Genomic DNA, 71,838 nt, shown 5'->3' with positions numbered 1-71,838 from the left:
TTTTCATGTAAGAATGTGCCTGGAGATCTTGCCACTTTATCAGGCCTTGCCCTGTCTAATTCTCTCCAAAAGCCATGTGATATTCGAGTATCAGGGCACAATAATTAATTTAACGTTTTTCCTGCTACTACTAATTAAATGCTTGGTACATGCCAGGCTTTTAACTAAACACCTTATCTGTATCATGTCATTTAATCATCATAACAGAGGCAAGGCAAGTATAAGAAATCCCTTTGTAAGAAATGAAGAAACAGGTGCAGAGAGGTGGAGGAACCTGCCTGAGATCGCAGAGCTAGTCGGTGGTAGAGGCAGGACGCAAACCCCGGTGGCCCTGACTGGGACTGGGAGGATGTGCTCTGCTCCCACAGCCCGGCGTTCAGCTGGATGTGTCATCTGGGTCACTGGATGCCGGCTGGGGGCCTTTTCTTCGCGCTAGTTCTTTGGCCCACAAACAAGCTCCGCATTGTGTTTCTATGAAATTCTGCTGCTTTCACCCTGATGGTTCTAGCACAAAGATTCTGATGCAGAGATGCAAAAATTGCAATTGTGTTATATTTACTTGGTAAAAAAGAAGTACTAAAGGATCTGAAAAGAAAAGTAATTCCTCCATTCCAGACTTTCAGTTTCCTCTTCAGAGGAAACCCCTGTTAGCAGTTTCCTATGTATCTGTCTAGACATTTTCAATGCATGTATTTTTCCATATAAATGGTAGCAACTAGACAGGCTTCCTCACCTTGCTTTTTTTCTATTAATGTTATATTTTGAGATCATTTTGTATTGGCATATACGAGTATGGACTGATCTCATTCTTCTTGTTGTCGTTTTTAAAATTCAATCTTGTTTTTGGAATAGGTAATACATCCAAAGGATTCAAACATCAAAATAGGAGAAACAAGAATCCATTGAGAAGTCTGACTCCAATCCTTGACTCCCCTTAAGGGTGTTCCTCTGCTGGTCTCTGGCATCCGCTTTTATTAGTGTATCTTTCCAAGTTCTTTTTATACAACCTTCACTGTACTTACATTTTAACTGCCCTGTTGATGAATGGGTAGGTTTTTCAGGGTTCTTTTTTTTTTTGTGATCACATGGAAAAGCTACAGTGAAGTTCTTGTATATACTTTTAGCATATGTGTGTGTGAGTAGGAAAAATTCTTAGAAGTAAAATTTCTGGGTCAAAGGACACATAGGTTGAAAATGTGGAACTTACTGCCAATCTGTCCTTCAAAGAAGTTGCACCCGTTTATATTCTGTTGACACTGCATGAGCGTGCATCTCCACATCTTCATCTACACTAGGTGTCACATTTTAAAGTTTTTGCCAATCTGACAGATGAAAAATAATAATTCATTGTTTTAAAGATGTGGGGGAGGAAGAAACATTCCCCTACTCTGAAGGTTCTTTTGGCTGGTCTGGTGATTAAATAGGCTTGAGACAGATTAGCAGGAAGAAAATGACCACATTTTATTTTTAAAGATTTTATTTATTTATTTTTTAGAGGCAGGGGAAGGGAGGGAGAAAGAGAGGGAGAGAACCATTGATGTGAGAGAGAAACATGGATTGGTTGCCTCTTGCATATTCCCTGGCGGAACAAAATCCACAACCTCGGCATGTGCCCTGACCAGGAATCCAACCAGTGACCTTTCCCTTTGCACAGGGTGACGTCCAACCAACTGAGCCACACCCATCAGGGTGAAAATGACCGATGCACGGGAACTCTGCATACAGGAGAGGTTGAGAGACAGAAAGGTAAAATGAGGTACAGATGACCTTGTGAGCCAGGCATGATGTAGAGCACCTTGGGCTTTAGAAGGTCGTTGCAGGGAGAACACTCGTTCAGTAATCCGGAGTTTGCCTGCCTATAGATACGTTATCTCTGATAAACCCTTACTGTGGGCAAGACCCCTAATTCAAACTCCTCTAGATAGTAAAGGGAGAGGCAGCCGTTTCTCTGGACCCTGCAGGGTCTCAGAGTCTTCAGCCAAAAACAATCACACACCACTAAGGCGCACCTCGGGGTGGCTTGTTCTAAATAAACCCTTACGGTGATGGCTAAGGCTGAACATCTATCTTTCAAATGTTTAAGCATCATCTGTATTCTTTTTTTGTTTGTCACCATTTTTCTCTTGGGTCATTTGATGATCCCTTATTGATTTTTGAAAGTCCTTACATAACATGGAAATTAGCCTTTTCCCAGTTTGCCGTTTTTTAAAAACTTTGTTTTTGTTTTATTTGGTAGACATTTTCAAATTTTTGTTTAGTTAAATTTGTTAATATAAAAATAATTCATGGGCCATGTATCTTATTTAGATCTTTAAACTATTTTTGAAAATTTCAAAAATATTTTTCATATTATCTTTTGTATTTTTCTAGTTTTATTTTTAAATATTTAAATCCTTTATCCAGAATATGTTTTAGTGTCAGAAGTGAGGTAAGGATTTAGTGTGTCTGTCCAAAAAGGCCAGCCAGTTGTCTCAACACTATTTATTAAATGATCAAAAATTTCATCATTTTGAAATGCCACCGTAATTATATACCAAATTCTGATATATGTTTGTGTCTAGTTCTAGACCTTCCATTCATTCCATTGATTAGTTTGTCTATTCATGTTTCAGTACTAAATTGTTTTAATTATTGATGCCTTATAATATGTTTTAATTTAACAGGTAGTAGGGCTAGTCCCAACAGCCATTATTCTTTTTTTCCCCAGAATTTTTCTGGCTATATTTACATGTTTATTTTTACATATGAACTTAAGATTTACTTGTTTTGTCCCCAGAAATATCCTGTTGATACTTTAATTGGGATTATATTACATTCATAGCATACTTTAGGGAGAATCGATATCTTTAGTGAGTCTTTTGCTCACAATCTAACTTTCATTTCCTGTGGTGCTGAAGTGGTACCAAGCATTTAATTCGTCCCCCTGTACTTCGCCGCTTCTTGCTGACGGCAGGGCTATACAACACATTCTGGCCAGTGAAATGTGAGCAAAAGTGGCACGTGACACTTGGGGCTGAGGCATGAGAAGCCCCACTGTGATTCTCTACTTCCTCTTCCCTTGCTTTGGTGACCATGGAAGCAGGAGGCATTACAGGATCACAGCAACCCTTTGCCAGACCGCAACCGGGGGACAGCTGACTTGAACACTTGCTCAGATTCAGAACTGACTTCAGGTGAGAAAAATCAAAATTGTGATAAGCCACTGAGATTTTAGTGCCGGTTGTTTCTGCAGTAACATTTAGCGTAAACTGCCTGATATGCCTACCCTCAGGAGAGTTTTAAAGTTTTACTCATATAGATCCTGCACAGTTCTTATCAGGCTTATTTCTCTTTTGTTGCTATTATATATGGGATTTTCTTTCCTTTTTACATAATTTTTAATGGCTTATGATATAGGAAAGCTACCATTTTTATAACAACATTGTATCTGTAATTATTCATTTCACTGAAACTCTTACATTTTCTTTGTTTTTTTTTTTTTTAAGATTTTATTTGTTGCCCTGGCTGGCGTAGCTCAGTGGATTGAGCACGGGCTGCGCACCAAAGTGTCGCAGGTTTGATTCCCAGTCAGGGTACATGCCTGGGTTGCAGGCCATGACCTCCAGCAACTGCACATGGATGCCTCTCTCTCTCTCTCTCTCTCTCTCTCTCTCTCTCTGTCCCTCCTTTCCCTCTCTATAAATAAATAAATAAATAAATAAAATCTTAAAAAAAGAGATTTTATTTGTTTATTTTTAGAGACGGGGAAGGGAAGGAGAAAGAGAGGGAGAGAAACATCAATGTGTGGTTGCTTTTTGAGCACCCTCTACTGGGGAATCTGGCCTGCAATGCAGGCATGTGCCCTGACTGGGAATCGAACCCTCGACCCTTTGGTTGGCAGGTCCATGCTCAATCCACTGTGCCACACCAGCTGGGGCTGAAACACATTTTCTTTCAGTCAATTATCTTGGGTTTACCTTTTTTTCTTATTTGCTATTATGGAGGTTCAAAATGAACTGCTCTGGGGTCAGGTGTATTTTCTGTACTTGAAAAACAATTAAAATAATGAAATTTTTTTTTTTAAATCAAGAGTTTGTCTACACACTGAAGCTGGAATTCTGGCTTCACCTGGAACTCTAGGTGGCTGGACAGCACTGGGCTGGTCAACCCCTGCTGGAGAAAAGGCGCTGGAGCTCGCGAGGCCCCGCCCTGGGGTGGATTGTGCCTCTTTGCCAGTCCCTATTTTTCAAACCTAATTTTCTTCACTTATTAGCACTACCTTCATGCCCCGAAGGCATTTGATAGAAGGTACCCTTGATTTATTTCAGACTTTAATGGCAGTGCTTCTAGTATTTTACTGTTAAGTATGAAGCTAGTTCTTTCCACTAACATTTTATTATGAAAAATGTCAAACATATAGAAAAGTTGAAAGAATTGTACAGTGAACACTCATATACTCAACATCTAGTTGTTACACTTAATATTTTACTATACTCATTTTATTATTTTATTTATCTATCCATCTACCCTTCCCTTTACCCATCCATCAATCTATCTTATTTTTTTCAATGCATTTTAAAGTAAATTGAAGATATTGGTACACTCTACCTTCAAAAATTTCAGGATGCATATTCTTAACCAGAGTTTGGTATTTGCTTTTTATTCCTTTTTTCTTTAGAGGTAAAATTTACATAAAATTCAATAGGCAAAATTTAACTCTACCATTCTATGAATTTTGATAAATTCACATAACTTGTGTAACCCAAACTTTTATCAGTAAAAAAAAATTACTATTATTCTGGAAAATTCTGTTGTATTCTTCCCAAGTTCAGTTTCTATCCCCCATCTGAGGCAACCACAATTTCTATTTTTTCCCCCAGAGATACATTTGACTGATTCTGGAACTTCATATTAAAGGAATGATACTCTTGTGGAAGGATTCTTTCACAAAGCATAATGTTTTTTAGATTTATCCATGTTGCTACAGGTATCAGCAGTTCCTTTTCATTGCTGAGTGTCATTTCATTATTAGGGACTGGGTGTTTGTGCCCTCCCCCCACCCCATTCATATACTGAAGCCCTAAACCTCAATGTGATGGTGTTTGGAGATGAGATCTTGGGGAGGCAGTTAGGGTTAGCTGGGGTCATGTGGGTGGAGTCCTGGTCTGATGGGATTAGTGCCCTTATAAGAAAAGACACCAGGGAATTTGCGCTCTCTCTCCTCCATGTGAGGACACAGAGAGAAGGTAGCCTTTCTCAACGTAACGAAAGAGCCCTCACTAGAACCTGTCCATGCTGGCACCTTCGTCTTGGACTTCCAAGTCTCTAGAACTGTGAGGAAACAAACAAACAAACCAAAAACCTCAAATTTCAGCTACCCAGGCTATGGTATTTTGTTATGGCAGCCTGAGTATTCAAAGATGTTCATTATACAGATATACCGTAGTTTGTTTAACTATTGTCTTGCTAATGGATACTGGGATCCTTTCCAGTTTTTGGCTAATATGAATAAAGGTAGTATGAACATTTGCATACAAGTCTTTTAGGGGACATTTGCTTTTATTTATTTTGGTAAAATATGTAGGAGTCGCAGGGTTGGTGTACAGTGAGCCCTCACTTAACTCCATTGATAGGTTCTTGGACTCTAAGCAAAAACGATGTATAACAGAACCCCATCTCATCAATGTTATAACAAAATGACATTGAACAAAATGATATTATTTGAGGACCTGCCACATATTTAATTTGATAAGAAAGTATTAGATCTTTTCCCACAGTGTTTTGCCTGTCCATCAACAATGAATGAGAGTTCTGGTTGCTCTGCATCCTCATCAAGACTCGCGTTGTCTGGATTTTGTTTTGATACTTAACCTGTATAGCTCATGTTAACAAATATCCATCTATTCCCCTTTCACTGAGTTTTTTTTTTGTTGTTTTTAAAATCTGGAATGAACGTCGACATTTGTAAACACTTTTCCAGCATCTATAAGATGATCGTATGATCCTTATTCTTTGATTTGTGGTCATAGTCAACTATAGTAATAGATTTTCTAAAATTGAACCAGCCTTGCATTCTTGGAATGAACTCCCCTGAGTTATGTATGTTAGTCACTTATTATGTGGCAGGATTCTGCTTGGCAATAATATATTGAGGTCGTTATTCAGTATTCATAAATGAGACAAGACAGTTCACTTTGGGTTTTTCTTTTGTAAAGTTTTAATGTTATAGTGGCTTTTAACATGGATTTGGAAGCTTTGTAGTATCCTCTGCTCTGATCCAGTGATTTTGGACTTAAGGTTTCTGTATGAATTTTTGAGCTTGTTGATTGTTTGATGGCCTCATGAAAGTCACCAGCAGACCTATGTGGCCCATTGTGTGAACACCATACTTAAAATCACAATGTATTGAGGCAGTGCCTCTGGTGGTTCAGAGCATAGGCTTTGTAACCTGGTGGGGTCAAATTCTAGCTCTGCCACTTGATAGCAGCATGGGGCAACTGAGGCTCGGAGAGGCAACTGACTGGGTCAGAGTATGGAAATTAAGAAGCCTTTTGATTCTTCATCTATAAAACAGAGACAATAATAGTATCTGCCTCCCAGGTAGCCAGGAGTTGCAGTGATAAGTAAAGATATTAGCACCGAACCATAAGCGAGTGGTAGACATTACATTGAAGCTGGTTCTGACCCTTCAGTAGACTTGGATCAGACGGTTGCACCTCTCTGCCAATCCAGAAAATTTGTGTCCTTTCCCTGGTGACAGCAATTTTTGTTTTTGCTTTTTTAGCACAGTGTAAGAATGTGAGAAAAGCCAACCCAAGCTCTCCTGGAAGTTCAGCTGGGTTGGCGATAGGAGCATCTTCCAGATGGGTCTATCCTCCTGCACTCATACCCACAGAGGCCAGGCATGGGGAGCAGTGCGTTTGCCATCACCAGTTCCCTTCACCTGCTCCTGTTTCCTTGAGAAGTGAAATCAGTAAGTGCTTTGGAGCAGGCTAGCTTCCTGACCGCGGTATTTTCTGCCTGTTTCCCCCTCCTTGTTTTGAACAATTGTTTCTAATTGTAATTTTTAAGAAATACCTCTAGGGTTTCCTCCCTCTTATCATCCTACTTCTGAGGTGGAAGCCTTTCTGGCTCTCCCCAGTGGAAGGGCAAGAAAGAATAGGGGTGCTAATGGGGGACAGGGATTGCTTCAGAAAGGAGTGGGCCCCCTTTCCACCAGGTGTTTGAGCAGAGGTAGGATGGCCACTAGGTGTGAAAGTGGCAGGAGGTATCCAGGCCTCGGATGGTGGGGGTGGGCATGGGGAGAGAGGTGGGGGAAGATTGGACTAGAAATAACTCTTGGGAAGAGTTTGAAGATGGTCAGACCTGCCCTGGCCAGTGTGGTTCAGGCAGTTGTGTGTCGTCCCACAAAACGGAAGTTGCTGGTTTGATTCCTGAAAAGTACATATGCCAGGGTTGCGGGTTTGGTCGCCAGCTGGGGCATGTTCCAGAGGCAACCAATGTTTCTCTCCCTTTCTTTCTCCCTCCCTTCCCTTTTCTTTAAAAATAAATGAATAAAATCTTAAAAAAAAAAGGTGGACAGATCTGAGTACAAGTTCCCACCTCTGTAACCCAATAGTGGAATTTCTGGCAGCCAACTGCTTTTCAGAGCCTCAATTTCCCCATCTATGAAATGGGCACAACAATAACTACCTGACAGGAGGTGATGAAGAGCAAATGGGATAATGGGGATCAAATGCTGTTTCTTTTCACCTGGATTTCTACGAACCAGGGAGGTTTCTCCCTAATGTTCAGTAAGATGAGCGTCTGCCCCTTTGCTGCTCATCCGCATTTTCCCACAAAGCACAGGGTTTGGAGGTCTCACAGTAGAGGATTCAGACTGCAGGGAGGCCGTGTCTCCATGGTCAGGCACGGATGTCGCTCTGAGTAGGTGCTGCTGTGTTTTGGGGTGGTGTTTGTTGTACTTGGCCCGTTGGCTACTTTCCCCACATTTTGTGAATTAGTTATGTGGGCATCCCTGGGATATCCAATTTGGCAAAATGGCCTTCCTTGGACTAGCAATGCAGTTGCCTGGTGACTTCCTGTGGGCCCGAGGAGAGTCAGGTTGGAGTATTCATGCCATTGCGCTGAAAAAAAAAAAAAGTTGAATATCGGCCTAAATCATTACATCTTTAAGTGTTCAGCTAACAATTTGTGATGTATAAATTTCCAAGAGAGAAAAGATTTGGAGCTTAACACACATGCCTGTCTTGAGGTTTGATGGTTAAATATTATATTCTAGAGCTACAAGATGTAATAATAAAAAATTTGGGAAAATTTCCCTATAATGGCAGATGGAGATTAAAATGCATTTGGGGACATTTCCAACATACATGAACATAATGGATGAAAGCAAGTCCTCAGTGAGCTAACCTGTGGGAGCCAAGCTCTGCCCTCACACCTCCAGCCGAGGAGGGGGCACTCAAAAGACCCATGGGTCTTTAGTTAATTAGTTTGTAAGGGGTCAGGGTACAGTCTAAGTGGGGGGCAAGAGTTAAGCAGCTGCCAAGTTCAGTGAGACAAGCGGTTCTGGAACAAAAGTAGTTTTGGTTTGGAGTGTCAAATTATAAAAGATGCCAGCACCGGTGAAGCTCTAACCATTACCAATGTAGACATAGAATGATGCCCATTCTGTACTGGGGGTAAACACAGGCTCAGACACCCAAGGATTTCTACAGGTTCCCAAGGAGTCAGGTGTATCTGGGACAGTAACACACATCTCCTTGTCCCCGTCTTCCACGCAGATCATCTCCATTTGGATCTAAACACCCTGTTGTTTAGGCTGGGCTGCCTCGAACGCCACCAGGCTTGCAGATTCTCCATCTGCAGGGGCTAATTAACAAGTGGAGGAGAGAAACCTTCGAATGCAAGCCAAAGGCTGTATCCCATGAGCTGCGAGTAAGGAAGACATGGCCCCACACTGTGTAGTTGGTCCTCCCAGGAGGCCAAGAGCGATGACTCCAGGTACTTAATCCGCCCCCATAGCAAAAACCATGCAAAAACATGGGTTCCTGGCAGAGGACGTGTCCCTGGGGTGAGGAGTGCTCACCGTTACTTATCAGCTGTGGGGTCCTCAGTAAGCTGAGACGGAGTGGGGCCGGGTGGTGGCGTGCTTTGTACTATCTGACGCGGCCCCTCCCTCTCCCCTCTCCCTGCTCCCCATGCCACTCCCAAATTTTCATAAATTCTACTGAAACTCACCAGATGCTCAGTGTGAGTGGATTTACAGTGAACACTGGTCAAAGGGCTGAGCTTTTTGTGCCCTGAATTTTGGCCTGGAGGTCAGCTTCCCACCTCAGCATCCTCACCAGCCTCACGTGCATTTGTTTCAGTGTGAACAGCAAAGGCCCTAGAGAATAGGGGACTCTTTCCTCTAGAGCATTTATTATTAGGGCCTAATGGTACCTGGAGAAAAAAAAAAGCCAACTTCCAAATTCTGCTCTGGAAACCAAACCTAATTTAGGGAAGTACAATGTGCTGAAGAAAGATTGCCTCTTAATTTCAGATTCATGCGGAATGCAGGCAGGAAGGCAGAATCCCTTAACATAACACAGGCTTTTTGGTGGTGTAACAGAATAATAAATCCTTAAGGAATTCCCCAAGCAAGGTAAAGCAGGATAATATACATTTCTTAATATTGCAGAAGTTTCCTTAATCTTATTGTTTAAACTTTTCAATAAACTGTAATGTTTATTAGTAGTTTTTCATTTCCAACTGCCAGGTAATTCCTTTTGCTAAGTTGGGATAAACAGGGTCCCCCAGCGCCTCTGGTTTCAGTTTCATGTGATATATATCTGACCAGACACCTGATGTAATAGAGAGGTATTGTGTTTTCCAGCGTTGCACTTAGAGGTTCAAATGTGTTAATGCAATTGAATTGATTGTAATATTTTATAAAAGTTTTTCCAACAGAAACATGGTTAGCGATTCGAGTTGTCAGAGGTTATAAGAGCACATGGAGAGGCTTGCTTGCAGTGATGGAAGTTTCTGGCTAAGCACTGAGGGGAGGGCGAGGAGGTCTGGTGTCCAGGAGTTCATTCCCATTCTTTTTTGATTTGTTTAGGAATTTTTTAGTGTATTTTATTGATTATGCTATTACAATTGTCCCAATTTCCCCCCTTTGCCTCCCTCTGCCCGGTACCCCCATTCCCTCCAGCAATCCTCCCCTTAGTTCATGTCCACAGCATATAAGTGCCGTGCATATAAGTTCATGCATGTAAGTTCTTTGGCTTCTCCATTTGCTATAATATTCTTAACATCCCCCTGTCTGCTTTGTGCCTACCACTTATGCTTCTTAATCCCTGCACCTCCCCCCTGTTCTTTCCCTGCCAGCTAATAACCCTCCAAATGATCTCCATGTTTATGATTCTGTTCCTGTTCTGATTGTTTGCCTAGTTTGTTTTTAATATTCAGTTGTTAATAGTTGTGAATTTGTTGTCATTTTAGTGTTCATAGTCTTAATCTTCTTTTTCTTAAGTAAGTCCCTCTAACATTTCATGTAATAATGGCTTGGTGATGATGAATTCCTTTAGTTTTACCTTACCTGGGAAGCACTTCATCTACCCTTCCATTCCAAATGATAGCTTTGCTGGATAAAGTAATCTTGGTTGTAGATCCCTGCTTTTCATCACTTTGAATAGTCCTTAGTTTGAATACTTCTTACCAGTCCCTTCTTGCCTGCAAAATTTGTTTTGAGAAATCAGCAGATAGTCTTATGGGAACTCCTTTGTAGGTAACTCTCTGTTTTTCCCTTGCTGCTTTTAAGGTTCTCTCTTTATCTTTAAACTTTAACATTTTAATTATGATGTGTCTTGGTGTCCTCTTTGAGTGCAACTTGTTTGGGACTCTCTGTGCTTCCTGCACTTGAATGTCTATTTCTTTCACCAGATTAGGGAGGTTTTCTTTCATTATTTTTCAAATATGTTTTTAATTTCTTACTCTTCATATTCTCCTCTGGCACACCTATGATTCAGATGTTGGTATATTTAAAGTTATCCATAGGTTCCTAAGCCTCTCCTTGTGTTTTTTTTTTTTTTTTTTTTTTTTTAAATTCTTGTTTCTTCTTTCTGTTCTGGCTGAATGTTTATTTCTTCCTTTTGTTCCAAATCATTGATCTGAATCTCAGCTTCCTTTCCTTCACTGTTGATTCCCTGTATATTTTTCTTTATTTCACTTAGTTTGTATCCTTCAATTCTTCCTTTATTTTGTGGCTGTACTCAGTGAGTTCTCTGAACATCCTGATCACCAGTGTTTTGAATTCTGCATCTGATAGGTTGGCTATCTCCATTTCCTTTAGGTATTTTTTTTTTCTGGGGTTTTGTCTGTTCCTTCATTTGGGCCATATTTCTTTACCTCCTCAATCTGGCAGCCTCCCCATGTTTGTTTCTGTGTATTAGGTAGAACTGCTTTTACTCCCTGTCTTAGTAGTGTGGCCTACGTAGAAAAGGCACCTGTAAACTGTGTGGGGTGGAGCCTTAGGTAATTGCCAGGGCAGGGAAACCTACTTTACTGCTTTGTGGCTCTGCGTATATAGAGGGGGTGCTTGGAGGAGGGTCAGTGTCGCTACCTGACTTCTGCCAGGCACTTGCCCCGCTTCCAGTCACCTCACCCACCTCCTGTATGCAACTGGAGCCCTTATAGCTGCTACTGTGGGGTTTGTGTACATGCTAAGCCTTTGCAGGCTCTTTAATTGGTGAAAATCGGGCAGTTTCTTCAACCCCCCCCCCCCAAACCACTGGATTTTACAGCCAGAGGTAATGGAGATTTATCTTCCTGCTTCGGGAACCCTGGGCTGTGTGGTCTGGCCTGGAACTGGGATCGCTGGCTACCAAGGTATCCCTCCTGATTTTTACCCACCACACCTGAATGTGGGATTGCTACTGCTGCGGGCCACACTGCCACGGCTTCTCAGTGACGCACCTCTGCTTCTCCACCCCACCTCTGGGAGCCTGTCCCTCCTACCGGTCTGGATAAATGTGGCTTCTTTAAACCCTTGGTCGTTGGACTTCCATACAGCTTGATTTTCTGGTGGTTCTGGGGGTTACTTGTTTTTGAGATCTGGTTGTAATTCTTTCTACGGTTGTGGGAGGAGGTGAAGCATGTCTATCTAGCCTCCGTCTTGACCAGCAGTCCCCATTCCCATGGTTTCTAGGAAGAGATGCATGAGAAGGAAGGACAGCCAGGTTTTCCCCAGAGAGGTGTGCAGGAGGGGCATGACACGTTTGTATTTTGTAAAGGGTATGCATTTGTGCCCAGTGAGCATGGCGTGGCTGCTTCCACACAGGACCTCCTTCACTGAGTGCCCCTAGTGTGAGTGGGTTGGAGACTGAACGTGAGAATTTCAACTCCCTTTGGCAGGAAAGGGTGGGAGACGGTAAACGTAATCACCACTGAGAGAGAACTTTTTCTTTAGCAAATGCCCTAGAAGTGCTGTTATTCTTCGCACTATCCCTGCAGGGGAAAAGCCTATCTTAAATGATCACCACAAATGATCAAGAAATTCATTTTTGCCCTCTCCCTTGACTCTTTTTAATTGATTCCCCCCTCTTGGAGATGGGGAATAATTTAACATTGTTACAAAATTCCTTCCGTTCAATAGCAGATGGAAAAAAAAAACCCCACAATCACAGTAAGGAAAAGAGTAAAAATCCCACTCGGCTAATGAGGTCTATAACTGAGCCATTAGTTCTGCTTGAAGCCCCGTCAGCCCCAGATTAAGTTGATGGCCTGTGTTTTCGGATTCCTTTGGTAGCACACTCTGCATACCCTTTTACCACCTGCTGGGTGGCTCTGGCATTCTGGTCTCTCAGAATTAAAAGACAAAAAATTGGCCCGGGATGTTTTCTGCTCTCTGTGCAGGTGCCGGTATAATGAAGAGGATGCTCAAGGCAGAAGCCTGTTGGTTTTCTGATGCTAAATTCCAGCTCCCCAGCCTTCTAATATTTAGCGAGAGAAGCAGTCTGAATGTAATTTTCAGAAAAGACTGCATTGAATGGCGCAATCAGTACAGAAGGGTTCTGAACTCACCTTTTGCAATTTCTTCTTTCTATTTTTTTAAAAAATGATGCTCCAAGCTAGTTAGGACCCATGGGGGCTAGAGCTACAGAGGTGAGGCTGTCTTCTACAAGATTGTCCTTGAGCCTTGAATCTCTTTTCTGCCTTAGGATTTAGATCTGCTCTGAGGCCTGACAACAGAATCTAGGCTGTCCAAAGCGGTAGCAACTAGCCATGTGTGGCTATTTAAATTTAAATTTAAACTGAAGGGGCTGTGTGAAAGGCAACCACACATTGATGGTTCTCTCCCTCTCTTTCTCCCTCTCCCCTCCCATCTAAAAATAAATAAACAAACAAATAAATAAAATCTATCAAAAATATTTAAACTAAAGTTAATGAAATAAAGCTAAGTTCAAAATTTAGTTCCTCAGTTGCAGTAGCCACTTTGTTAGTGCCCAGTAGCCCCGTGGGGCTAGTGGACACTGAATTGGATAGTGTAGGTCATTTCCACCATCACGGAACGTTCTACTAGACAGCGTCCTCGTGAGGCTCCAGGTCCGGTTACCCAGGCCGGAGGGCTTGACTATACAGTCACCCACCACTTCACGATGGTGCATTCTGAGAAACGGGATGTAGGCGACATCATCATCACTGTGCGAACACCGTGGAGAGCACTGCTGAAGCCTGGACGGTGTAGCCCCGATACACGCAGGCTGGACGGCGCCGCCTGCTGTCCTGGGCTATGAGACTGTGCAGTGTGTTGCTACGCTGAGTACCGTGGACAGCGGTGACACGGTGGTGAGTATTCTTGTGTCTGAGCATATTTAACCTGGAAAAGGTGCAGTGAAAATAGGGCATAAAAGATAAGAATGGACACCTGCGGGCGGCATTTATCGTGGATGCAAGTTGCAGGACTGGAAGTTGCCCTGGGTGAGTCAGTGAGTGACGGTGAGTGAGTGTGGCGGCCTAGGACATTGCTGTGCACTACTGTAGACTTCATAAACACTGTGTACAATTTATAAAAGAACACAAGATTAAATCCAGCCCCGGAGAAAATGATGCAATCAGGAGATGTGGTAAACATGAGATGGAATGGGGCTGCCGCTGCTGGCACACGGCACATTGTTTTACAGCAAAAATAGTGTATAAGTAGCAAGAGTACACTGTACAGTAATGATAAAGCCCTGACTGGTGTGGCTCAGTTGGATGGGCGTCATCCCACAAAGCAAAAGCTCCCTGGCTCGATTCCTGATCATGGCAGGAGCCTGGGCTGCAGGTTCTGTCCCTGGTCGGGGCGTGTGCAAGAGGCACCCAATCAATGTTTTTCATTCATGGGTGTTTCTCTCCCTGTCTATCTCCCTCCCTTCCCCTCTCTCTAAAGGTAAATAAATAAAATCTTTAAAAAGTAAAATAAAAAAATACGGTATAGTAATATATAAACCAGTAATGTGGTCATTTATTATCATTTTCAAATATTATGTACTGTATGTAATGGTATGTGCTCTGTTTTTACACAACTGGCAGCACAATGGGTTTGTTCACACCCGCATCCCCACAAACATGTAAGTAATGTGTCGAGCCAGGGTGTCACTAGGCAATAGAAATTTTTCAGGCCTGTTATACTCTTAGGGGACCATCATCACATATGCTGTCCGTTGTTGACCAAAATGTCCCCATGTGGTGCATGACTGTACTTAAGGCATAAAACTGGGAAACCCACACAATTTGATGTCATTTAGTCAACAAGGCTTAGTGTTTGCTGGCAGAGCACAGGAAGGAGCCCAAATACACAGCTCATAGAACAAAGAACATATGCACCTGGGCTCTGTTTGAGCAAGGCCTCTGGCAGCCACAGGCTGGGGTGGAGTAGGGCCCTGCCATGGTGACCAGGTGACTGTGATTTGATGCTCTGATGCATTTTGTCCCAGCTGGCCTTAAGGACTCTCAGCAGAGGGAATGGAATATGCCAAGACCCCAAGACAGTAGGGGAATGGCACTTGCCAGGAACTGGAGGGCATCTTTCGTTGTAAGGAACTGGCAGGGTAAGTGCTAGGCAACGGCACTGGCTGTGATTGAACCCACTGTGTGCAGAGGCTGAGCATGACGTCAAGGAAGCGCCCTCGAGACCTCTTCCATTCAGGATTTCAGAGGGTCTGTCCTATGTGCGGCCTTCGGTTGAGGACCCAGGATGCTCACCCTCTTCCAGAGCTGGCTGGAGTCATGAGCCTTCCCTAGAGATGCCAGTCTGGCTTCCAGCCTCCAGGACAGTACTCATGGACGGTGTGGCAGACTGATTTCCAAAGACGGACACACCAATGTACATCCCACTCATGGTCTTTTCACAAGGTTAGGTTAACCCTCCCCTTGAGCCCATCTGGACCTTTGTGATTGCCTTAACCAGGAGAGCGTAGAGGAAGTGAGACTGCATGACTCCGGAGATTAGGCCATAGAAAGTGGTAGGCAGCTTTTCTTTCCCCTCTTCCCCCTGCTTTCTCCTCCCCTTTCCTCCCCTCCTCCTCTCCATTGCCTTGGGGGCCCGGGGCTGCCCTGCAAGCCACCTGACTGCTGTGCATCTGACCTGCTGGAGAGATCATGGGAAGAGGCTGCTTGCAGAAAGGGAGAGATGCCTGAGGAGCCCCAGCTGGTCCAGCATCTTGCTGGGGTCCTAGAGATGATGGAGCAGAGATAACCACCCCTGCTGTGCCCTGTCCGAATTCCTGACTCACAGAATGCAGGAGCATAATAAATGAATGTTTTATATTAGTTTTAAGATCATTTGTTACATAGACATCATAACGGGAAGAGTGGATCCGGTGGGATCCTTGGAGGTAAGGAAAAGTACTAGCTTTTCATCAGCATTTTAACCTTGGGTGACCTATGGCATCCCTGGCAGGTGCTGGAAGCAATAGGGTGCATTTGCAAATGCAGTCAGACCTTGTGAATTTAGTTTGGAATTCGGTTTGGTTTCTAATCAGGGTTGGGCTAGAACTTCCCATAGCATCTTCCATCAAGACAAGAGTTTGCAAAAGCAAATAGGAATGGCAACTGAGTGAGGGGGAGTGCTTCAGTTACCTAGGAGAACAATTGATTTTGGAAGGACCCAGCCACGTAGGCATTACTATTTACACATAAACGATTGATGTGCTTACCATAAATCCTTGTCAATCCACCAAAGCGGGCCCTGGAGGACCTAGTTATGGGAAGTGTAACTGGGTTTGTTAGACTTAGAGCTGGGCTAGCGTCAATCTAGTCACTTGCACTTAAAAAAATAATAATTGATGAGCATTTCCCGATGGTTCTTAGAATTCCATTTTTTCCTTTTTGGGATTAGACCAGCCCCTGTACTGGTCTGGTGTGGACGATCATTGCTAGTGTTTACTGAGAGCTTCAAATGCGCCAGGCAGGCACTGTGCTGTAACCTGGAATAGTCTCACTTAGCTCTTGCAGCATGACTTCGAGTAAGGTTCTAGAGTTACCCTTGTTTTGCAGATGAGGACATCATGGCTCAGAGAGGTGATGTGACTAATGCAAGGTCACCTGGCAATCTGACTCCGGAGCATGAATGGGTGACTGTTATGCCAATTCAGCTTCTTCAAGGGAGTTTTGACTATTTCCCAAGTGGTCTGGGGGGAGGGCAGCTGGCACAGCACCCAGGAGCTCCCAAGCTCTGTGTGTGGGCATGGGTGAGAGGTCTCCTTGGGGGTGTCAGTGCATCAGGCTGTGTGACTTTGGACAAGTCATGTCCCAACTGGGGGAGGTTGGACTTGAAGATCTCAAACCTCCCTTCTCAGTCTTGTCAAAAGAGGCTCTCTGAGCCCAGGGCAGCAAATATCCCCTTAGGTTGCAGCTCCTGTTTGCAAAGCCTGCTACAGATGCCTTAATTAATTATTCAGGCTGACATCTTCAGCTCCAAAATCAGAGGGTTGAGAAAAGATCATAGGAATATAATCAATGTGAACTTGGCTGGTAATCGCTGGTCCCAGGGTGGTGTGAAAAGAAGAAAACCCTCCAAATTGGTCTTCTCTTACATTTTGGCCCTGGTTCTGCCAGCAGCCAAGATAAAACTGTCCTTCCTCAATAATTAATGAGCAGGATTGCCCAGGGCCTGGGCCCCTCGAGAAGGCCCCTCACGGTGGCTGCTGCGTGTGCGCACAGCCACGTGCACCTGCCGGTCTGGGGGGCAAGAACACTGAGTCACTGCGGCTGACCCAGCAAAGTGCCGGGAGTGCGACCGAAATGAAGGGTTGCTCTGTCTGTCTCCGAGGTGGCGTGGCAGATCAAATCACAGCGGATCAGGCGCCGAGATGTTGCCTTGCTCTGAGTGACAGAAGTTAATAATTAGTGACAATGATTGACAGATACACTCCATCTGCTGCTCTGACGCCTAGGAGCAGTTATTCCACAACTGTCTGCGGGCACAATGAACTCCCCCGGGAGCGCAGGCTGGCCTGTGATTGACAGCTGCCTCCAAGAGAGACAGGCCACTGACGGGAAAGTCACTGTCAGCAGAAGCGCTCCGGTCCCCCCGTGTTACCGAGGAGGCTCACTCGCTGTATACATTTATTCTGTTTCATTTATCATGTCAGCCGTGGTTTTAAATAGATTACTAGCTGGCCTGTTTTTTAACTGCGGAGTTTTCTGTGGGTAAATTAGAAGTAGCCACGTATGTCAACTACTTCCCGGGACACAGGTCTTCCTCTAGTTTGTTCTCCGGGTAGATGGAGGAGAGGGGAGGAGAGGGGGGCTTGCCTCGGTGGTAGACGTCACTGATCTTCCTATTAAAATTGAAACGGAATCTTTAACCAGAAGCGCTGTAAAATGGCGCTGAGCCCTACTTGGTAAACTTGGGCTCAAAAGTCCGAAATAAAGCATGAAAACACTCTTTTTTTGTTGTTGTTACTAAGAAACAAGCATGTCTCGGAGAGTGCCTTTAGATAACACAACTTGTAACAATTGCTCCTTAAACGATATTGCGTTTTTAGAGGACGAGAAGGGTTCCTGACAATTCAGAAGCCCTGCTTTCTCTCTCAGGGCGAACTGCTTATTCCCTGCGGCTTCCTGGCCAGGTCTGGAGCTCACAAGCTGGGTGTTCCTGAGTGTGGGCTACAGGTCTTTCCAGCCCCAAGTCCCTGCCCCATTTCTTCCCACAGTATTTCCATCCTGAATTAAAGCTCAGCTTCAAAGCAGCCCACATGTGGCTGGAGGACTCTGACAGCATCTAGCCCCATTACAAATAGGAAAACAGAATTATATATATTTTTTCCTGGAGGGGTTGTCACCGCCTAATTGTTCCTACTATTAATTTGTTTGGCTTTCTGGAAAAATGCATTTTAATTTTGCTTCATTTAGGATCCCACAGATAGACTCTCTGGGCCACCGCTTACCCCTCCTCTCACTCCTGTTGTCTGCCCGATGCTTCAGCATAACTTAAAGCACTGTCCACCGTGGTTATGAATAAAAGCCTACTTAAACCCTGCTATTTAAAATACAGTGAACCCTGTTTATATTGATCTCATTCAGAATGTTTTCCCGCATATGATGTCCATCCTTTAAAGTATGGGTCATGTTTCCTCTTAAGATGTTTTCTTATCTTATTCCCCTAAAATGTTATAAACAGTTTCAGTATTCTTGATAATTAGGTATGCGGGTAAAGAAAAGACATCCTGTTCTTTCTTTAAGTTTTTAAATGATTGGGATACGAGAAAATGAAGTCATAGGGAGTACAATGTTTGCCTCTCCTCTGGAGATCTGCTCTCCTCCCTGTTTCTCTAAAGGGGAAATTTACTTGGACACGAGACAGGAGCGGCACCCTAGCATACCCTAGGGTGCATGCCGTCTCCTCGGGGTTGCCCCCGATGGCTCCAGTTGTCTGCCCCAAAGGCTCGGAGTGGGAGTGGGGTGGGTGGGGGCTGGACACTGGAGAGGAAACGTGTAAGTGTGATTGTCCCTCCCACCAACTCCCCCGCTTCCTGAGTTAAGTGTGTGCCTGCGTGTCCAGTAATAAATGAGTGCGTGATACGTGTGGACAAGTTCGTGTGGTTGGTGTCTCTCATATCTTTTCTAGAGAGACTTTGAGAAAGGTATGTTCATGCAGCGCGTTTGTTCGCCTGTTTGTTTTTGGTTCATCAGCTGGAAGGTCACCACCCTCATTTTCCTTCGTAGAACCGGCTCCAGGTAGAGCGACAATGAACTCAAGTAGCTGAGCACTGAGCCAGTCCCAGGAATGCAGACAGACACCCTCAGCAGCTTACTGCCTGTTGGGGGATTGGACCAGCAAATGGGAGTTACACCGTTTCATGAATAAAGCTGTGATGGGGGGAGAGCAAGGGCTGAGGGCGTCCGGAGGAGCAGCACTGGCCTGGGTCTTCAGTGGTCAAGGAAGCTTTCTAGGCAGAAGCCTGATGAAGGGGGGAGGGGTGTGGGTAAGAGTGAGGGTGTTTCAAGCAACCAGAACGGCACACAGGGAGGATCGCCACAAAATTCAGGAGTTTGCTTTGTAAGGCTGGAGAAGGAAGTGGAAATCACATCATTTGTGCCTTACCTGCCATATTAAAGAGTCCGGACTTTACGTTAAGGATTTACACTGTAGGAAGATCACTCTGCAGTGATCTGTGGATTGGTCTGGAGTGGGTGTGAGACAGGGAAGGCAGGGTGTGGTTAGGAGGCGGTTAAAAGAAGGACCTTGGTGGGTCAGGGAGCATCCGAGGGCAAGGGGAGCGCAGACAGGTGGCAGAGGCCCCTGGGAAGCAGGCTCCCTAGGTGTCAGTGATCAGGATGCGGTGAAGCGCTGCACTGAACTTGAAAGGGGGGGTGGGGTGGAAGGAGGGGCTGTTCTTTGAGGTGAGGAACTGAGGAGGAGGAGACTGTTGGGCTAGGAGAAACATGAGTTAAATTTTGGACATGCTGAATTTGAGGTGTCTGCAGTCAAGGCCAGCGTTACAGGCATGCAGCCTGGGCTGTGGCCCTGGGCTCAGAAGGGGTCTCGCTTGGTTTACTGCTCTGCTGTCGGTGCCCGTGTTTTCACTGGCTGTGCACAGTTCATTCAGGCAGAAAGGTCAGGTAAGCAGCTGGGTGTCTGGTCTACAAGTCAGGACTGGAGAGAGAGGCCTGGGATGCTTTAGCATAGAGAAAGTATTTAAAACGCTGGGAGAGGATGAGCTCAAGAGGGAGAACATGAGGATGAGAAGAGAAGAGGGTCAAGGAGAGGGGCTGAGACACACAGCATTGTAGGGACGGCTATAAGGGGAAGAACCTTCAAATGCAAAAACTCTATTACCTGGTGCCATGTTTTGCCTTTGAGACGAGGCACCGAGGCTTGGCTATTGTCCTAGATCTCAGGAGTGTCTGGCTCCATCTCAAGGTATCAGCAAAATGGCAAATCCATTCAGCAAATGAAAAAAAAATCTTATGATCAACCATTTGTAGTTGTTATTATAGACATTTACAACATTCTTCAGATTTCAAAGAACTTTCATTTATTCATTCGACAAACATGCCCTGAGCACCTACAATGTACCAGGTACTATGCAAGGTGCTCGGGATGTATCAGTAAACAAAAGACACAAAACCCTGCCCTCATGGGGCATATGCTCCAGGGAGGACTTTCTTGCTTTCCCTTGTGCTGACTCTATTGTCAGGCAGACCCCACCCCAGGGGGTGGTCAGAGATGGTGCCAGCAACTCCCAGGTGCAAACCTAGCAAAAGCCTCAGGAGACACTCGGTGTGGACCGGCCTGGATCCTTTGGCCTCTTCTGAACCATTCTCCTGCCTATGATCTTCACAGTGGTCCTTGCACTGGGGGGAAGTTGTCCTTACTCTCATTTCACAGCTGAGGAAGACCGAGGCCAGGAGAGGCGAGAGGCGAGAGGCCTTCCCAGGGTCCCACACGTGAGACTTGGGAATGGAGCCCAGGTTCTCCAACCTAAAGCTTGTGCTCTCTCTGCGAGAGGTCCCATGGCCGAGTCCACGTGAATGTAAAGATCTCATCTCTCCCCAGATCCGCTCTAAGGCTTAAAGGTGACAAATTTAAATATCCATGAAAGACTTAATTAGGGACATGATTAGGCGACCAGATGTACGTGTAAATGACAATTGTATAGGAATGTAGCGCTATCCTTAAAATACAGGGATTTAGAAATTTAAAGAACCGCCAATCCAGCTCTTAGCTCAGATAGGCAAGGAGATCGACATCTGTAGAAGGGGAGGAACTTGCCTGGTTACCTAGCAAGCGGAGAAAGGGTGGGAGCTAGGATCTGGATCAGTGTGAGTGACCCTGTCTGTAAAAAATGGGGCAGGGGGCTGGCCAACACTTTCTGCAGCGTGTCTGAGCACCCGGTAGCCGCCTAGGTTGCTGTGCTTGGCTCACGTCTACCAGCTGGCTAAACACCCTCACGGGTGGGTTGCCTAATGAATATTCACAGCCTCGTGACAATCTTATTGCTTGCTAATTTAACTCCATACTAGTTTTTGTTGGTGATAATAATAACATCAGGCTCTCGGTGAGTACTTGCTGCATGCTAAGAATTATGCTAAGAGCCTAATCTGCATCATCATGTTTCATCTCACCCAGCAACCCCAAAGATAGCTATTTTGAACCCTCTTTTACATGCGAGACAGTGGAACCTTAGAGGGATGAGGAAACTTGCCCTTGGTCATGGAGACTGATCGGTAGAGCCCAGATCTAAATCCACATCTGTCTGATTCTGCAGCCCAGGTTTTTAACCACTGGCAGGGTAACAGTTTTTCTTTTTCCTTTTGAAAAAGCAACGGATGCAAAGGACAGCTTCTCACGTTCCCAAACCCCCTGTAAGCACTGTTTTTATGTTTCTTTTTTTTTTTTAAAGGTGGGGTCAGTCCCTGCTGGGAGCAAAAGCCATCAGTTGAGTAGCAAAGATGCTGAGGGTGACCAGTCCCAGAGCAAAGACCCTCGTGAGGTGTGCTTGGCTGGTTCAGAGGGACTTGGAGGCTGCGTGAGGCAGACTGCTCCCGAGCTCTAGGACAGAGCCCCTCCTAGAGCCGTCCTCTGGACGGGGATGTTCCCATCTGAAGGGAACTTATGTGTCTCTGTCAGAGGTTTTCCCAGGTTTCACTGCCGTCAAAAATGCCAAGAGAATTGCCGACTTGAAACAACTGTAACAGCTACCACTTACAGAGTGCTCGTATGCTGGGGCCGGCTAAGAGCTTCACGTAATTGCCTCTCTTAATCCTCATAAGAGCTGGTAGGAGAAAAGAAGAGGCAGGGGGGTCCTGTGAAGTGTGTACAATTATAATTCCCGATTCACACAAAACAAGATCAAGACTTGCATAAAGGGCTGAGTGACTTAGAGACCGAGCGGTACCGTTTCTAAGTGGCAGAGCTGGAATTTGAACCCACGAAGGCTGCCATCTTAGCCATCAGGCTGTAAGAACTGCCACGGGACCGAGGCACTGTTGATGTCGCGGAGGCCAACCGAGGCCAGAGCAGGGCAGGGACCCGTTCAAGGTTCGGAGGCAAGCAGCCGGCAGAAGTGGGACAGGAATCGAAGTGTCCTGACTTCCTGTCCAGTGCCCTCTCAACGTGCTGTCAAGCTTTTGAGCAGTTAATTCTGCAGGGATTCCTAAGACTGTCCTAGAGGAAAAACTAATGAAAGTTCTCTTCGTAAAACACTCTCCCAACTCAATATGCAATTAGCTCTGATTACTCAGGGAGCTTGGCTTCAACCCTGCCCACCACCTTGCATTTTTCAGCAGCTGTCGATGACCTCATCTCCATCTTCATGAGCTCCTTGTTGTTGAGGGGCGGTAGCGTGCTCAACCGGGGAACCTCCCCGCCTTGGCCCATCAGACCATCCCCAACGGTAAGTCTCTTTGGGGCTCCAGGGAGCCGGCCCGGAGATGCGGTGGTAGAACAGACCGCCACCTCTGCCCTGCTGTGTCGCTGTGCACGTGCACACTGCTGAGAGCAGCCAGCGTTTATGGGGGGTTTATTCTGTGCCCGGCTCTCTACATAACTTGTCTTTTTAATCTTTACAACTGTCCTCTGGAGGAAGCTCTGCTGTTAACTCCATTTTACAGATGAATATAACAAGGCCCAGCGAGATGATAAAACTTGCCCCAAAACATGGCCATAAGTGGCAGAGTCAGGGCTTGAGCCTCTGGGGTTTGTGTGCCTTAAGATTCTGTGCTTTGCCCCGCGCCTCTTGACCACATTTATGGGAAGGTTATCCCAAATCGTGTGTGTGGGGGGAACTTAAGGAGCCGTTTCTCTTGCTCATGGCTCACCTCGTCCTTTGGACATGGGCCCTAGGCTCCCCAGTGCCCCCGAACAAGGACAAGTGGATGAGCCTGAAAACTGCCCACCCCAAGCCCTAAAGATGTTAAAAGTGAACTACCAAGCCCATGCCCCAGTACCTCGGTTAGGTGACCTTCTGTCTTCTGCTTGAACATGCAGCAGATATTTTTCGAGCCCCTTGTGTGTTGGGTACTGCAGCAGTCACTGGGGATGGTGACGGGATTCACGCTTTCTTCCTTTCCTTGGTGCATAGACTGGTGTGGAACACAGACAATGAGACAAGTGATGATTGTACTGTGAGGTGAATATTAATGAGGCAAGTACAGGGTACTCAGAGGCACACAGCAAGAGTGTTGAACCCAGTCTGTGGGGGGTGCCATCAGGGAAGGCTTCCTGGAGGAAGTGAGGTTGAAGATCATTCCTAGAAAAAGAATAGGTGTGTGTTAGGCGAAGAAGGAGGGGAAGAGTGTTATAGGCAAAAATTGGAGGTAAAAGAGAGAAGATGGAAGCTCCCTGCAAGACAGACCATTCCATCTTCCCTATAGCTTTCATCCTCCTAAGTCGCCTGTGGTCAGACACCTAGGAAGTAAAACTGACTCCAGAAATAATGCTTTTAGCCTCCACTTCACATCCCCTTTCTTTTTCCAGACACCGGTGCATCAGGATGTGATGGCTGGAATTGTTGCTGCTGTCTTAGCACCATGAGGGGAGCCAACCTGAAGGCAGTGCTGATTTACTGAGGATGCTCTGTGGAGGGAGGTAAAGAACCTGTGTCTTTGATGACATTGCGCTACTTCTGAATCAGCCAGCCCTGGAATGGGGCTCGCCTCAGCTGATCTTGCGTGGATCATACTGTGTTTGGGAGCCTACAGTTGAATCCCAGTCCTCACACTCAAAGACTCACCAGCAATGTGTTTTTGGGCAAGGTAACTTTCTGAGTCTCAGCTTGTTCATCTATAAAGTAGGGATAATGATAATTGATAGTAATTATAATACTTATCCAGTGAGTGAGGTTGAGGATTACATGTGTTGATGCCTGCCACGAGCTTACAATAATGCCTGGCCTTTGGACGTGCCAACAGATGGAAGCTCTCAGTATTGCTAACACACATTTCTGGAGTCAGCTCGCACTCCAGCCTCTTCAGAGCTCTTGGGCAGGGCAATCAGCACTGTGACAGAGCCCAGAGCAGGGAGCAGGCGAAGGTCCGTAGAGGCTGGGCGATTGAGCAAGGACTCAAAGCATGAGTAGGAGTTTGAGGGTCATGAGGAGGAGGAAGCGTGTTCCTGGCAGTGTGAGCAGCCTGAGCAAAAGCGTTTTAAGTGCTTTGTAAAGGGCAGGACGCTGGTGTGGTTAGAATTTCGGGCCTGGGTGTGTGTGTGGAGGGAAGACAAGGAGGCGGGGAATCTGGGCTGGGGCTGGGAGTGGAAGGCCAGAGTGCCAGACTCAGGCATTTGCTGTGGATCTTGAGGATTCCGTGGAGCCATGGTCCTGAGGGACACTGCCCATGACAAGGACTCCGTGGTGGCCAAGTCAGGAAAGGGCACGCTGCGCACTTTGTAGCCCTGGCCACGAAGAGTGCGTATTAACGAAATAAGGGCTCTGACAAGTTCTGCAGCAACAAAACCTATTTAACCCAGTGTTTTACAAGCTCATTCAACCGCAGAAGCCCTCATTCAGTTCCGCGGGCCGCACTTTGGGGGATGCTGTTTGGTAGCTGCCAAGAGGTCTGAGGCACGGGAGGGAGGAGTCAGTTTTATGTTGTTCAGAGACCTTTTGCTAACTATTTAAACAGTAAAGGATCAAATTAAACCACAAGTAAGCTGTTTCAAAGGATTGGCTTGCGCAGCCAAAGCTCTTTTATTTTAAATGGGTGACCTCTTTCTCTGTGTCCCTCTGAACGGCTTCTGCCTTTCAAGTGCGTGAAGCCGAGAAACTTCTGCCACATACTGTGGTTTTCCTTCTGACCTTTACGCTGGGGCTCTTTAAAGATGATAATTCAGGCACAGCACTGGGATTAACACTTGAAAACTACAAGGAGGCTTTTTGGGAATTGAAGGTTATAGTCACAGGAGCTGCAGTTTGACCTGAAAAAATGTTTGAAAATTTTCTTGTCATCCTTTTCCCTTCCCTTTCACTTTCCCCCTTCCCTTCCCTTCCCTTCCCTTCCCTTCCCTTCCCTTCCCTTCCCTTCCCTTCCCTTCCCTTCCCTTCCCTTCCCTTCCCTTCCCTTCCCTTCCCTTCCCTTCCCTTCCCTTCCCTTCCCTTCCCTTCCCTTCCCTTCCCTTCCCTTCCCTTCCCTTCCCTTCCCTTCCCTTCCCTTCCCTTCCCTTCCCTTCCCTTCCCTTCCCTTCCCTTCCCTTCCCTTCCCTTCCCTTCCCTTCCCTTCCCTTCCCTTCCCTTCCCTTCCCTTCCCCTCCCTTCCTTTCCCTTCCCTTCCCTCCCCCTCTTCTCTCTTCCCTTTTCTCCTCTTTTTTTTCCCTTATAGAAGGGTCAATTGAAAATTATTTTTCCCAACTTAGCAAACACTGTTGAAGGCAGAACATATGATAAGCATGCCTTTTTGGAAGATTGGCAAAAGACTGGTGTTTCTCAGTCACTTGGGCATGGGAGGAGGAGGGGGCTTATAAAAAAATACAGAGCCTAGAGGGATTTGAACATACAGTAAAAGTTGGAAATCACACACCTGGGAACCCTCAGATTTTGCAAATCCAGCTCATACTCTGTTGTTGGTGGCAACACTTCCTTGTTGTCCCTCTGCCCGCAGTGCTTCTTGCCTCTGCCAATCCCCAAGCCCAGAGTGTGCCCCCAGGGCTCAGAGCAGGTCCTGTGCCAGTCCACTAGGACCCTGGCCTCACCACCTCACTATCCTTTCCCTGCTCTTGCTCCCTGGACGCAGCCAGTGTTCTTGCGGCCGAGGTGGAGAGGAACGGGGCGCAGGCGCAGGAGCAAGGACTGCAGGGGATGGAGGTGCCAGTGAGAATTCTTGGGGGTCACTGCCATGGGAGCTGTGCAGCCCCATAGTGCTAAGTGTGGTTCCACTTTATGAGCATGTGACTCCCGAAGGGCTCGTGCTGCAGGGAAAGTTGCTCTGTTCGGTGTCTTAGGGGCTCCTCCTCCCTTCTGGCTGTGTTCATCTCCCCTGCTTTTTCTTTAACCTCTTCGTTGCTGCAACATTGCCTTTGTCCTCCACTCTGTGACAGATCACCTCCCAGGCTAAGTCGCTGGTGGCCACATTGCTAGTACCAAATCCTTATGACTGTTCTTCTCATCCCCCGCTCTGCTCTGATGGGAAATACACCAGGACCTTACATAGGAGGCCTCATCTTGCTCCTTATCCTAGAGAGCCACCCTGGCTCCGGGAGAAAATGCTCCAGGCTGGGCTAATTATTGAAGAGATGAGTAGTACCTTCCCACTGGGAGTTATGGGTGCCCCGGAGGTTTTGGTCCATGTTTTACTCAGCTTGCGTTCTCCTAATAAAATGTCAGAGATTGCAGGGGGTGGGGCTTAAATAACAGGAAGGTATTTCTCATAGTTCTAGAGGCTGGGAAGTCCAAGATCAAGGTGCCAGTAGGGTGTCCTGCGAGAGCTTTCTCCTTGGATTGTACACAGCCACTGTCTTGATGTGTCCTCACATAGTCTTTCCCTAGAACACTCACAGTGGGGCGGGGAGAGGGAACAGTCTCTCCAGGGCCTCTTTCTCATCATGAGGGCCTCACCCTCACGACCTCACCTAAACTGAATTACCTTCCAAAGGCCTTATTTCTAAATACTATCCTTTTGGGGAGGGTAGGCAGGGTTTCAACCAGAATTCTGTGGTGATATAATTTAGTTACAGTAGTCTTCAAGTCTTTATTCCAAATACAGCTCATCTATGAAAGAAATCACCCTTTCTTCCTTTCTCTGAACTGTGACCCTGGTAGTCTCATCGGGCCACATGACTGTAAATATTGGGTTGGCCGGAAAGTTCATTTTTCTTTTCCTGTAAGATGGCTCTAGTAGCACTTAGTTGTCTTTAACTTCATTCAAAACAATTTTGTTAGATTGTATTGTGACAGCTGTCATATCAGTGTGCATTAAAAAAACTTTTCAAAACTGGTGAATTTTTGTGTATGCATTTTAATATTGAAGACAGAAGAAAATAAGCAACATTTTTGGCATATTATGCTTTATTATTTCCAGAAAGATAAACATGCAACCTAAATGCAAAAAGAGACTTGTGCAGTGCATGGAGAAGGTGGTGTGACTGTTCGAATGTGTCAGCAGTGGTTTGGGCAGTTTGTGCTGGAGTGTCTCACTGCATGATGCTCCACAGTCGGGTAGAGCAGCTGAAGTTGATAGCGATCAAATGGAGATATTAACTGAGAACAATCAATGTTCTACCATGCAGGAGATAGCCAGCATATTCAAAATATCCAAATTGATAGCATTATTGGTGAAAATGAAAAATGTATCTTTGATTTTATGGAAAAGACCATAAGGACTTTTTGGCCAACTCAATATTATGTATATTAGTCAGGATTCCTGATTATAAGCAACAGAAAGGAACTCTGGCTTTTGTAAGCAAAAGGTATATCGATTGAAAGGGTACTGGGGTACTCCCAGACTAGGTGGGAGCTGGGAGACCAGACCTGGAAAAGGGGTGGGGACTTGGTTGCAGGAAGCCAGTGAATGGCAGGCCTCAGGGAGAGTCCCATTCTTACACACCCAGACCACCACCACAGCGGACCTGAGAACATGCCCTCTGTCTTTGCGGCACTGGCTGGAGCTTCAAAGCATCAGAAACGAGGGTCTGATAGGCCCAACTTGAATCACATGCCTGCCTCAGGAAGTGGGTGGAGAAGATGCAAAGGCCTTTGATGGCCCCCACACCCTTCCTCAGCTTAGTGTCTGGTCAGCACTGCAGCGGACAGGGCATTAGCCTTCTGCCAAGCCTGCAGGGAAATTGTATGGGAGATCTGGGTGCCCGGATCTGTTTTGGGAAGGTAAATGCTTGGATTTCAAGCCACAAAGCAATAACTGTGTACTATGCCACTGTTTGCAGAAGGACCCAGATTTGTGCCTTTAGCTCTCACTCTTCCCTGAGTCCCAGTCTTGTGCAAATGCCGACTTGACAGTGCCACAAGGGTGTCTAATAAGCACCTCAGGCTTAGGAGAGCCAAAGTGAAACACCTGATTTTCTTCTTACTCTTGCCCAAGTCATACCCAACCCCACCCCCTCTTCTCCATCTAAGTAAAAGATCCACTATTCACCCAATTCTCAGACCAGAATACTAGGAGTCAAATCTCACTCCTTTCTTTCCTTTGCTCCCTACATCTGTCCTTTGGAGAGTTCTGTAGGCTCTCCCCCAAATACAACCCTGTTTTTTCCATTTGTCATCATTTTCATTGTTACTACTCACATCCAAACCACCACCTTCTCTCCCTGGACTATCTCAACAGACTCTGAATGGGTCTTGGTTCTCCTCTTGTTCCCCTATAACCCATCCTCTACACAGTGGCTTTCTAGTGCACGAATCTCACATATCATGAATACTCCTGATTAAAACCTTGGAGCTCTCTAAGAGTTTCCCTTTTCACAGAAAATAAACTGCAAACTCTTTGCTGAAGCTGCAAGAGTCTCCACATGATCTGGTCCCTTCCCATTTCTCCAACTTCTCCTACCACTTCCCCCCGCCCACCCTCATATTTGTTGCTGGTCTTCTTTCCACTCCTGTAATATCTGGCCTTCGCCTGGCTCAGGCCTTGACTCCTGCTGTTGTTTCTTTTGCAATGCTCTTCTCCCAGATCTTGTCTTGGCAGGGCTTCTCTTCATCGTGTAGGTCCAGAATCAAATGCTATGCCCTCAAGCCCTGGCTGGTGTGGCTCAGTGGACTGAGTGCAAACCAGTGGACTGGCCTGCAAAGCAAAGGGTTGCTGGTTCGATTCCCACTCAGAGCATATGCCTGGGTTGTGGGCCAGGTCCCCAGTAGAGAGCGCATGAGAGGCAACCACACACTGTTTCTTTCCCTCTCTTTCTCCCTCTCTTCCCCTCTCCCTAAAAATAAATAAATAAAATCTTTAAAAAATGGTACCACCTTGAAAGTCTTTCTCTGACTTTTCTCCCAGTCAAAGGCAGTCCCCATCCGTACTCTCTATCATATTACTATTTTATTGTCTGTACTGCACTTACTATTAGCTGACATTATCTAGTTTATTTATGGTTTACTTTGATTGTCTGCTTCCTCTTAAGATAAGCTCACCAAAAGCAGGTCATTGTCTGTTTGTTCACTGCTGTGTTCTCACTGCCCAGCACAGTATCGGACACTTGGTGGGCACTCACTCGCTATTGGTTATTTGTGAATGATGGTCATTAATGTTGGGGGTTTGGGGCTTCCAAGCCCAGAGGCCCACTGAGGGCCAAGCCCCCATGTGTGAGAGGGAGGAGGGTGTGGCAGGGGCCCAGAGGCTGCAGCCCCAACCTCTACCCAACCTGGACTCAGCAGCCCCACCTGGCACTGTCCCCTCGGTGCTCCCGTGCCCCCCGGTCTCCCCGTTTGTCCGAGCCTGGAGACCAGGTGTGGCTTTTAATTCTTTCGATTTCCATAGTCCCCATATCTAATCAATCACCAACCTCTAAAAATCAATGAGAAAAAGACACATAACCCACCAGAAAGTCAGACCGAAGCTGTATATAGGCAGACCACAGACGAGAAGTAAAAATGCCTAGAAACATATAAAAGGACGCTCAACCTCATGAGAAAGAGGGAAATGCACAGTGAAATGATCTTCCTTATATCCCCTTAAGATTGACAGAAATGTATGAATATGGATAAAATATCTCCTGTTGGGAAGGCGTGAGGAGACGAGTGCTCTCGAGCACTGTGGGTGGTAACGTGAGCTGGCTGAGTCTTTTTGGAGAACCACTTAGCAGCATCCATCAAAAATCAAAATGCACATACCTTGCAACCCACCCCGGTCACCTGTAGTTACCCGTCCCAGAGAAATACTCACATAAATAATCAGAGAGCAAGGATGATCATTGCAACGTGGTTCGTGAAAGCAGAAACTTAGGAACAGCCTCAGGGCTCACCAACAGGGCGTAAGTCAAACAAGCTGGTGCTTTCTTCTTACGGCCGTGCGGTGAGCCCGTGGTACGGTGGCTCCAGGCCAGCACGGGGCATCCTGAAGTGTTGACAGGAAAGGCCTCCAAGAAAAGTCAGAAGTTGGAGCACAATACTGACAATATGACATGCTTATGTAAAAGAACCACACGATGTACACTTATAATGATAGGGATGATTTATTTATTAAATAATAACAACAGCTAATACTCCATATTTACACCATGCTTACTCTGGGCCAGGCATTCTTCTAAGTGATTCAGGCACACTGGCTCATGTAACCCTCACAGTGACTCTCTGAGGCCGATACTGTCATGGTCATCAGCCCCATCAACAGAAGAAGAAACCGAGGCACAGAGAAGTTTAACAACTCACCGAAGGCCACACAGCTGGGATTCACAACCAGATTGAATGTGTCTTTTAACTACTGCATTATGATACTAGTTAGACACTGTGCTAAGCAGCTGTTGTATTTCTATAAGTATTATTTTATTTTTACCGATAAGGAAAGCTGGCTACAGAGAGGTAAAAAAATTCAACCAGAGTCACCTGGTTTGTAAGAGTCAGATTTGAACCTGGGTACCTTATGTCAGCACCTGTGCCCTTAACCACTGTATTACCTCCCAATATTTAGTGAGATTTGTGACAAAGCTCTCGCATCAAACCACTGAGAAGAACACAGGGAGAAAAGAAGTTGTCCCCTTTTCTTCCATCCCACTCTCATTCCTGGGGAAAGCTCGGCGGGCAGGGCAGCCAGATGCCGCCTCAGCCTGGAGGGTGGGGCTGTGGCTGAGACCGGAGTCTGGGGTCAGCGCGGGCCTGGCGGGTCCTGGAAGGACCATCTGCTGGCGGCTGCCCACAGTGGGAGGGACCTCCTCTGGGTGAGTGGAGCCCTGAGGGGCCAGTCAGGTTGCGCGGGTAGCAGCGTGTCTCACAGAGATGCTGTGTGCCCCCGGGGAGTTGGTGGTCTGGTCCCAGGTGTGGGGTCCCGAGCCGTCCTTGTGTTCTGTGCGTGCCCTGAACTCAGCGGTTCCAAGGCAGCCATGTGACGGCCCAGCAAGGCTGCAGAGGGGTCTCCAGTGAGACTAGTGAAGGTCGCTCTGCCTCCTGCTCAGCAGAAGTCTGGGGCAAGGGGCCACAGCTTCTGACCTTGCCGCATGAGGATGTCTATAGGCCCTCCAGGGCAGGAAGAATGTTTACATGGACGTTTGTACAAATACGCTAGATTCACTTCTATAAGTGCTATGTGGTCCTCCTGGACCCTCAAAAGAGGCAGAGGAGTGAGTCACATGCGGTCCATCCCTACCCATGGGCTGCTCACTCGAGGTCTGGTGTCTGAGCCTAGGGTGCCCTAGCTGGTGACCAGTGAAGAGCGTGTGACGGTCCCAGGCGGACACCAAGGTGGCTGGTGGCTCAGCCAAGGGCTCTGCAGCCAGACAACCCGGGACTGAGTACTGGCGCTGTCACTTCCTGGGAGAGGGCAATGCTGGGGAAGCTACCTGATCTGCCCAGCCCTGGTTTCCTCATCTGTGAAATGACAACCACAGCGCCTTCTCGTCGGGTTGCTGGGGACACTGAGAAGCGAGATGATGAATGTAAGGCACTCCGGCAGATGAGAAGGCGCTCGATGGACGTTAGCTACTATTTACTTATTTTAAAAAGTCATCGCCTCTTTTCCAGCAGATTCATGCTGTGCATTCCCTCCCTGATCCTTTATTGCCACACCCAACGGCCACTCTTCTGGGTTCATCTTCTCATCTCTGCTGCCTCGGACAGCGCACTGGGAACGACCTGTCCCCCCTGAGATCCCCCGTGGCGTCTGCGACCCTGCAGTCACTGGATTTTCTCCTGACCGTTCTGGGGGCTGCTCCCCGTTTCCCTCTCAGGGCTGCTCATCTGCCTTCCTCCCAGGGCTCTGTCCTCCCCCTTCTCGCTCCACACTCTCACTTTTCTACCCACCATTTATTTACATGAAATGCTCTCCATCCTCTGGGACCATTCCTGAAGGCTCTCGTGAGCCCTAGACCTGAATGTCCATCTTGGGTCTGTAGGACACGCCCGGCACTGGACCCCAGCTCCCTGCTGTCTGTGGTCGTTCATGGAGACAGCATCGGGCGGCAGCTCAGGATGGAATCCACAGAGCCCCCTGGACACCCCCCTTCCCGTCAACTCACGCAACCCCACTCATTGCCAAGTTCTGGCAGTACAGCCTGTGGTAGGCTGAATACTGGCCCCAATGGTTTTTTTGTCCTGTTCCTGGAACCTGCAAATGTTACATTTACGACCAAAAGGGACTTTGCAGATGTGATTGACTTCAGGATCTTGAGACAGAGAGAGTACCCTGGACTACCTGGGTGAGCCCCAGCTGCAATCACAAGCATCCTTGTGAAAGGGAGGCAGAGGAAGACTTGACTGCAGAAGAGGAGAGAGGTTGGAGTGATTCGAGTTACGGGTCATGAGCCGAGGAAAGCAGGCGACCTCCAGAAGCCAGAAAGGGCACGAACATGGATTCTCCCCTGAGCCTCCAGAAGGAACCTACCAACACCTTGCCTTCAGCCCGCTGGCGCTGACTTCTGACTTCTGGTCTCCAGAACCCTGAGGCCACAAATCTGTTATTTTAAGCCATCAAAACTGGTGGCGATTTGTTGCAGCAGCCATGGGAAATGGATCCAATCCTCTTTCAGATAAGTTTCTCCACTTTGTCCTCCTTGCCCCATCCTTGCTGCCCCTCATCATCTCCTTTCTGCATCTCTTCCTGAATCTTCCTGTGTCTTGTAATGGCTTTTACAACACACACTGACAACAGCCCATCACGCCTAGGACTAAGTACAAGCCCCCTGATGGGCCGTTTAAGGTCCGCTCTGACCAGTCTCCTGCTTGCAGCTCTGGCTCTGGCTCCTGCCTCTCCCAGCCTCACCCTTTATGCTTCGGTACAGCCGTTCTGAACCCGGGGCCCACGAACAGACTGGTTTCCTCCCCATCAGATCTCTACGGCTGGGCTTCAGAAGGTCTGTGGACCTCCTGGAGTTCAGGGCAAAGCTTGTGGTGCGTACGTGTGTTCGCATGTGTTCCTGTGGACATAATCGACCCACAGGTGGCCCTCAGCAGGCTCCTGTGCCCTGAAGATGACACACAGTGACAGCTTCTGGTTCCCTGCATACATCACGCCTCTTCACCCTAGCACACCTGTATTGCAGTGTTCCCCCGCCCGGAATGGCCGTGGGGGAGGTGGGGCGTGGGAGGACCCGCCCTCCCCCTGCCCCGGAACACATACAAGAGCCCCAGGGCAGGGACCTGGGACTAGCGTTCAAAGTAGTTTCCCAAAGAACAACATTTTCTTCCCTCAGAGAAATTCTGGTGGCAGCCATTAGATAATAATTTCCCCACCTCATTACCTAAACCACAAACCTGGAAGAAATAAATGTTAGAATGCTGATTTTGGAGCTATGCTTCGCAAGCGAAGAGAATTGGGTGATTAATTCCAACCTGGAGGATTATGGCACCTCCACAGAAGAAATGTCATTTGAGTCATTTCTCACTGAAGGATGGGAAGGACTTTGATAAGGGGAAAGAAAGAAAGAGTCAGAGGCAGGAGAGGGCTTGGTGGGGGGGACAGTGAGTTGTCTTGTGCCTTTTGAACCTTTGGGCTTTGGAGGGAGCTGAGGGCCAAGGCCAGTGTGAAGCCTCATTGTGGAAGGTCCTGTCTGGTGTGCTATGGGGGATGCATTCAGTTGTGTTGGCGGTGAGGAGGGTGATACAGTCAGCTCTGTCTTATTCGTTTGTGTCTTCTCAGCACTGAACTGAGTGCATGGCACATAACAGGTGGTCGAAGATGCTTTTGCACAAAGGAACGAATGCTTATTAGGCGATGCTGGGTAATGCATTGAGTTGGGAAGAGGCTGAAAAGGGGGAGCAGTGAGGTTTACACTGGATTGAGGAGGTGGATCCAGGGTGGGGCCCTGGGGTAGACAGCGAAGAGCATTCGGAGTTCTTTAGCAGGAAGAATCAATGGGACTTAGTGCTCATGGGATGGGGGAGGGGCGGGATAAGAACGAAGGGAGATTTGGGGGAGACTGGCTGAAGTGTGCACCCCGGGAGAGGTGAGTGGTGGCAGCAGTTACCCGGTGAGGTCCAGGAAGAGGAGCCGGCTTGGAAGAGAAGAGAGTGAGACTGTAAGTAGTCTGGTTTTCTGAGATCCCTCGCGTGCCAGATTCACAGGGTAGGGAGCTTGGTGTTGGGGGTGGGATGGGGGGGCACCCTGTGAGTTTCACAAGTGATCCAGGTGGTGCCCTGCACCTGCTCTCTCCCCAGAGGAGAAACTCTGAATGGTGCTTTCCTCGAGGGCAGGAACCCCCATCTCAGAGCAAACCAACGCTGAAACCCAGCAAGAAGCAGACATTTTTCATCCCTGTCCTCAGCCGCCAGCTGCTCCCAGGAGGCCTCACCCGTTATCTCTCAGCTTGGCACGACCATCCGTTTGGGCTGGGACAAGGCGCCGCATCTCGTGGAGATTTCCCTGATGTGCTATCAGCAGCGGGTGTGCACTCTGAGACGCAGCCTTTCTAAATGTCCGTGAGAGGGAGGACTGGGCCAGCCTGATGGAATGCTAATTATTTGGAGATGCTGAAGGTGCTGCGAGATCATAGCTGAACTATGGGGTACCCCTAATTTTTATTCTGAAGACATCCTAAGAGCCCTGGAGGAGACGGTGCATAGGACACTATGATGATAGCTATCGGTGGGCACAGGCAAGACACCCTGGGGGCTGGGGCTCGAACAAGTGTCCTGCAGTCAGCCTGGGAACCAGTGATTTGATTCTATATCCATCCATCCATCCTCCTACCCATTCGCGCACCCTTTCATTTCACATAACAGGCCCATGTGAGGTACTAGGAATATAAAAGTGAGTAAATAGATGTGTGTATTGCTCAGACAGACAAGTAAACAGGCATTTATAATAAATATTGAGTGCAAAAAGTTCAACTGTGGATAAAAGAGGTAACTAAGTGAAAAACAGTCAGGGGTAAAGTATATTCCAGAAAGAGGATGCAGGAGGTGCAAAGGCCTTGGATGGGGGACCAGTGCAGGGTGTGAGAGGAAGAAGCATAGTGAGTTAAGGAACTTAAGTAGTCAATGTGACTATACCATAGTGCACACACAGGTGTGTGTGCATGTGTGCCACACACATGGTTATGCACGCACACATGCATGTGCATACAAACATGCACACACACACTTGGGCACACATACCTAGATGTGTGAGCACTCATGCATGTGTGTATATGTGCACATGCACGTGTGCCATGTGCATGTATATATATGCACACATGTGTGCAAGTGTGCATATGTGTACACATGTGCATGCACCTCAGAGGGTTGGTACTGGAAAGAGATGAGGCCGGGAGATAATCACAGACTCTCTTCAAAGAGCTCAGAGTTTAAGAAACAAAAACCAGGAATGTTTTACAGGCAATCTGACCCTTTCTGGACCTCTTGTCATCAAACAAACCTCCCCAAGGGCAGGGGACACTGAAGGGCCTGGCTGCCTTCACGGCACGAGTGAGACAGGAGAGCACAGGAGGAACACCCGAAACCTGACCACTGGGTGCATTACCACCCCATGCCTCTATCATTGCAAAGCAGAGGGTTAAAGTACTCTGGCTTCTTAATTTCTGTCCTGGCTGTTCCATCTCATGAAGAAGCATTGAGTACAGCTCGGAGAGAAAAGGTGTGTCATGTCTCTGCCCGGGCCTAGTTCTCCCAAAAGAAGAGAGTGATGTTGCTAAATGGAAATTTTCCAGGCCAGTGGCTGACACCCCAGTCGTGCATTTGGGCAAAGAAACGAATGCAGCGCAAGCTGCTGCTCTGCTCCAGCACGGCTCCTGCGCACGCAGGTTCGTTGTTTGCGCTGAACACTTCCTCTGGAAGACTGGCGTCTCATCAGGGAGCAGGAATGAGGTGGGGGCACGCTGCCCAGCCCAGCGGGCCACCAGCGGAGGCAGGGGTGGCTCACCTTTTTGTTCTGAGTGTCAGAGCTGTGGGATCTACCTCAACACTGTGCCCACTTCCCTGAGAGCCACAGCGTCTGGCTCTTACTCTGCCTTTCCTGGGACCTTTCCTGCAAGTCCACTTTATGCCAGGCCCTGGGGGAGGCCAGTGCTGCCTTGCTTTGCCTGGCTTTCCCTGAGGAGATGGAGAAAGAGGCCTGTAAACACTTACATATAATATAGTGGAACAAATGCCACATGGAGGGTGTCTAAGATGCAGGGCTGGGAGGCCCAAGGACAACAACAATAATGTCTAATGTTTATCGAACACTCACTTGCAGTAGGTGCACGGTCAGGGTGGGGAACACAACAGTAACAACAGTTAATATTTCCTGAGAGTTTACCAAGTGCCCGGCCCTGGGTGTAAGCTGTTTACACGCATCATTTTATCTAACCCTAAGGCACAATACCACGAGGTCTCTGTGCTGGCCAGAATAGCTGCCCCCAAAGGTGTGCATGTTCTGACCCCTGGAATCTGTGACCACATTACCTTACATGGCAAAAGAGACTTTTTGCCCCTTTTGCCCATGAGACGGGGAGGTTATCCTGGATAATCTGGGGGGGCCTGGTGTAATCACAAGTGTTCTTACAAGTGAAAGAGGGAGGCAGGAGGGTCAGAGGGCAGAGAGATTCCATGTGGGAAGACACAGCTGGCCATCGCTGGCCAGAGGGTGGATGTGCTCTGTATTCCTATCTATACTTGGGAGAGTAGAGCGTATCTAGCACTGGCAAACAGGTTCATAGTCACGGTCTCTAGCGATTGCCTGGAACACTGTGTTGAGAAAGATTTGGTGCTCTATTATCAATGTCTGCCATGGGTGTGGGGAGGGATAATGGGGCAGTTAGTTGGTTACTTGCCATCCCAATCCGGGCCCCCAATCCGGGCCCCCCCTCCGTCTTACACAGGTGAGGGAAATGAGGCCCAAGTAAGGAAACTGACTGCTGGTGCCTTCACCTGCTCTTCCAATGCAACATGTTACTCGTGGTGGCCAAATACTCTCTCCCACCTGGAATGCTGGTTTAGAAATGAGTATCTGCACCATCAGATTCTTCTGAGTCTTGGATTTTAATACCCATATATCACCTAAGCTGGCTGAGGGCCATGTAATCTCTGTGCCAAGAGATTTGTCATTTCGAAACTGTTGGAGGTTTTTCAATTTAGGCTGTTCTGCTGTGAGGGAGTGAGCTTCCCATCAGCTCTGGAATCATGGAGGGTCTGGTGTTCTGGGCCCCCTCAGCACTGTGCTGGGGCTTGGGGAGGGGGTGCCTGAAAATGCATGGTATTTTGGGTTTCTCTCTTCCAGAGCTCCGAGTGGAGCAGACAAAGGGAGGAAGGAGTACAAGTTAAGTGTGGCAGGAAGACTACCAATGGCAATCAAAGGGCCGTGTGGATGGTCTTGAATGCCATGTCAAGGAAGTTGAACTCTAACTCTGGTGACCAGGGCCTGTGAAATAACATTAATCAACGGCACCATCCCTTCAGGTCACTGCCAAGTGGCTCATTTACCTGGCTGAGCTGCATGATTTGAAGGTGGTTGTTAGCTGGGGAAGGTGCCTGAAAAGAAAGTGCCTTTTTTGATGGACACTTGAAATGATGCTCAGGCTTTAGAATGATTCACTTCAAGGACTCTTGGCTTTTGTATGTTTCAACTCTCAATTGCAACACTACACTAATGTGGTTTTATGCATTGAATTAAAATTAATCTAATACTTGACAACTCTGGCTGGACGTCTGCCAAATATGGAGACTGGAGATGCTTCCTGTAAATTCTGCCACAGAGGATTCTTACGATTCAGGGAACATCTCATTTATCTCGCTGCTATGCACTCCTGACCCTAATTCTCCAGAGATTCCTTCCGCAAGATCCTCTTGCATAAACGTGAGCGTGTTCCAAGGCAGCTACTTTTCAAATCTGTATAGTCTCTGGGGACCAGGATCATCTGAGGTGCAGGGAGAGGGTCATTTGGATGAACCAACTCTGCTCAAAGTCAGTCTTGGATTTTTTCCAGTAATAATCTCTTTCGTCATTAATGGCCTGCTGGGTGAATCTTATTATATCTCCTTAAAATAATTTAGATGCTAATATCTCCCAGTGACCATTATGTGGGGAACGCAAGGCTGGAGGTGGTGGCGAGGACTGAAAGCTGTCTTAATTCTATGCTCCTTTTCACAGCTGGAGGCCTTCGTCTGACGCACTTGGAAAAGCTGCCCTAGCAACCAGGATTTCCACACCTTTGCCCTCAAAATGCCTTTGAATGGTCTTTCAAAAGTTCTGCTTTCTGAGATGAGGAGCCAGGATTCTGGGTGAGTAACCCAAGGGGGTTCTGGGTGAATATTTTAAGAAAATTCCAGGTACACCATGGAAGGGCATTTGTATTTTTGATGTAAGCTTGAGGGTGGGCTGGGGGAGGCAGGGAGAAGAGAAGGCCTGGCAGTCAGGAGGTTTGACTTCCAGTTCTAAGTTTGTTACAACTAGCTGGATTCATTCATATTTATTCATTCATTCATTCATTCATTCATTCATTCATTCGCTATAGATGCCTACTTTGTGTTGAATTCTCTGCTGGTTCTAAGGAAACAAAGACAAACAAGTCATCATGCTTGCTTCAAGGAGTTCATAGCTTGTGTGTCTTTCTCTGTCCTGGACCTTTGTTTTCCTGTCTGTGTGGGGATGGACTTCTTGGAGAGAAGTCCTTGGAGGGTTCTTGCGGGTCGGTGTTCTGGGACTGAGAGTCTAGACATCTGCTGCCCTTTCTTTGATCTCATTCCTTGAACTTCCCTCAGGCACTGCCCTGTGGGCCAGGGGTGCTGGCTTGCCCTCGGCATCTTGCTGTGACAAGCTCAGAGTTAGTTGGAGCAGTATTCACATGACCGTGTGGTAAATGGGCTAATGCCTGTTTATTCAGAGCCCAGCGGGAAAGAGTAGGAGGGAACCAACAGCTCTGCTTAGGGCTGGTGACCGTGAAGGTGGAGGAACCCTGGGCTCCACAGATCCTGGCCTCCGAGAATCCCCGGAAAATCCTGGCCCCATCCCAGCTGACTCTTTCAGTCCTTGCTGGGCTAAGGTTGTGGGGTTCTCTTCTAACTCCTGAGAACTTGGTTTTGGATTCAACCCTGGGGAATAGGCTGAATCTACACTGGGGGCCTGGATTCTGAGCATCAGGCAATATGCCACCACTTAAAAACAAAGTGATAATGTTGTTGACATTTTAACAGAAATATTTCTTGTTGGATGCGAGAGAGTAAGCCAATGTTGTTTTCCTAGAACATGAGGAAGTGTTAGGTGTGAGTATAAAGTTTGATTATGTAGCATATGGGCCCCACCAGCTGGGGGGAGGGGTCAAGATGGTATCTTAATATTGTCCTCAGGATGCTATGTAGCTTGGCTATATCCCTACCTGTGGGGACGCCAACTCTAACGGAGTCACCCCAGTATGTCCTGAGAGCTCCTGGCTGTCTTGGTTTGGGCTCCCCCAGAAGCAAATTTTGAGACAAGGTGTATTGGTGAGGATTCAGGCCGACAGGGGCCACTGCCACCAGGAAGAAGCAAAACCATCATCTACGTCTCCTGGTGAGGGTTTGCCTGAACCCTGACTGATACACTTTGCCTCTGATTTTTCCTCTGGCAGAATACGTACCCACATTTCAGGATCTGTTACAAGGATCAGAATTCACATACCGTGTGAGTCTCTGTAAGGCTGTGGCCACAGTGCCTGGAATTGGAGGCTGAAGTTCAGCGGGCAGGCAGTGGCAGGGGTCGGGGGGCTGGGGGGAGCGGGGAGATACACGGAACATAAGGCAGATCAGGACAAGCTGGGAACCCATGAGAACTCTCTGAAGTTGGGGTCTGTTCTTGTTGCCTCTGATGGCATGGGGTGTCCTGCAGAAACTGGAGTCCTGAGGTTGTGGTCAGAGAAGCTGAAGGGAAGTGGAGCAGGTGTGGGCCTCAGGCCAACAGGCTGAGCCAGCTGCTCAGCCCCAGTATGTGCGAGCTGCAAAACAGTGGCTGCTTCCCAACTGTCCTCCCATCTCCCACAAGAATTTCTTGGTGGCCCACCTGAACCGGAAATGTACAGAAAATGGAATTCTGGGAAATGTAGTTCAATCCGGTCACATTGACTCATCAAGTCACCAAACAAGAATTCAAGTCCAAGTAGTTTTCTCTGGAGCTGATCTCTGGAGTGGACAAGTGAACAGGGTAAGGAAGGAAGCCAGTACAGGGGAGTGTCGCCGGTTCCATTGGGGTCACCTGGAGCTCCATCCCCCTGGGACTGATCCACCCGGGGAACTCTGGGAGATGGTCTGAACATGTCTCCTATTGGTGATGGGCAAGATATTTTCTGTTTGCCCTCAGATCCGCCCTCTGCACCCTCTCTCCACTTCCACAGACCCATCAACAGGCTCCTGGGCCCTAGAGCGCTACGGGCTCCCAGCGTGGCAGAGAGCAGGGCAGAGCACATGTGCTCTGATGGCTGGCGAGTCCTGGCAGGAAGAGAGGCACAGACGGGGCCCTACAGGCAAAGCAGTTCCTCTCCTAAGCTCACCTGTCAGAGTGAAGGGCCCGGCAGAAAGCCAGGAGTATTTATACAAATGCCCCCCTTATAGAAACAAAAGGAGCGAGAAAGAAAAACATGCTAGGTAAAAAGCCAAAATACTGTTACACTCATCTCATTTAATCCTCACAGCTACCCTGGGAGGCAGGTAATGTTACAGATTCCTACTTGACAGGTAAAGTGAACCAGCTTTAAAGGTAAGTAAAGTAACTTGTCTGGAGCTCCGACAAGTTCAGTAATTTGCCCAAAGTCACCCAGCTAGTAGGCCACAATGCCTGGACTAGAAGCCATGGCTCCTGACCCCACGTTCCCCCTCTCTGTGTGAATTAGGAAGGGTTTTAATATTCGCAGTAAGGTTGCCAAAGCGTTGTGGACTAGGCTCTTGGCAGTTCTAATGTGTGGCTGCCCAAAAACCCCAGGTTAGAGGGAAAAGTAATGCTTGTGAATGAGAGAATTTCAGCTCTTGCTCAGAGTCTGTGAGGTTCCCACTGGAGCCACTGTGCTCCCTGCAAGCCCCAATTGTACCTCTCCCAGTTTCCCCATGTGCCCCCCGGCTCCGCCCACCCCTGAGCCTTTGCATATGCTGCTCCCTCTTCCCAGATGCTTCTTCTCCCTATCACCCCTTGTGGGGAAATCTTCTGTCCTTGAAGAAACAATGAAAATGTTTTCCTCTTCCACAAAGCCTAACTCAACCCCTGCAACAGAATGTGCTCTCCCCCTCCTCTGAATCTTTTGTTTCTGTGTGGATTTGGACCATGAACCCCACAGGAGCCTCCGGCAGAGCCCTTCCCACTGGCTTCATGCCCTTAGAGAGGGTGTGCAGCTGTGTGTCACATCACATCAGAGGCAGAGGCTCGTGCCTTCCAAGACAGAGAGGCTCCGGTTCTGCTGCGAGTGTGCAGCGGGCTCCCAGGGAGCCCCCTGCACACGGAGAGACGCTGGCTGCAGGCTTCGCACTGTATGTACACTTTGTGTGCAGTCGTTATGATGGTTTTCTCCTGACTCTCATATTGTCTCTCCCTCTCTCCCCACCTCTCCATCTCTCCAGGTGTCAGGTAGCTATTGCTGGGTAACAAAGCACACCAAAATCTCGTGGTCCAAAAGGACAATTTATTATTTCTCATGATCCTGGGATTGACTGGGTTCAGCTGAGTGGTCCTGCTCCCCATACTGTGACAGAAGTCACTCATATGGCTGCATTGCAGAGCCCAAGATGGCCAGTGGTCTAGCTTGAGCTTCTTTCCATTTTTTAAAAAAGATTTTATTCATTTATTTTTAGAGAGAGGGGAAAGGAGAGAGAAACATTTATGTGAGATAGAAACATTGATCGGTTGCCTCTCGGGTGCGCCCCAACTGGGGACAAAACCCACAATCCAGGCATTTGCCCTGACCCAGAATCACACCAGCGACCCCTCACTTTGTGGGATGACGCCCAACCTACTGAGCCACACTGGTCAGGGCTGGCTTGAGCTTCTTTACACAGCAGCTGGCTTCCCCGGGGCGGGGGGGCGTGTACTAGAAGCTGCCAACTCTCTTAAAGCCTCCATGTCATGGTCAAAGCAAGTGACAGGTCCACCCAGATTCCAGGGGCCTGAGCGGCTGCTCCCCTGAGCACACCTCCAGGGTGTGGAGGAGGAAGGCCCTTCCCTCTCTTGGGGCCAAACATTTTAGGAGTGAAATCTTCGTTTGCCCTCACTCTGCCCTGCAGTGTTGGAGGTCACACTGGTCTCTAACCTTCCTTATTTTCCTTCCTTATACACTTGACGGGTGAGGATTTGACTGCCATCCGGGGCTCCAATAACAGGTGATATGTGAGGTTTGGCTTTTCAAAGAGTGATTGCTTGGGGCTTTATGTGAACGTATTTTAAGGATTTCAAGATTAAACTTTTTCTCCTTCCACATCACTCACTTCTGAGATGCAGCTTCATGCTTATTTTATTTCATGGTAAACTCCGTTTTGCACACAAAGGTCCTTGCTGCCTAGACAGCCGTTTGCATCTTCCCGGGTGGCAATGTACTGTACTGGTTAAAACCCCACCCTCTGGCCTCGGGCCTGAATTCAATTCCCACTGCAGTCACTTCCCAGCTGTGTGATCCGGGACAAACTGCTTCAGCGCTCTGATCCTTAGATTCATCAAGGGGGGCCAGTGATGGTCTCTACCCCACAGAGATGTCGTGAGGATGAAATGAGTCACCGTGAAGCCCTGGCATGTGGAAATGCTCTGTGTCATTCCTCCCTCGTGCTACTGAAGGCCGTTTTCTCACTTGGCTCAGCCGAGAAAGGGGAGGCAGCTCCTACAAGCCCTTCCCTCCTTCTCACCTTCCTTTTCTTCTTTCTTCATCAAATATTTAGTGATCTCTATTATGAACAAGACACTGTGCTTGGAGTTAGGAATACAACACAGAGAAGAATGAGACATGGTCTCTGCCTTCCTAGGGCTTGCAGTCTAGCAAGGAAAGCAGATACTAAAAAAAGAACAGGGTAGTAAGGGTTCCCCAGGAAATGCAGGTGCTCTAGAAGACAAAACGGGGAGCTCACCTGGGACCCATGGTGGGGGAGTGGTGGTTAGGGAAGGCCACTTAGACGTAGTGATATTGAAGCTGAGTTAGTAAATTACAGAAGTTAGTAGAGTTGGGAACAGTGTTCTGGGCAGAGGGAACAGCATGTGCAAAGGTCCAGAGGTGAGAGAGTTGGGCATGTTTAAAGCAACTAAAAGAAATCAGTATGGCTGAATGGGAAAGGGCAAGGCTCAAACAGGGAGGACTCTGTGTCCCATGAAGGAGTTCAATTGTTTTCTAAGATGATGGGGAGCTATTCGGGGGTTTAAAGCAGGAACACAATCGGGAGGTATGCATTTAACAGGTTTAGCCTGGGTGCCTCATGGAGAAGAGATGAAGTGAGGGGTAGTGATGAGAAGAGGAAGGAAAAGAATTCAGGTGAGAATGATGGCTATGTGGCCTGGGGTGGGACAAGTGAGATGTCACCTGAGTTCGGGTGGGTTATGGTGAGGACAGTCAGCTAATGGGAAACTGGATTTGGAGATCACATGGCCACTTCTACTGCATTGGGCCCTTGGCCTGCAGTTTGCAGAGCTGGCTTAACGTTCAGGCCTGAAAAATCACTGTAGGATTCTAAGACCCATTTGCCGAGTTAAGGGCCCCTCCATCTTCTTGAGGAGTGAAGGGGTTCAGGAGGCTTCCCCGAAGCCACAGTTTCCTTGGAGGTTGACATGGCGCCAAGTGTCGATTCCAGCGTGTGTGCTCCTTTCTGCATCTGAGTTACGCTCACTGCACGGAGGCAGCCTAGCCGCCGTGCATCTTACTTCCCTCGTCTGGAAAACAGAGCAGTAACAGTTCCCGCCACTCAGTATTACCTGCAGACAGACCACAGTGGTGCCTGTGCGGGGCTGGCCCAGCACTCGGTGCCCGGCAGAAGCTACTACTATGTCTGCTGTTGTCACGGTGGACGCTGCAGCCAAGTTCGCATGTGTCTGTGTGTCGGGAGAGGAGGTGGGAGGACATCTATTTCCTATAGTAAGTGCATCATAAATACATTCTATTCTGGGATGTTCAAAAGATAGACTCCCACCCACAGCTCTCAGGGGATGTGAACTGGGTTAGTAGACAGCACTAATCAGGGGTCAGGAGTGTGGGGTTCTGGATTCAGATGTACTGTGTGCCTTAGAGTAAATTGAGTCACATTGTCTGATTTCAGTTCCCTCATCTCAGTAATGGGACAGGTAACTGCTGCCTTGCTACACGAGGCCTATCTAGAAGGCATCCAGCCATGCAGTATGAAAAATAGGACATTTACTGAAGATACAAGATACAAGAAACATTGTACATAGGACAATGACGTCTTAGTCCCCCTCAAAGTAGGCACTTTGGGTCCTCACACAGCTCTCTCAATTGCCATCAGCTGCCCTGTTGTATTTTCTTGAATCTCATCGACAGTCTGAAATCTTTTCCCTCTCAAAGGTGATTTTAGTTTTGGAAAAAGCTAGAAGTCTCAGGGCACCAAATCTGGGCTACAGAGGGGCTGAGTCACCTGGGTGATTTGATGTTTCACCAAAAACTCTGCACCAGATGTGATGCATGAGCGGGTGTGTTGTTGTGATGAAGCTGCCAATCATCAGTTGCACATAGCTGTGGCCTTCTGAATCATCTAAATAGTTTCTATGGAGGAATGTTCAAGCTTAATACAAAATTTGATGTAGATTCATTGCTTTACTCACTTAGTCATTTTGAATGTGATGGCCACACAGTGCACATACTCACTCAGTGGCGTCTACCACCCCCACTGACCAGTACAGTGAAGTCATCATTGTTCACACATGCGCATTCCAGTCCGCTCTTCTTGGCTATCAGGCTACATTGATATCATACAAACTGTTCTCATTATATTAACAATGGCTGGACTTTTTCCAGACAGACCTCAACATTTATCTCTATCCCTCGTTCTTAGGGGACTGGAGATTCTACTGGGGTGGAAAATGGGGGGGGGGCGGGTGCCCCCCTGCTGTGAGGTGAGCTTGAAAGGAGAGAACAGCAATGCTGTGCAGCTCTGTCCTGCTCTCACTTCTGGTCTTGGTGGGCTCGCAGCAGATCACTCTGGAGTCCCTGCCATTATGGGGCCCGTCCTGCTCTGCATGCAGCCCTGAGAAGCTGGGATGTCTTTCCAGGGTATCCACTGCAAAGGGGGAGAGAAGAGGAGGCCCTGACACCATCACATGCCTGGGTTCCAAGTGAGGATAAAACCCAAATGCCCTGGCATGGCCTCAGGTTCCTCAGAACCACTGTTGACCTCCCAGCCTCCTGCTCCCCTTCCCGGGTGTGACACTTTGTTCCAGCTCCACTGGAACCCCTATGTGCCCGCCTACCTGCAGGCCTGTGCTTAGGTTGTTCCTCCTCCAGCTTCACCTCATGAACTGCTACACACCTTCAAGGCCCACATCCAGTGGCACCTCCCCTCAGAAGCCTTCCTTGATTTACCTAGGTAGCCTGCATTGCGACCCCTTTGCTCTCTTAATGTCAGTGCTTTAGGCAGTGACTGTGGAGCATTTACTACAATCTCTGGTTCATCTGCCTTCACCTCCATGAGGCTGGGAACTCCTGAGTGCAGAAATGGTGATGGACTCGTACCTGTGTTCCCCCATGCAAGGGGTGGTCCACAATGGGTGTCAGCACCAGTTGTACAATGCAAACTGCTCCGGGCCTCACAACCTCTGGGTGCAAATGAGACCCCTTACGGTGTAGAAGTGGCTCTCCTGTTGGGCACAGGAGAGCCACTGACAGCAGAGTTGGAAGCACTCAGTCCCTGTCATTTCCACCCCCAGGGGCCTCAGCAGGTTTCAGGGGCTCCACTCTGCCTTCCCAAGAAGTCCCTAGATTTCTCTAACCACAGTACTGCGCAGCCACTATTTCTGTCCCCAACAGCACAGTGTGTGGCTCTGGCTGCGCAGTGCCTCCCCCATCTGGCTGGACCACTGAGGTCCTCAGGGCCTCGGATGTGGGAGGGGTGGGGGCTGCTCTCTGCCTCTTCTCTGCAGAGCTCCAGCACTGCTTCCCAGGACTGCGCCTGTCACCCTGCTGCCAAGTGTGCGGGAATTTTGTCTCCTCTGTCGTGTTTTGCTTTTTGAGAGGAGCTCCATAATAGGGGTGCTTCAGCCCCATGGTGCCGTAACTCTTCGGGTTTTATCCTCCCAGCCTTTCTCTCGCTGGTTGGTGGTGGGGCAGGCTGGAGAAGCAGCCACACGGAAGCACCATGCCTCCCTGGTCCTCTGGCCCTTGATGAGCCAGACTCTTCCCAAGGTGGAGGCTCCCAGGACCCCACAGGCCCTGCTTGGAACTTGACTTCTGCAGGTTCCAGACTCCGGGGCATGTCTGCATACAGCCTGTATGTTGCTACGTATGCTCCAGGTACTGATATTGTTTGAGTTCTTTTTCCAGAAGTTCCCTTAGCTGCTATGATCAAAAAGGGTGTGTGTGTGTGTGTGTGAGAGTGTGTGTGTGTGTGTAGGATCCCTGGATCACACACGCAGGCTCTCCTTAGGATCTACTGGAACATTTTGTCAACGTTGAGTGAATGAACACTTCAATCCCTACCCTGGGTTCTCAGGGGTGCTAATTAAACAGCTGGTGTGAGAACCTGGGGGCCAGGGGGGTGGGCATATTCTTGGACTCAATTCCAGTGTGTGTGCATGTATATATGTGTAGTTGTAGATTCCTCACACCAACACACACCTCCCAGATGCCAGCAGGGTGTGGGAGAATTCAACTCAGTTCTGACATTATCTACCAGGATTCCACAGGTAAAGGGCTCAGCCCCACAAGGCCACCCTCCACTTCAGACTTGAGTCTCAAACCAGTTCGTTACCTGGGCTTCTGACTGACCAGCTCACCTTGGAGGTTCCAACAACCTGCTCCAAATCAGGACGCCAATCGAAAGTCCAGGTTGTTACCTGTACTTCTTCTGATCAACTGGCTGTAAACCCGAGGTTCCCATGATCCCCTCCTTGGGTTTCATTAATTTGGAAGAGCAGCTCCCAGAACTCAGGAAAGCCTGTGTAGTCACTAGATTACCTATTTATCACAAAGGATATTAAAGGATACAAATCAACAGCCAAAGGAAGAGACAGCAAGGGCGAAGTCCTGAAGAAAGTCTTCCCTCTTGGAGCTTGGGGGCCGGCACAGTGGTGTGTCCAAGCATGCTGGTTCCCCAGCGTGGAAGCTCTTTCAAAGGGGCTGACAAGGTGTCCTTCGGTCTGTTTTTTGTTTTTTGTTTTTTTTTAAATGGGGCTTCATTACATAGCCATGATTGACTAAGTAATCAGCCATTTGCAACCGAATGGACCTCCAGCCCCTCTCCCGTCCCCAGAAGTCTGGCGGAGGGACTGAAAGTCCCAACCCTCTGCTCTCCTGGTTGGCTGCACTGGCAACCGGTCCCATCCTCAGGTGCTTCTCAAAAGTCACTTCATTGACAGAACAAAAGACACCTTAGGGCATTCCAGGGCTGTAGGATCTGTGAGCCAGAAACAGGATGAAGACCAAATATATACTTACTATAAATCACCGTACCACAGTGTGGAGAAGGTGATGTTACTACTTTTAAATGACACCTTTAAATCGGGCTCTGTTTACATTCTTCTGGCACTTACTCTTTGGGTCAAGAGGCATAACGTCTCTGAGCCTTGGTTTCTTCTCCTGTAAAACAAAACAAAACAAAACAAAACAAAACAAAACAAAACAAAACAAAACAGTACGGCGTTTGCAGTCCCTGTGCGTGACCTGTGATACCCTCTTCCTTTCCAGGGGCGCGGCAGGGATGCTGTAGGACAGAGGTTTGTTTCCCGGTGAAACATAAGCCTTGCCTGGAAAGGTCTGGCTATGGGACAAAGTCAGGAGTACGAAGCCAGGAAGAGAGAGGATGACACCGGGGCAAGAGGCCCAAGCAGGGGCGCTGGAGGACAGCACGGAACTATAGGGAGCCCCAAGCAGAGGGAGGCGGAAGCAGACACGGAAGGCGTGGTTTCTGTGGGAGGGGGTGGGAGTGCGAGGCGGCCCCAGGCTGCCCACCGCACCTGCACCTCCGGCTCTGTCCTTCTGGTGGTCACTGTGTCTCCCGAGGCAACCTGGGGAGGGCTCTGCCGGCTCCCACCTCCAGCTCCTCCCACTCCGTGGTCCTCAGCCGACCTCCCCCTGTGCAAGCAGAAGGAACCGCGTTCTTGGCAACCAGTGAGAAAAGCAGTACAGATTATTTTGGGGAGTTTGGTCTAACTCTGATCATTGATCAAAAACAATTTTCCTAATTTAGTCAGATGATTTCCTTAAGAACATTCGCGTTTCTACAAATGAATACATTTGCATAATCTATTCCATTGTGACATCCCCGCCTCCCCACACCTGCCCCATCCTGCCCCATGCGCACCCACCCCTCTCCGCCTCCAGGAAGCCACACGGCTTCGGGCTAATTTGATCAAGATGAGTAAAAGCAAAACCATCTGGTTTCCTTCGACAGCTGATTCTAGAGTCGCTATTGTAAAGGACCTGTCTTCCAGGTGGGCCGGCGATGTGAGGGGGTGTCTCTCTTTGCCGAGATGAAAGGGCCCGGCCTGCTACAGAATGCTTCCGCGCCGGCATCAAGCTTCCAATGAATCACATCAAAGGCCTCCCTGCCAGTGCTTGGCCCCTTCCAGCTGGGGGAAAATGGGCTCATTAGAGGCAGGAAGAGTACATTGTTTGCATTAAGCGGCGCTGATTTACAAGCCTGGCGCTGCCATTTCCCCCTCACCTTGAGCTCAGCTCGGGAGAGCCCTCCACTTGCCCGCAATGGCTCCTTTGAAGGCGCACAGCCTGCTGAAAAAGGAGTTCTGTGACTGTCCGCCCCCCAGCCCCCCCCCCCACCGCCCCCCAACACTAATTAGGTTGCTACCAATTGAGCAATATCTGGGGCTTGGGTAGAGACTAGCAGGGGGACTGTCCGCAAAGGCTTCTGCATAATTGTGTTGATTAAGAGCTACAAGCCTGGAAATGTTGTCTTCCTTCAAGATCAAGTCCCTGTGCTTCTGCGAGCCTGAATTTTCTGGGCCAATTTGTTTGTGTTGGCCTAATTGCTCAGAACGGGCATTCTTCATAGAAGTTGCAGCCTCGATGATTTGGTGTACTTCTGCGGCCGACCTCCAGGACTTCCCGAAGGGCTGCGAGAGGCAGCCACAGGAGGCCTGGCTGGCAGAGGTCGGAGAGAGCGTTGAAAAGTACACGGGGCAAATGGCGCTAGGGGGAGACACCACTGGGCCGCTCCCAAACCGTCAACAATGTCAGTGCCGACACTGACACTGACTTGCATCTATTTAATGTTTACGATGGGCCATTATTGTGAGCAGAAAGCACTTTGTTTGTGTTACCCTTAACCCTGACATTAACCTTGAGACACAGGGCCTATTATCCCTTTGTGTGTATGTGTGTGTGTTTAAAGCGACAGGCTCAGCGAGGTAGTCACTAACTCAAGATCACACAGCTAAGGAGTAGCTGGTGGAGCCAGAACTGGAACCCAAGTCTGGGGCCTCCAAAGCACAGGCCCTTGACTGCTGCTCTCTGTATCGCCTCCCTGGCCCTAGCAGCCCCATCTGGGCCGCTCTTGGCCTTGCTCATAGCTCTCTAGTCATGCTGCTCTCCTTTCCACTCTGACTGTTTGAAGGGCTTTTCCAGCCCAGGGCCTTGACACAGCCATCCTGGGCCTGCCACTCTGGAGTCCTCCCTGTCCCGTAGACTCCACCTAATGCCCTTCCCTGAGGAAGCCTTACCTCCAACCTGATCAGGGGCACGGCCGTGCCTTCTCAGAACATCCTCTTTTCCTTGGCGCTGTATATCACGTATCTTTATCTGTAGTAATTTTTGTCAAGTGAGTTTCCTTGCAGGCTATGAGGTCTGGGAGAGCGGGACAGGGGGTTGAGTCACAACTGTTTCCCGAGTGCCTGGGACGCAGGGCCCACACACATTTGCTCCTTTATTGCCGAACTAAAGGGATTTGTTTGCCTGTACACATCAAAGCCCAATCCAACCAGAACAGGGGTTTGCAGCAGAGAAAGTAAAGATTTACTGAGGAAATGGCACCGTGTCCGGAGTCACAGGTGAGCTTGTGCTCCAAGACCTGGCTCCCCAGTGGCTTCCAGGGGATGGGTCATAGAGGGGGGAAGACCGTCAATCCCAGTGACTAAGTAATCAGGGTTGTGGTCTCTGCTGGTGGGTGGGTCGGTGCCAGGGTAGGGGTAGTTGATCGGTTCCTCTGGTCCAGATGTCGGCCATGGAGTCGTTCTGTCTGGCTCCCTTTCCTGGGTCCGAACCTGAAACACAAATGAGACCTGGATGTTATCCTTCTCTGTGGTCAAGAGACCTGAGGCTTTGTTCCTAAGTTTAATGCTGACCAGGGCTTCATTGTCCTGAGGGAGGCAGGTGAGCCAGGGGGCTCTTTAGACTGGATGGGGCCAGTCTGAATCAAAAGAAGAGGAGGAAAGGACAGATTAAAGGAACTGAGGTTTCTGTGCATTACCTCTTCATCTCTGGTAACTGGCTCTGTCCTTGCTGGCTCTGGGGTCCTCTTTGTGGCCTTAGCATCTTCGTTTTTTGCCTACAACTTGGGCTCTAGAGGTGGTATCCATGCTCACAAGGAAACAGGCACCAGCTTTGCATCCACAGGGCTGTGTTTCTGATGGGGGCGGTGTGTGTGTGGCGGGGGTGGGGGGCAGACCTTGAATTGTTCAGACAGCTGGCATTCCTCCAGATTCTTTCACTGGGGGCCTGGAACAGAGGCCTGTTACCCGTCTCCTTTGGCTGACACCAACCCCCCACCCCGTACAACCTGGAGACAGAGAGGCCTTGCCTGGGTGACAGAGAAATTGCATGCTGACATTTGGCACCACGAAGGTCTCTGCCCAGCTCAGGCAGGAGACACTAATGTTATTAAGTCAGTTTTCAACTGGACAACATTCTTGACATTTTGGCTGAGATGGCTGAGCACGCAAAGCTTCTCGCCTCCTGTTGTGCATCTCGGAACGGTAACTTTGTAGTGATACGACTTGACTTGAAACCCCGGGGCAGTTTGCTCATAATTCTAATAACCCTCCAGAATTAGATCACTCCACATTCACCTTGTTTCTTTCCTCATTCATCTTCTAGTCAGGTCATTAGGAACTCCCGGATTCTTCCCCCAACCTCAGCATTCTATTATTTATATATTATACTCATTTCTCTATCGAGTCCTTGGAAAATGGTGAAATGGACACAGAGGATGGACTTTCTTCCGAATGACCGCTTGGGAAGCAATCTTTTCTTCATCCACTGATCCATTAAGATTTTAAAACTTCCAGCTAAAGAAAAATGCCAAAGGCCTTCTCCCTGGGATCCTGGTGAGCCTGGGACAGGTCAGGGGGGTGGGCCAGTGGCCCCTGCTTGACATGGGGGTGGGGAGGCAGAATGTCACTCAGCTCCCCCTGTGGCCTAAGGAGGACTCTTGGATGTCACCACGTTGGTGTGGCCACATCGTTTAAGAGACATTTTTATGTGCCCATTTGACAGGTTGGAAAACCACCCTTTAAAGATGACATTTGTCTTTTTTCTTTTTTTAAAGATTTTATTTATTTATTTTTGGGGAGGGAAGGAAAGGAGGGGGAGAGAGAGAGAGAGAGAGAGAGAGAGAGAGAGAGAGAGAGAGAGAGAGAGAGAGAAACATCAATGTGCGGTTGCTGGGGGTTATGGCCTGCAACCCAGGAATGTACCCTGGCTGGGAATCGAACCTGGGACACTTTGGTTCCCAGCCCGCGCTCAATCCACTGAGCTACGCCAGCCAGGGCTTGACATTTGTCTTTATCATTTGTGTGTTTTTCCTGATGACAAAAGAAATACGTGCTCATTGAAAAAAAATTCAAACCTTACAAAAATACATAATGCAGAAGCGAGCGTTCTCTATAGCCCCCCACCCCAAGAGATGACAGCACTGTGGGCGGTGTTCTGCATTTTCCCGTGTGCGAGAGTGTATGCAAACACACGTAAGGTCATACGCTTGTATGCAATTATTTCGTTAGTTAAAAAAGTGTCACGGACAACCTGGATTCACACTCCATTTCTCGATTACTTCATTTCACTAAACTTTGGGGGCTTAGGGTTAGATTTTGGGTTAAGAATTAGGTAAGGCTGTTGTTCATCGCACAATATGCTGGTAATAAAGAAGGTGAAGTAGTAAGGACTTGTGTCCATGTCAAAATGTCCTTCTACCCAGAGGCCAAGTCAGAAATGCCTCCTCCCTCCCTCCTGGGATGGGAGCACCACCCCCATCCCATGCTTTTTACTCCATACAGCCTCCGATGGCTTCCAGTCTCAAGGTCTCTAATCTCAAATGTCACTTCCCTGGGTCCTCCACCCTGGACCCCTCCCAGCCTGCATCTGAAGTCCAGAAAAAGGCCAGGTGGAAAGAGCAAGGTGCCTTGGGGATTTAGCACAGCTCTAACATTTCAGAAGTCCCATCTGTTTTCTTTGGGATTTTTGTCCTTTGCTACGGTCTGAACGTTGGTGTTTCCCACAACCTCCAAACCCTTAGGGGTGAAATCCTAACCTCCAGTGTGATGGTATTAGGAGGTGGGGCCTTTGGGCGGTGATTAGGTCATTATTAGGTACCTCTTGATCTAGTAATGGGATTAGTGTTTTATCAAAAGTTCTGAGAGAGCTCCCTCTCCTCAGTCCCCCTGTGAGGACACCCCAAGAAGGTGCTGGCTGTGAAGCTGGAAGAGAGCCCTCCCCAGAGCGTGACCATGCTGCGGCCTTGATCTTGGACTCCCAGCCTCCAGGGCTGTGAGAAACACATTTCTGTTGTGTATAAGCCACCCAGTCTGTGGTATTTTGTTACGGAGCCCAAACAAACTAAGACAGTTCTTCAAACAAGGCAATAAACACCTTTGTTTCCAACGAACTTCAACATCCCATTTTAAAAGTCTTTCTAATACGCAAGGCCAAGATAAATGATCTTTGGTCTTGGCTGCAAGGACCTGATTTTTCACCTCTAAGTTTCAGTCCTCACATTGAGGTGTTAATTTAGTACATTGAATGGCAGAACAGATGAGCTCCCTGTGCCCAGAATTTTCTCCGGGAGCAAAAAGTATTAACAACAATGACAAAATAAGACAAATGATGTGCAGATCACCGAGTTTATGAAGTACAGTAGCTAATGATTGTGATAGCTGATCCTCTTCCAATAACTCATCGCTCAAACGAGAGACGTTCATTGTCAATATTTCTCAGCATCAGACCGTGAACAGGTCATTCTGAGCAGCAGAAAGAACTCATCGCCACCTCTAACACCACTAGGGCAACTCAGTTATTCTCTCTGAGCCTCAGTTTCCTCTTTGGTGAGATCGGGTATAAGCACTGTTTTGCCACCTTCTCAGGGTTCTCGCAGAGGTCAAATGAAGTTATGAGGTCAAAGGGGTAGGCAGCAGAGATTTGTCTCTGGGGTTGCCTAGTATCTAATACTTTTCCTATTTGGGAGCTAGGCGGGAGGGAAAGCTCTGCCTCCCATACCGGGAGGGAAGGAAGGGGGTCAGATACCCGTGTGCATGGGCACATGGTCCTGGCTCAGCCAACCGGATGCTCTTGCCCAGTGCAGTGGTTCTGGAGTGAGTGATACCCGGGGATAGGGGTCAGATCAGGATGCATCCTGGAGACTGTGGGGACAATAGGAAGTGGTGCTCCAGGAGTGACGGCAGTGTGTTCTACTGAGGTTCCTCTTGGCTTCCGGGGTTTCTACCTGCTTTTGAGCCACTTCTCCCCATTGATGCCATGAGCTACCAGGTAGTCTTCCTTTGCTCCTTGAGTCACCTACAATTGGCTTCATTTTCACTGAAGAGTCCCGACGTGCAGGGTCTCCCGTGAACTGTGCAGCTGCAGGGGATTTCTGTCTGTGGGATGTGGCCCAGTGATTCCTCCCTGGAGGGCTGAACAGTACAGAAGCCTGGGCCCCGCCGCTGAGATTCCGAGGCAGTGCATCATGGGGAATTTGGGTTTAGCATGTTCTTCAAGCTGGAAGGGGCTCAGACATCACAGTCTTGGTCCTGCTTCACGATCTGTCCAGGGCACAAAGGCTATGTCTCCTTTTAGGAAAAGTGCACAGCTGTGTCCATTGTCTCTCTCAATGATTGGTCCCAGAATTCCTCCCAGCTAGTTAATCTGATGTATAAAAACGTCTTTAGGCACAGGGGTAGTTATCACACCATTGCATATCATTTAGCAACGTAGGGATAAACCTGATTGTCCAAAGTGGGGCTAGTGATTAAGGAAACCATGGCCCAGCTACTTGAAGGAATACTACACAACTGCTAACTCTGATGTTTGGGCAGAGGTTTTCAGTGCTGTGAGGAAATATTTATGTTACAAGTTAAACCTGCATAGGCAAAAACATGTAAGAAAACCTGCCAAAATATTTATAGTGCAATGGAGTGTTGTTGTTTTTTTTAAAACAAAATGTGGCTTTCTCTGTTTCTTTTCTTTCCTTCTTTGAAGATTTTATTTATTTTATTTTTAGAGAGGGAAGGGAGGGAGAAAGAGAGAGAGAGAGAAACATCAATGTGCGGTTGCTGGGGGGCGTGGCCTGCAACCCAGGCATGTGCCCTGACTGGGAATCAAACCTGCAATGCTTTGGTTCGCAGCCCACACTCAATCCACTGAGCTATGCCAGCCAAGGCTTCTCTGTTTCCTTTCCTTCTTCCTCTTCATGATACTCAATTCAGTCAAACTGGTTTGTGTGTATAGGAAAATTGCATCAAAGTAATTATAGAGAAATGTTGACTCCTAGGACAGTGGCAGTCTTAAGGGCAACCATCAGGCTTGAATAATCATGGGCTAATTACTTTTGCCCCTGGGCTTTCTGCCACCCATGGGGGCCGCCACCACTGATGACAGTGGGGATGAAGGTGCACTTTGCTGTGACGATTGAAGGGCCAGGCTCGCCCTGAGGGCAGAGAACGTCGGGCTGTATGACACGATCTAGTTACTCCATGATTTCCACATGTGACTTGATATTGAAATGAAGCCAATGATTGAGATACACTATTCTCCAGCAGGTAAATAGTACGCATCAAGAAAATAATAGATTCTTATGTAACATGTAATAGCTCAAGAATTCATTAAAGATTATGTATTTTCAGTCTTAATTCTTTTTTAAAAACTTGCCATGAATAGGTAAAAAATATTCATTTATTCTACCTACTAGAATAGGTAGAATAATATTATTCATTAGTTTATTATGATTCATTCTTTCATTCATTCATGATATATTTCCTGAGAACATTCATTCATTTGCATCATTTCCTAAGATCAGAAGCTTATGGAATTTGTTTAGGCTTAGTCTAGACTCTTTGAGGCTTTTGAACTCTGGTCTTTACTCAGCTGTTCCAGCTCTTCCTGGTTCACTGAAGGGGTTTTATCCTCTCTTCTCCTGGCGCTTAGCTGAGAGGGGCAGTCCAGTGTAGGTTAAGTTGTCCTCCCGGAAGCCCTGGGCAGAGACCCTCAGCTTTTGCGGAGGGGACGCTCTGCCAGCCACCCTCTTCCCCTTCAGGTGTGTATTTCAGGTAGTTTCTAAAGACTAGGAGGTCTGTTCAATTCCTTTTTAGTCTAGTCCAATTCACTCCACTAAAGAGAGATGTTACCTTGAGTCCAGGGTGGGCGTTGAGGTGAATATACAAGCAGCAAGGTTCTGTGAAACTCCTCAGAGGATACTGCTTGGCCCTCTGCCCCAGCATGCTGTTGCTACTTTTGGTTAGAGGTCATCATTCAGTACTGGTGAGTTTATTTTTATTTTAGTTTGTTGGGTGGGCATTGTGCAAGCCCTAGTAGCTCAGGAATGAAGAAGAAAGAGTCAAAAGTTCATGGTCTTGTAGGGAAGGTAAGATGTGCATAAATAACTAATAAAATGGAGAAAATTACATTCCTTGAGTTTCTGCTGATTCTACATCCTCAATAGCTCTTAAAATCTTTTTCTCCTCATTTCTACTGCCACCTCTTTTCTGTTTTGGATGACTCCACAAATTTCCTAACTCACCTTCCTGCCTCTAATCCAGCCCTGCATTCCCATTGTCTAAAATCTATGTACTTTCTAGCTCCCAAACCTCCAACCTCTACACAAGGCCATTCCTGAGATGAGATGGCCTCTGCCTCCCCTTTCTAGCCAGATCTCTTGTCCCAACGTGCCTTTCAGTCCCCGTGGTATTTGTATTACATGAACCTGTGCCTTTGTACCTGTCATTCCCTCTCCCTGCTTGTTTTCCTAAAAGACTCTTGCCTGTCATTCAAGACTCAACTCATATATCAAATCATCTGGAAAAACTTCCCCGGCCTCCTCCATTTCATTCACCATTCACTCATCTAACAACTCTTTAGTGTGTCCCCACTATGTGCCAGACATGGTGCCAGGATGAAGATGAGTAAAACCAACAGGGTTGACCTCACAGGACTTCAAGCTAAGTGGTGGAGAGAGATAATCATTAAACAAGCTTACAAGAAATGTAGGCTAATACATTGTGATAAACAGTATGAAGAAGAAGAAAGTGGGGTGCTCTCAGAGGCATAGTCAGGGCCCTTCTCCCAAAATGTTGTGGAGCTACAGTCCCTACTGTTCTGGCCAAAGGTACAATATAATAGTAATGATTTGCCTTGGCCTTGGCTCCATGGGTTAGGCTATTGCAATTGTCTCTGGTTGTGACAATATAACCCTAGCTTCAATCTGGCTCACAAGGATCTTCCTGAATTGCCTTCCTCATCCTTGGCTACAAACCCTGGTGGCCATGTTTGTACCCTGTGACCCACCCTCTGTGGCCATGTTGAATGTATCAGGATGGATACCTAACCCACATTTAGAGATTCAGATTCTTTCTTCTCTGAATTTGAGACCCCAAGATTCTAGTACAGGCTGAAATGGTCTCTAGAATAGACCAGCTTAGAACTAGGAAGCAAAGGATGGCCATTTCTTTCTGCCCTGTGAACTGAGAAGCAGATGTGCTGAGAAGAACAGAGGATGGTCTATGTTGAGGGCTGGTGCCATTTGTGCCCATGAGTTCCTGGAAACAGTCCTATATCCTTTTAATGAATTTTCCTTTGCTGCCTAAGCTTAACTTGTGCTGGATTTCTTGCAGCTTAAGAATTCTAGCCAAAGAGATTCCAAACAGACAGTAACATCAATGCAGACAAGTTGAAGAAAAATCAGTCACATCAGCAAAGACTTGAATGGAGTTACTCAAGGCACATCAATCAATGGAGCCAGAGGGACAAGACTGGCAGCTTCTTGGCTGACCTTGAAATGCTTCTTGGGTGGTTTTGGCAACACATGCACCCGAAGTCTACTCCAAAGTGAAATTTTCCTGAGAGCTATTAACAGTACTCTTCTGGTTCTAATATTTATTTGTTACTCGTTTATACATGTCCCATGTTTACGCAGGTGGAGCCTTCAGTCTTTTGGGAGGAGGGGGTTAACTCTGCAGAGTATATGGTCTTGTTCTGACCCTTCCAGGGGTATCAATGTTCTGTGGATGCATTGTTTGCCAGGTCAAATTTGTCCTTCTCTGTTTCTTTACTTTTTAATTAAAAAAATTATTGATTTGAAGAGAGAGAGAGAGAGAGCAGAGACATTGATTTGTTGTTCCACTTATTTATGCATTTATTGGTTGTTTCTTATACGTGCCCTGATTGGGAATCCAACTTGCAACATCAGCGACTGGGACAGTGCTCTAACCAACAGGGCTGTTTCTTTCCTTTTTAAAAACCAAAAAATCGCCCTGGCTGGTGTAGCTCAGTGGATTGAGCTCGGGCTACGAACCAAGGTGTCACAGGTTCGATTCCCAGTCAGGGCACATGCCTGGGTTGCAGGCCATGGCCCCCAGCAACCGCACATTGATGTCTCTCTCTCTCTCTCTCTTTCTCCCTCCCTTCACTCTCTAAAAATAAATAAATAAAAAATCTTAAAAAAAAAGAAAAGAAAAACATTATCTTTTTAAAAAAAAAAATCTCCCCCTCCTATATCATAAAGAGAATGTTGTGGAGTTTTTTCCTGACTGGATTTTAACAGACCTTGATGATTAAAATGAGCTGTCTTTGACTTCTGGGATTTACTCTCCTCTTGGGTTAATTTTAGCTAATCGGTGGCAAAATAAATCCACTAAAAATCATACTTTCTTTCACAGTCTTAGAAAAATAAAGGAGAAAAGAGGCCCTGTTTAAGTGGCCTTGTTATTTCTCCTACTTGATTTGCACAGCTTTTGTCTTCTGCTTTTGTCCATACAAATCAGAACACCAAGGTCACAAAAATCTCTTGACTTATTTAAATGTGGTAATGGCATCGTTGATGCAAACATGGGGTTAAACCAAATATTTCATAGTTTGGAGATTTTCAACTAATAAGAGGAATCAAGTCCTGTATTTGGGGAAAGATTAAGGTCACTGGCCCTCATTTAAGTTGATTGGTCTCTTGAAATGAGATGCTAATTGTGAAATTGATAGGCGGATTTCCATTTGATTTTACCCCCAATAGTTTATGTTTATAATTAAAATAATAAAAGTGGAAAATGTCCAGTTCAATCAGCATAATCTCCCATCTATTCTCAAGCAACATAACTGAAGAGAGAGGCATTTGTGCATGTAAGTCGCAAATTCCTTTTACTTGGACTCTGTTGGCTGGAGGGAAGGGGAGGAATAAATTGCTTATAGTCTAGATATGTTGACATCTCCTGAGAAACTAGGGAAAACCAATGGCAATGTTAGAATTAAAGGAAAAAACTCTAAAAAAAAATTAGGACCACTTTTATATAAATAACAAGACTTTTTAAAAATTGCAACTAAGATTATTACTTCATTCATGCAAGCAATATTTACTGTATACCTACTCTGGGCTAGGTACTATTGTAGCACTAGGGATACAGAGGTGAACGTGACAGTTGGGTCCCAAATATCATGAAGCTTATTTTTTGGTAGGGAAGTGTTTAAACTGGGGAGTGGCATGATCTAATGCTGGTTCTGATGGCTGATCACCCTGGCTGTCTTGTGGAAAATTCACTGGAGGGAGCAAAGGCAGGTGTGAGATTAGACAGGAGACTCTTGCAGTGGTCCAGGTGAGAGATGACAATGGTTTAGACCTGGTGATGACAGTGGTGAAGGCAGGAAGTGATGGATTTAGCATCTGTCTTAGAATTGTAGTGGAAAAGATTGGCTGATAGATAAAATATGAAGGATGAAGAATAGAGAAGAATAAACGCCCTCCCCACCACCAACAAAATTTATGGTGGTGCCATACAGCAGGTTGGGAGACTGAGGGAGAAATTAGGAGTTCCATTTTGGATATCTTGGTTGTGAGGTGTATCTAAGTTGATTGACAGATTACTATTGGGTTGGCCAAAAAATATTTTAGCATTTTCCATAAAAGGCACGTTTTTCATTTTCACCAATAACTTTATTGATTTGGTATTTTGAGTATGCCAGCTATCTCCCGCATAATATAACGTTGGTTGTTCTCCATTAGTGTCTCGATTTGATTGCTATCAACTTCAACTGGTCTACCTGACCATGGAGCATCATCCAGCGAGAAATCTCCAGCACCGAACTTCACAAGGCACTTTTGACATGTTTGATCAGTCACAGCACTTTCTTCATACGCTGCACAAATCCTTTTGCATTTCGGTTGCATTTTCACCTTTCTTGAAATAATAAAGCGTAACATGCTGAAAATGTTGCTTATTTTCTTCCATCTTCAATATTAAAATGGCTACACAAAAATTCACTAATTTTGATGATTTCTTTTTAAATGCCATCTGATGTGACAACTGTCACAATACAACCTAACAAAATTGTTTCAAATGAAGTTAAAGACAACTGAGTACTACTAGAGCCATCTTACAGGAAAAACAAATGATTTTTTGACCTGCCCAACAGTCACCTTGTCACAGGTGGGCACAGGTAACCAGGTTCTTGGTGATCAGGACAAAGAATTGAACTGAACACCCAGAGTTTATAGCAGAGAACATGGGAGCAGGCCAACTCCAAGCAGAGATTGACCTCATGGGCTGGAGGGACTCTATTCTTAAAGGGCGATCCTTCCTGGCTAGTTTTGGTGGGCTTTTACTGCAAATGTACGAATAGTTGTATTACTTTAAAACTCCTGTGCTTGTGGTCTCCCATGATTTTCCCTGATTGGCCACCAGGGAAGGGAAAAATAAAGGAAAATGTTACTGAATTGACCCCCCCTTCTCCTGGGGTCTCCCTGTACTAGGTTCACCTTTCCCTTTGCCAGAGAATTATAGCTCTCTATGTTAGAAATTGGTGAAAAGGGAAGGAGTTATTTATTCAAGTTATATAGACTTAAGAGTAATGACTTAATGTCTTCATCAAAATCCCAAAGTCCCTTAAAACACCCACAAACACACACAATCCTTCCTTCCTTGCTTTGCCTAGTCTGGGATACCGCATCTCAGGAAAAGAAATAGAAGTCCGTGGCTCATGCAGCCCCCAGTTCTTCCCAGTAATCCGTGCTCAGCTGGTAGGCCTCCCTCAGTTCTCAGCACCAGCAGCTGTGTTGCCAGGATCTCCAATTAGTCCAAAGTCATGTGGCACCTTCTCATGGCCCATTGGTAAAAGTCTTCCCCTTTTCTTCCAGTAAAGTCTCTCCTCCTTCCTAAGCCACATGGCCAAAGGGAACACCCCAAAGCCATGGGGTCCTCACTCTCACCAAGGCCACGGGGGTCCCCCCATCAAAGCTGTGGAGGGGGAGGAGTATCACCACTGTGCCAAAACCACATGGTTCTCTGCCAAATCTGAGTGGCGGTTCTCTGTCTTAGCCAGCCATGTGGTGATCTTCCCACGGCTGCAGGGTCCTGACTCTGGCCAAAGCCACGTGGTTCTCCTCACTGCCACAGCCACCAGGGCCTCCCTTCAATGGCTGCCGTGTCTAGGGGTTTAAATCCCCTAGCCAGTCTTCCTCTGCAGCCCCATATTCGAGTCCTCCCACAATCGGCTACACTTGCCAGCATTCCCATATCCTTCCAGCTTTACTGGGCTGCCCTAGTAAATCTGGGCAGGCGTGGCCCTATGGCATGGAGCCAACCATCTCCAAGCTCTCACGCAGGCCTTGTAACCAGGGGGAGTTGCTTCCCAGTTATATCTTGGGTGGAAGTCACTCTCTTCTCCCTGGCTCAAAGCATGGCCACAGCTATTTAACATATCTATGAAACCAGTTAAAGGTTAGAGATATGTTAAGTGACCATGCCAGAGGTTAGCTGCAAAGCTGTTGCTATGCAAAACGGCTCTCAATAGCTCTGCTCCAAATGTCCCTTCCCCCAACTCACATGCGGCGGGGGGGGACACAATGAGAACATCCTACATATCTTTTTAATATTTCCTGGACACCTTGAGTTCTGGAGTTCTGGACCCCATCACAAATCCTTCTTTTGGGGGTCCCCTGGCTGCACCCTCCTACAACCTGGTTCCCAGGGAGGGCTGTGGGCTCAGTCTTTGGCAAGGCCTGTTGGCCAGTGACAAGCGAGGCAGTCATTCTAGCTGTGGGGAGCACTAGAGAGTGATTTGCATTACAATTCAGAATGGGGAAAAAAAATCTCAGCCAGCTGGTATATTGGGCAGCCCCTGAAAAAAGAACTTCAGTAAAGATCAATGAAAAGATCTAAACCCAAAGACAGAAGGGAGGCAAAGAGGTTGGCAGGGAGACAGGGGTACTTTATATTCTAAAAGAAGGGATTTAGGGAAGAATAACCTCCATAGGAGTCAAATGGGAAGAGTATGGCATAAGTCAGTGTGTCCTCGGCGCCTGCATCATGGAAAGAGTCCTGACTGGAGGCCAGACCGACCTGGGTTGTAATCCAGCTGCTATCATTTATAAGCTCTGTGTCTTTGGGCCAGTAACTGAATCTCTCTGCACATATACTTTGAAAAAATTTGGTCTCCCCCAAACAATGAGGTCATTAAGTAAAAACTAATTTGTTTTGTTGTCTAGTGTTGAGCAGAAATGTATTAAACTGTAGCTTGAAATGTCAGGTCAACTCGAGAGAGTGTGACCACATGAATTGAAATAATTGCAGCCAAAAGCAAAGGCAGTTTTCTTCAGGCATGGGTCTTATCTTGCATGAATGGGTCATTGCAACTGTGATTTTTAAAACCTTGAGACAAGCTTTTGTACCCTTGAGGCTGTCTTCTGAGATGCCAAGGTAGGGACCAATCAGTCATTTCCCAAGAGCATCCCAGGTGATAAACCCAGGGATGTCCATGACCTTGACTACTTCTGTGATTGAAAGAGGATCGAAGGCAATGGAGGGGCACTCCTGCTAAGAGTGAAAAGAGCAACAGCAAAAATAAACAAGTAGGACAGCATCAAACTAAAGACCTTCTGCACAGCCGAGGAAACCATCAAGAAAGTGAAAAGGCAATCTACCAAATGAGAGAAAATATTTGCAAGTTATATATCTGATAAGGGGTTTGTATCCAAAATACTTAAAGAACTAACATAATTCAATAGCAAAAAACAACCCGATTAAAAACTGGCAGAGGTCCCAAATAGCTATTTTTTCTAATGAAGACAGACAAATAAATGGTCGACAAGTATATGAAAAGATGCTCAATGTCCTAAATTATCAGGGAAATACGAATCCAAATCACAATGAGATATCACTTCGCACCTGCTAGAATGGCAGTTGTCAAAAACACAAGAGACGGCAAGTGTCGACAAGGATTTGGAGACAAGGGAACCCGTACGCACTGTTGGTGGGAGTGTAAATTGGTGTAGCCGCTGTGGGAAATAGTGCGGAAGGTCCTTGACAAGTTAAAACTAGAGCCACCATATGACCCAGCAATCCCACTTCCGGGTATATTGTCCAAAAGAAATAAAAACAGACTATCAAAGAGCTATCTGCACTCCTGTGCTCATTACAGTGTTATTCACAATAACCATGACCTGGAAACAACCTAAGTGTCCATCCATAGATGAATGGATAAAGGAGGTGTGAGATTATATATATTCCATTACACTTGTATTCCATTTTATATACTACATACAAAGGAATATTACTCAGCCACAAGAAAGAATTCAGTCCTGCCATTAGCCCCAGCATGGAAGAAACTTGGAGGCATTATGCTAAGTGAAGTAAGCGCAGACAGAGAGAGGCAAAGATTGCATGGTATCATGTGTATGTGGAATCTGAAAACAAAAATTCGTAGAAACAGAGTAGAAGAGTGGTTGCCAGGGGCTGGGGGTGGGGAAATAGGAAGAGGTTGGTGAAAGGCCACACACTTTCAACTATACCAGATGAGTAAGGTTGGAGGGTCTCATGTAAAACATGGCAACTATAGGTGACAACTGTGCTGTGTAACTGAAATTTTCTAACAGAGTAGAACTTAAATATTCTTACCCCCCTCAATAATAATAATAAATATGTGAGGTGTTAAAAACTAGATAGTGGAGGGGAATCCTTTCACAGTGTGTGTTTCAAATAACCACAATATACAGTTTAAATATCTTACAATTTTATATGTCAATTATACCTCAATAAGGATGAAATAAAAAAATAGATTTTCACACTTTAGGAAGAGCTATGCAATACTTTCCATGTCCACATTCTAGGAATGCCTTCGGTGAAGAATATTAATCATACCTGTCTCCATCTATTTTTATAACCCATTAGGAATAGGGAGAAACCTTTCCATTGCGGGAACTCTCTTGAACTATGTCTGTGTGATGCTACAGCATCTTTACTGAATCCTAAATTGTGGTTGTTTGGTCCTCATGACGTCAAATACTGCTTGATACTTTTTTGCCACTAGATTTCATGGCTAGATGACTCATGCACGGACATCGGCATGATGGGTCACCCATGTTTTCCTACATGCATGTTGCAGACCAGCGGTCCCCAACCTTTTTGGCACCAGGGACTGATTGGGTGGAAGACAATTTTTCCACGGACTGGGGTGGGGAACGGGAATGGTTTCAGGCTGATTTCAGTGCATTACTTTTACTGTGCACTTTATTTCTATGGTTAATTACAGTATAATATATAATGAAATAATTATACAACTCGCTATAATGCAGAAACAGTGGGAGCCCTGAGCTGGTTTTCCTGCAACTAGACGGTCCCATGTGGGGGTGATGGGAGACAGTGACACCTGAAGTGTCTTACTTATGTCCAGTCAACTCCTTGATTTCATTTTGGTGCTGTTGCTGCAGAAAACCCTGCTTCATGAAGATTTTAATCCAGAACATATGGAGATTTGAAGCTGTTTCAAACATACTTTCAAGGCCACCGTCATTTGCGATCTCCAGCATTTGATCCTCTTCCAGCACACACAACGTAGATTCACTGGGCTTATTCACAGATGGGCTGAGGATCCATTCCTTCCCAGTTCGAAGGTCTTCTGTGGTCGGGAAGGCATGCTCAGACGCTTCCGAAAGCTGAGACAGGTGATCACGCACCAGCTGGGAGAAGGAAGGCCCCGGCTCAGTCTCTTTCAAAATCTCTGCTACTGTTTGAAACATGTCAGAAATCCCAGTGTTCACTTGTTGCCCCCATAATTCCAGCTTGGCTTTGAGTGCAGCCACTTTATCTGCCGACGTGAACACAGTTGTCATTCCCCCCTGAAGTGACAGATTGAGTTCGCTGAGCAGGTTGAATATGTCACCCAAGTAAGCAAGTTTTGCGACCCATTCTGTGTCACTGAAATGTGCTGCCAGTGGTGACTGTTTTTCTCAAAGAAATCTCTGGAGTGGCTCTCGTAACTCAAACACTGGCCAGTGGTCCCCCTATAGAAAGCTGTCTCACTTCTGTGTGTAAGAGAGGACGTGTGTGCTCTGTGTCCGTCTCCTCACAGGGCTGCATGAACAGACGTGACTTAAGGGCACGCACTTTAATGCGGTTGATCACTTAAACCACATCCTGCAAAACATTGTTAAGTTCAGGCGACATTTTCCGGCTAGCCAGCGTTTCTCTGTGGGCGACACACTGCATAGATTCCCATTCAGATGCAACCTCTCCAACTTGAGCAGTAAAACCACAAAGCTGCCTAGTCGCGGCAGCCGCTCCGTCTGTGCGTGTACTGACACGAACTGACCAGTTCAGGTTTCCTGACATGTGCTCACTCAAAGACTTGGTAGCTCTGCAGCTGTGGTGCTGACTGGCAACCAAAGTGCATGTAACATGTCTTTATGCACACGCTCCTGAAAAACACATCGCACAAAAACAAGCACTGTCGCCTCGTTGTCATCATCGGTCGACTCGTCAACCTGGATTGCAACTCATGAATCCTCTCCAACAATTGTGCCTTATTATCCTCTGCTATTTCATTGATTTATCTGGTTATGGTAAATACAGATAAAGTTTCTCTCACTTGCCCGCCACTCGCCTCTTCCTGTGCGGCCTGGTCCCTAACCAGCCCGTGGCCTGGGGCTTGGGGACCCCTGTTGTAGACCATGAACTCAAACTCAACTGTGTGTGCGCACAGCCCAGGCGTCTTGATAAGGTGCAGACTCCGATTCTGCAGGGGAGGTGGCATCCGAGGTCTTGCATTTCCGACTGGTTCCCAGGTGACGAGGCCTCACCCTGCTGGTCTGGGGATAACACCTACGCTTGAGGGGAAAAGTTGGGGAACCCTACTCTGTTGGTGGAACATAAGTGGGGGAACATTTTATACTCTGCCTCTTTTTCCCATCCTAGAGACTCTGAGAAGTCCTGCAATTCAAAAGAGAACTGTCTACTGTCGGACTTAACATTGAACTCATTTGATCATGAAAACATTTTTTCCCCCAAGGAAAATGATTAATGTTTGGTGGAATTAGTGTTCTTTGTATCAAGCTTTGGAAAACAGTTCGAGGGATCACAGACACAGACCACCCTACGATCGAGTCGACTGTGAGCAGTGACCAACCAGGCGCCCAGGAAAATGCCACAGCACGTGCTGATTAAGAACACCGGCTCTGAAGCCCAGTCGAAGCCTGAGGTTGCGTCTCGGCTCTTCCCTGACAGCTGTGTGACGCCGTGTCAGTCATTCAGCTTTTCTGAGCCTCGATTTCCTAATGTATAAAACGGCGATAATAAAAGATCCTGTAAATGGAAGGTGATACTATAGTTGCCTGAGTTGGCAAGACAGGGGATGTGGAGCATCTTGGCTAGAATGAAAAGCACTCAGGCCAGAGGACACCCAGGAGGACAGAAATCTAGGAAGGAATGTGTGTGAACAATGCAGCAGAGAGAAGACCAGGCCCCCCAACTCTGGCCTGAGCCCACTGCACCCCCCATCCCACCGCGCCGGCACACGACCTAAGTCACCCCTCCAGGTTCCCTCTGTTCCAACATAGCGTTTTGGAATGAAAACCTAGGCTTCGTGCCTGAAGTCCAGGATCAGCATTACTCCTGGGTCAGCACTGAGTGTTTGAAGCTGTGGCACAGCAGGGAAAAGTAATGCTGATCGTGCGTGTTGGCCCCTTTCCTGCTGAGGAGCTCAGGTGAGTGGCCATCATTACAGCCAGGTGCAAATCCTCGGCTTACCAGGAGCTTCATGGAAGAGATGGTGGTCTTCCCAGAGAGGCAGTGCTCGGTGGGGAGGGGTGTTTGCAGGACTTGGTGCAACCCGAGAAGAGTCCTGCAGAGCCTGGGCCAGTTTTGTAGGGTCCAGGGAGTGCACAGAGTCCACCTGGACACTTTCCTATGGCAAGAAATTCCTATACTCTGTGTGCAGGCTGAAAGGACAAGGACACAACTGCTCCATGCTTTGTATTTTCTGAAGGCCTTGACATCAGGTTTGAGGGTAAAAAAAAAAGACTCAAGGAGCAAATGACATGCCCCAGGAGCTACCAGTGATGAGGCAGGAACCTAACACGCAGGTCCGTCTGCCCCTTAAGCCCCAGCCTTTGTCTTTACACAGCTGCCTCCAAACCACCCAAATGGGTACACTTGGTCCAACCGCTGAGGGCTGTTAACCCCTGACTGGCTTTCTGGAAAAATACTGATTCCTTACGCCTCTCACTGCAGGTCGGGAGGTCGGGCTGGGCCCTGGGGGCATGGGTGAGCTGCTAGGGTAGCGGGCCGAAGGATGGATAATCTGGAACACACCTCGCCAACAGCCCAGTGACCTGATGCTGACATGGGAGAGAGCTTACAAAGTTCTTTCACATCCATTTCCCCACCTTTTCCCTGTGTCAGCCGCATACATAGACAGGACAGGGTTTGTAATTCTCCTTTTTCACAGACGAAAGAACCCAGATTCAGAGCTGGCATGATCGGTGCATAGCAAGTTACAGGAGAGCCCAGGGCTCTGGGTCGGTCTGAGCCACCAGAAGCTAGACTAGAGGCCACCTCCTGCTTGGCCTGAGCTCCTCTGCCATTGTTGCCCCCAGGAAAGACTGTCTCCTGAAACAGGCGTGCAGCACTGCTCTTCTCAGAGCTGCCCACCGTCCTGTGCCGAAGGAGAGAAGTGTGGGCTTTCAGAATCTTCTTGCTGCAGCCTGGGACTGAGCCTGACCCAGCATCCGGCCAAAGGCGCACGTGTGTGTGCGTGTGTGTGTGTGTGTGTGTGTGGGAGTAGGGCTGGGAAGGGGAGGACAGGAAGAACCTTGGGCTCTGTGCCCAGTCCTTGCGATTTCCCAGGAGGGAAGCTGGCCTCCAGGCAGAAAGCCAGGAGTCTCCCATGTGGCTCCAGCAAATGGGTCCGGGAGGAACTGTCCACCATTCCTGCCTCAGACGGGTGGCGTGGGGGCGAGGAGAAAGGGCAGGGCTATGCCCCTTCCCCAGCCAGGGCTCCCGAATCTGGGAGAAAGCCCGAGTATTTATCTGATTTCCTGTGCACCATTTTGACTTATTTTCCTAGTCTGGAGAAAGAGCTGTAGCGTAAACGAAGGTTCCGTTCTAGGGGGCCTGTTGGCTCCTTGGAGTCTGTAATTGGGGCATTGAAAGGATACAGAAAAAAAAAAAAGCCCACAGAGGAGTGGATGATCTTTTATACTTAGAGTTCCCCTCTCTATAAAAGCGACATATTACAAACCTCTTTCTCCTCTCGAACATTTCTTGCTAAGTGCATTCTGATGCCACATTGAAACGCAAAATAGCTGGAATCAAGCAGGCACCGAAGGCTATTTATATGCTAATCTCTATTTCCCAAGCTGAAGCGGGAACCTCGAGCTGGGTGCTGCTTCTAATGATGGCTCAGCTTTAACCTCTCTGGAAGAAAGAAAAGTATTTTCCTTAAGAAAACAACTCAGTTTCTTTAAGATGAAATGTAATTATCTATTATCAGATGTCCCTTAAAACGCAAGGCCTATTAAAGCTGCTAAAAATATTGAAGCCCTAATTTCACCATAATAGCATTTTAATTTCAGCAAATCACGGCTCTATTGTTACAGGACATTTTGCGGTAGGAATGTCGAAAGAGGTCCATCTTAGCTTTTTTCTTAAAATTTTCCTTTCTTTGAGAAGTACAATTAAATCATTGCAATCATCTAACCTTGCTCGACACAAAATTTTACTTATCAAGTGCGAAAACAATGGTCATTAGCATTTAAAAGAATTTGTTTTAAAAGTAGCTAAAGTTTAATTGCTTTAAATATTCTTATTGGAATGTGCAGCTGCTGTTGGTTCAACGTTGATATTAAAGAAAGTCGGTGTTTAATTGATCGCTGAATTTCATTGAAAAATATTTACTTTTTTTTCCAGGGAAGGTACAAAAGAGAGGGACCCTCGGGGAGGAATGACTCTGGGGAGAATTGACTGCATGTGGGAAGTTGCCGGCAAAACCACCCAGCTTTGCCCTCAAGTCTGCATTGGATTCATTTTTGGGAGCTTGTCTTCTCTAAGTTTCTAAAAGAAAGGCCCCATCTTGTTTGTATGTATTAGTTTTTTTATTTAAAAAAATTAATGATTTTTTTAGAGGGAGAGAAACATCAGTTTGTTGTTCCACCCATCTATGCATTCATTGGCTGATTCTGGTATGTGCCCTGACTGGGGATTGATCCCACAACGCTGGTGTATTGGGACGATGCTCTAATCAACTGAACGGCCAGGGTTCCGTCTTGTTTTACTAGACTGTGGTAAGAAGCATCTGTGCTGTATTGCAAAATCCCGGAACTTGTATTCTTGTTTTTCTGAGACCCTGTGGGTTTTGAGGACATAAAGAAGGGTCTACTTCTCAGTGGGCCCTGTTACGGAAACACAACAAGGGGGGCCTGGGACGATATACTATTATTGAAAGAAGGCCCGGGGTCCGTTATGTCCGCCGCCCTAGGAAAGACGTCTCTCAATGCCAGAGATTTGTGAAAAGGAAAGGAAATGTTTATTTAATGCTATACAAACTTCAAGTAGTGACCTAATGTCTTTATCAAAAATCCTAAAGTCCTTAAAAAACACCCACAAACACACAGTCCTTCCTTCCTTCCCCCTTTGCCCAGTCCAGAGTACTGTATCTCAGGAAAGGAAATAGAAGTCCATGGCTCAGGCAGTCCTCTGGTTCTTCCTCTCAGGGCTGCGGGAGTCTCCACTCTGTCAAGGCCACGTGGTTCTCCCTCTCTCAGGGCTGTGGGAAGGGAGAGTCCCCACTCTGTCCAGGCCGCGTGGTTCCCCCTCAATGGCTGCCGTGTCTGGGTTTAAATCCCCCGCGCCAATCTTCTTCTGCAGCCCCATTTCCGACTCCTCCTCCACTTGGGCACACTTGCCCTCAATCTGCTGTCTTCTCCAGCTTTTCTGGTCGCCATCATGGGTCTGGGCAGGTGTCACCCCATGTCCTGGAGCCAATCTTCTCCCAGCTCCCACGAAGGCGCTGTAACTCAGGGGACCTGCCCCCCAGTCACATCTTGCGGGGGAGATCCCTTTCCATCCCCCTGGCCTTGAGCATGGCCATAGCTATTTAGCATATCTAAGTGACCAGCCAAAGGCTATAGGTATGCTAAATGACCATGCCATGGATTAGCTGCAAAGCTGCCCTGCATGTTCTTGCTCTGTGTGCCCCTTCCCCCAACTCACACCTGTGGGGGAAGGGGTGAAGACACCTTAAAATCTCTTGGACACCTTGAGTTCTGGACCCCAGTTCAAATGCCCATTTGGGGTCCCCCCTCTTGGCTGCACCCTGTAACAGGCCTACCTTTTCAAAGAGAGGACAAGGGGAGGACTGGGGTGCAGGCTGGGGTCACTCTCCTGTCTCCTGATGGGTCTTCTGCCCACACCTGTTGGTGAAAACAAACTCTCTCAGGTGAATCCACATCTTCCTGTTCTCTCATTACGATGACATTTTAGGACATTCTAGTGGGGCTGAATTGCCACTGAATCTCACCAATTTTGCAGATCTGAGTCCCGGGAGGCTCTCTCAGGCAGGGAGAGGAGTACGATGGGAGGGAATTAGCTCAATAGGCTACTGCTTAGGGTTGGCAAAAAAAAAAAAAAAAGTGTAACTCAGACCCTAGTAATAACTACTATTTTTTACTACTATTTATTGAGCATTAACTATGTGCCCATTCTTTATTTGCATCATTTCCCTTAATCTTCAAAATAACTTCACAAGGGACACTATTGTCTTCTCCAAACGTGGAAACAGAGAGGTTAGTTTGTCCAAGTTATATAGCCAGTGGGAGGCAGAACCCCAGATCAATCTGAGGTCCATCAGGTGACAACTTCCATGCTTAGTGGCCTCCTTTTAATGGTTTCTGTCCTCAGCACCTCAGCTCGGGCCTCTGACCCAGACCCAGTTCACACGGACGGCTAGTCCCCTGATTCCACTCTGCTTCCTCCCTGCCCCCTTTGCCTTGGGACCCTCTGCACCCATGTACATATGGAACTTAAACGCCTCCCTCCTTCTTTCCTTTGTTGGGCCTCAGTTTGCTCCCTGTACGGTGAGGACCTTGGATGGCTCCATCTTCAAGAGCAGTTCTAGGTCCCAGTTTCTATGGATTTAGTTCAAGTCCACGAAAGGTGCTCGCTCGGGGCCAGGCCTGAGCGGGCCTTCGGTGTGTGGAGATGGGTAATTGAGTGCCTGTCCTTTCGATGAACCTCCCCACAGCCAGCTCAGTGCAGCTGACTGTCCTCCTGCTGTGTCACACAGCTGGACGATGGTGACTGCATTCAGCACAGCGTGGGTTGTGTCATTCAGGGTCATGGGGCAATCTGAGATTCTGCTTGGTTTCCCCGTTTGTTTTCTAGACAAACTCCTGCTCTTATTTCAACATCCAGCTCAAGAGGTACCTCTTTTAGAGAAATTTTTGGTCTTTTTAAGCCCAGATTTCCATGGTTCTTCTAGCATTTCTCTCTTGTAGCATCTCCTCTTATAATAGAGAAGTAAGGACATAGCCCAGGTTCCAG

At 47.4% G+C, this 71,838-nt stretch overlaps 1 long non-coding RNA gene across 1 annotated transcript; it reads left to right on the top strand.

Annotated features, from left to right (window-relative positions):
- Nucleotides 1–23,938: 23,938 nt before the first annotated feature.
- LOC123831554 lies at nt 23,939–57,876 on the top strand. The gene is made up of 3 exons (XR_006787929.1): nt 23,939–24,040; nt 38,605–38,735; nt 57,658–57,876. It is a non-coding gene; the product is annotated as an uncharacterized LOC123831554 (long non-coding RNA).
- Nucleotides 57,877–71,838: the final 13,962 nt, after the last annotated feature.

This window comes from Phyllostomus hastatus, unplaced genomic scaffold (genome assembly GCF_019186645.2).
Source record: "Phyllostomus hastatus isolate PE091 unplaced genomic scaffold, TTU_PhHast_1.1 phas_scaffold_182, whole genome shotgun sequence".
Classification (NCBI taxonomy): Eukaryota; Metazoa; Chordata; class Mammalia; order Chiroptera; family Phyllostomidae; genus Phyllostomus; species Phyllostomus hastatus.
The sequence above is the reverse complement of the archived record's forward strand: the minus strand, read 5'-3'. Positions and strand labels throughout refer to the sequence as shown.